This window comes from Aegilops tauschii, chromosome 4 (assembly GCF_002575655.3).
Source record: "Aegilops tauschii subsp. strangulata cultivar AL8/78 chromosome 4, Aet v6.0, whole genome shotgun sequence".
In the NCBI taxonomy this organism is placed as follows: Eukaryota; Viridiplantae; Streptophyta; class Magnoliopsida; order Poales; family Poaceae; genus Aegilops; species Aegilops tauschii.
In genome coordinates, this window is record NC_053038.3 from 496,591,707 (window position 1) to 496,663,795 (window position 72,089).

General features: G+C 45.0%; 2 protein-coding genes and 1 long non-coding RNA gene across 3 annotated transcripts; 1 reads left to right on the forward strand and 2 right to left on the reverse strand.

Moving 5' to 3' along the window:
• Positions 1 to 32,387: 32,387 nt before the first annotated feature.
• LOC109735443 (uncharacterized) lies at positions 32,388 to 33,828 on the forward strand. Its single transcript, XR_012182630.1, has 3 exons — positions 32,388 to 33,266; positions 33,397 to 33,480; positions 33,580 to 33,828. It is a non-coding gene; the product is annotated as an uncharacterized lncRNA (long non-coding RNA).
• Positions 33,829 to 42,952: 9,124 nt separating this feature from the next.
• On the reverse strand, positions 42,953 to 46,981 carry LOC109735431 (ankyrin repeat domain-containing protein, chloroplastic). The gene is made up of 8 exons (XM_020294642.4): positions 46,118 to 46,981; positions 44,863 to 44,939; positions 44,531 to 44,629; positions 44,319 to 44,417; positions 43,902 to 44,000; positions 43,716 to 43,814; positions 43,302 to 43,528; positions 42,953 to 43,235 (listed from the first exon to the last, which is right to left on the reverse strand). Exons 1-7 carry the CDS (start codon positions 46,893 to 46,895, stop codon positions 43,415 to 43,417), a joined length of 1,365 nt encoding a protein of 454 aa, XP_020150231.1. The 5' UTR covers positions 46,896 to 46,981; the 3' UTR covers positions 42,953 to 43,235; positions 43,302 to 43,414.
• A 14,379-nt stretch (positions 46,982 to 61,360) lies between these two features.
• On the reverse strand, positions 61,361 to 64,920 carry LOC109735449 (transcription factor BHLH3-like). The gene is made up of 8 exons (XM_073497394.1): positions 64,081 to 64,920; positions 63,742 to 63,918; positions 63,497 to 63,667; positions 63,271 to 63,347; positions 63,041 to 63,098; positions 62,188 to 62,367; positions 61,911 to 62,084; positions 61,361 to 61,759 (listed from the first exon to the last, which is right to left on the reverse strand). Exons 1-8 carry the CDS (start codon positions 64,705 to 64,707, stop codon positions 61,673 to 61,675), a joined length of 1,551 nt encoding a protein of 516 aa, XP_073353495.1. The 5' UTR covers positions 64,708 to 64,920; the 3' UTR covers positions 61,361 to 61,672.
• Positions 64,921 to 72,089: the final 7,169 nt, after the last annotated feature.

Below are 72,089 nucleotides of genomic sequence, written 5' to 3' on the forward strand. Positions count from 1 at the left end.
GCATTGCCTCATGCTGACATCATAATTCATTTTTGCTGAATATAAATAATTCCAGAAATTCAAATAAACTTTGAAAATTCATATCTTTTAAACCGTAACTCGGATGAAAATGTTTTCTATATGAAAGTTGCTCAGATCGACGAGACGAATCCAAATACGCCGTCCGTTCATCCACCACACCTCCCTAACCTATCGAACTAGCAACTTTCCCCCTCCGGTCCGTCTGTCCGAAAACGCGAAACATCGGGAATACCTCCCGGATGTTCCCCCCCTTCACCAGTACCGCCTACTGTCGCGTTAGGACACCCCTAGCACCGCTCATTGTCATGTCACGCATCGTCATGCTTATATTTGCATTGTATTTACTGTTTCTTCCCCCTCTTCTCTCCGGTAGACTACGAGACCGACACTGCTGCTGCCCAGTTCGACTACGGAGTCGACGACCCCTCCTACTTGCCAGAGCAACCAGGCAAGCCCCCCCCCTTGATCACCAGATATCGCCTATTCTTCTCTATACTGCTTGCATTAGAGTAGTGTAGCATGTTACTGCTTTTCGATATCCTATCCTGATGCATAGCCTATCCTTGCTACTACTGTTGATACCTTTACCTGCAATCCTACATGCTTAGTATAGGATGCTAGATTTCCATCAGTGGCCCTACATTCTTGTCCGTCTGCTGTGCTATACTATCGGGCCGTGATCACCTGGGCGGTGATCACGGGTATATACTTATATACTACATACATGACACATGTGATGACTAAAGTCGGGTCGGCTCGTAGGAGTACCCGCAAGTGGATCTTTGTGGCGGAGCGACAGGGCAGGTTGAGACCGCCTAGGTGAGAGGTGGGCCTGGCCCTGGTCGGCGTTCGTTGATACTTAACACGCTTAACGAGATCTTGGTATTTGATCTGAGTCTGGCCATTTGGTCTATACGCACTAACCATCTACGCGGGAGTAGTTATGGGTATCCCGGAGTCGTGGTATCAGCCGAAGCCTTCTTGACGTCAGCGACTGAGTGGCGCGCGCCGGATTGGACTGGAACGCCACTAGGCTAGGTCTGCTTCCGGCCGCGTACGCAACGTGCAGGTGTGCATAGGGCGATGGGCCCAGACCCCTGCGCGCATAGGGTTAGACCGGCGTGCTGACCGCTCTGTTGTGCTTAGGTGGGGCTGCGACGCGTTGATCTTACGAGGCCGGGCATGACCCAGGAAAGTGTGTCCGGCCAAATGGGATCGAGCGTGTTGGGTTATGTGGTGCACCCCTGCAGGGAAGTTTATCTATTCGAATAGCCGTGTCCCTCGGTAAAAGGACGACCCGGAGTTGTACCTTGACCTTATGACAACTAGAACTAGATACTGAATAAAATACACCCTTCCAAGTGCCAGATACAACCCGGTGATCGCTCTCTAACAGGGCGACGAGGAGGGGATCGCCGGGTAGGATTATGCTATGCGATGCTACTTGGAGGACTTCAATCTACTCTCTTCTACATGCTGCAAGATGGAGGCTGCCAGAAGCGTAGTCTTCGACAGGACTAGCTATCCCCCTTTTATTCTGGCATTCTGCAGTTCAGTCCACTGATATGCCCCTTTACACATATACCCATGCATATGTAGTATAGCTCCTTGCTTGCGAGTACTTTGGATGAGTACTCACGGTTGCTTCTCTTCCTCTTTTCCCCCTTTCCTTTCTATCTGGTTGTCGCAACCAGATGTTGGAGTCCAGGAGTCAGACGCCACCGTCGACGACGACACTTACGACACTGGAGGTGCCTACTACTACGTGCAGCCCGCTGACGACGATCAGGAGTAGTTAGGAGGATCCCAGGCAGGAGGCCTGCGCCTCGTTCGATCTGTATCCCAGTTTGTGCTAGCTTCTTAAGGCAAACTTGTTTAACTTATGTCTGTACTCAGATATTGTTGCTTCCGCTGACGCTACTGTGATCGAGCACTTGTATTCGAGCCCTCGAGGCCCCTGGCTTGTATTATGATGCTTGTATGACTTATTTATGTTTTAGAGTTGTGTTGTGATATATTCCCGTAAGTCCCTGATCTTGGTCGTACACATTTGCGTGCATGATTAGTGTACGGTCAAATCGGGGACGTCATACGGCACACACGATGTGTGGACGGATGTCTAGTATGCCACACGTGTGGGCGTTATCGGCATCCTTAGTTTTTGAATGGATGATTCTTTTGATGCATGAAAAAAATTGTTTAGAATAAGATAAACATTTTTAAACGCATAAAGACTTTTAAAATGGATGTATATTTTTTAACACGGTACAGACGTAGACGCTCATACATACGCACATACACTCACCTTTATGAACGCACATCATCCATACATTTTGTTGAGATTTACGAAGTCGCCACAAACGCCTTCGTACTCGACGTGAACATCTTCTCCCACTGAGCGCACATCGCCAGAAGACCTGAAATAAATCCAGAAAAATGTAACCAACATTGTCGAGTCTATGACTTGAATCATGGTGGGCTGGGGATATCACTGCCCTCCTAACCATTAAACCACATGTTGGTTCGCGGTGCATATTTTATTTAAAAGCACATAATTTTTCTAAAACACCCCCCTTCCCCTAATTGTGTTAAATAAACGGTAACGTTCACCGGGGATGGCAAGTCGAACGGTTTTTCATGACAATTTATATTGTCGTGATGATGGAAAATTTAGTTTGCAAGTACGAGAAATTATGTCAAAAAAAAAACTAAACTGAGCCAGATTTGTCATGCTTGCCAGCTAAATTTATCATCCTCGGCTAACATAAATTAACATGCAAACCATTCGCACTTGTCATGCTTCCCAACTGACATTCACTGCTTAAGCCGGTCCTAAATAAAAGGGGTTAAAAGTTAATGAGTCGGGCCATATAATTTCTTACAACACAAGAGTTTCTTACAATATCAGAGTTTCTTTCTTGAAGACGTCGCTTTTGAAGAATCTTTTCTCATAGTCTATTGTGTTGTCAAGAGATGGCTGGTGTTGATGGTCATCGTTGTCTATCGTCATTCACTGTTTCATCGCTTCAGAAATTTTCTTTTTCTCCGTCTGTGGGTATAACTTCGGCCTCGTATGACTTTGCTCCGTGCCAGCGTGATGTTTTGTGTCTGTGTGTTAATGTTGGCTATGTGCATCTTAGTTATGCAGAGGTTAGTGTGTACTCATCATAATTGTATCTCTCGATGCTATGTTATGAGTCAATAAAAAGCACCTTTATTAAAAAATGAGTTTTTTACGGGAGTGAAACAAAACTAAAGGAAAAGATTAAAAAACCACCCCTGAGGCGATTTTCCCGCTATTCCCGATCAAGGGCACACACGTAGAGGCCGAGAGCCAACGGACACAGCAGAGAGCGCGCAAGCGCGGGGCGCGCCGATGGGGGAAAATAGGTAAACGTTTACACCCGGCGCGCCGGCCGAACATTGGGCCGGCCGCGCACGGGACGTTTGGTCGGGAGGCATCACGTGGCCGGAACAGACCACGACCCCACCTTATCCCTTCGCTATGCGTTGCCTTCCTCTTCCTCTCTCTCGCTCCCCAGCTGCTCCCCTGTCGTCTGAGCGTGCCCCGCGGCCCCCGTCGACTGTGTGCCGGTGAGCTGCTACCAGAGGTGGCTGGAGATATGAGGCAGAGTGCGTGCCGGCGAGATCCTCCCCCTCCCCCTCCACGCGGCATACAAACCACAGCCTGAGATCTTTGTAAGGGGCGGGGTGGAGCTGCAACGGCACACGGCCATGGCGCGACGAGCGGCGCGTCAGTGGAGCTGAACGACGGACGACGAGCCGATTAATGTTGCAACCGCTCGCGCGAATTGCTGGAACCAACATTCCAGAGAGCTACAACGAGTAGCGATGGTGCGGCCGCGGAGCGCGGTGGGGACGCCACGACAATGTTGCAACCGGCGTCTTTTTTTGCTGGAATCGGCGTCGCGTTTTGCTGGAACCGGAGACCGTGTTTGCTGGAAGCCCCGTCGCAAGATCGATGAAAATGCTACAACCAGCGTGGTAATTTGCTGGAACCATTGTCATGGTTTGCTGGAACTGGCTTTTTCCTCACTCAATGGTGACCATGGTGACCACGGTGACCACGGCGCATGTAGTGCGTTTTTTCTCCTCTTTTTTTGCTGGAACTAGTGTCTCTATTTGCTGGAACCATACACATTTTTTGCTACCATCCTTTTTCGATTTGCTGGACCAGACCATTTTTTGCTACCACCGTATTTTAGTTTTGCTAGAAGCAGCCATTTTTTTTGCTACAACCCGTCTTCTGGTTTTGCAACGGCAGCCCACGCCGGAAACCATTGGCGACGGGAGGGGGGAGGTGGGAGGGGGGAGCTGCCACCGTTGATGACCGGAGTTGCAAGGCGGGGGCTCTAAATCATCAGCGGGCTTTTTGCTGCAACGCCGGCAGCCGCATGGCGTGGCGAGGTTGGCGGCGCTGCATCAGGTCGCGACGGGATAGGCAGAGGAAAGGTGGGACAGTCGCGAGGTGAGAGGCGGGAAGCAGGCAGCACGGCGGCGCTCGCGACGGTGCTGCAAGCAGGAGGGCGGGGGAGAGGAGGAGGCGGAGATTGAAGACGAAGGGGAAGGAAGAAGATGACGCTGGAGATTCCATCGGACGGCTATACGCGCTTGTATCGGGCAGCTGGGGGCTGACCGGCCGAAACTTTCGGCCGGCGCACCGGCGCCCAGTACTGCCCGGGAAAATATCCAGTGCTACGGTTCATCCCATGATACGCTGCTACAAGATCTCCTGGTGCGTTGGATCTCCATGGAAGGGGCAGGATCAATTCACTAATCCTTTTACATACACCCCTTGGTACATTCGCATCTTGCCCCCGGAAAGGCCTTGCGAACCCACAATAGTACTACTCAATTGAACATAGATTTTGTACTGAACTGAGCATCTTGCTAGGTGCCTAGGTCGCTCCCAACATCCAGTGTAAATCAAAAGGGGCAGATTAAGCAAACTTGCACCAGATTATTAGGAGGGCATTGCAACTACATGTACAGAATTTGTTTCTGCAACAGATATATTCACTGTAATGCAAAGAAGAGATCGGACATGCTAATCCTTTTCCAGAATGAGCTGCTCGGTAAGTATAAGCAGAAGAAAATGTATTGACATCCGTTTTGCATCGCTCACTTTCCTGAAAGCAGGACTTTAGCCAGACAATGGTAATACAATAGTAATGAGACTATCTGATCACACGGCAAGTACGGAGAATTCATTCATAGCACCAAAGGATCACTGGAAACAAAAGCACATCAACAAATGAAGGTGCAGCACATGCTGACATCTTTGTCTAGTACTAGTAATTCACAAGAGTGCCATACGGTGATCATACAATATATACATTTACAAGAGTACCATTTAGTTCACAGGTTCACATAGCTAAACGAAACAATTTTACTATAGTCCACTCGATTCGGAGAATGGCGTCTTGGCTCCCAGGAGCGCGCGTTCCTGCGTGAATAGTAAACAAAAAATATATAGTAAATGTTTTCAAAATTATGATTTTCTTTTGTAGATGTTCGTGTTAGTGTCGCAAGCATCCTTGAAAATTTTCATGCAAAATGGAGTAGTGGTGTTTCGCCGGTTGAAAAAAAAAATTAGGTTGACCTTTGGGCTTTTTTTTTTGCACAGGCCAAAATCTTTAATCTTTTTGCCTACAAATTTGTATGTAGTATTTGGATGTGACAAAGAGCACATACAATTTTTGTTTGAACTTTTTTGACATTTCAAAATATATTTTCGCACGCAGGAGCGCGCGCTTCCGGGAGCACCAACGGATTTCCGACTCGATGAGTCGTTACTCTCCTCGCACACCATCCAGTGTCGGGCACAAAAACACATCTACATGACAAAATCAACAATTAGACCTATAAATTTCTGTGAGACTGTCATTCTTGCTTGTGAATGCACCTCGTAAGATGCTTGTTCCTCATGTCAAAACTTGGGGTTACAAATGTTGTGGCACTACAAAAATTCCTATATTCCAATAAATATAAAAATTCCTATATTTCCTACTACCAAGAACTAGACAGGTTGATGTGGCTACAGTTACTGGAATTGAAGGAGATACAGAACGAACAGATGTGCACCTGTCCCTGAATTGCAGCATAACCAAGGGTCTTTTTTGTATATTTTTCAGAAGGAGGTCAGCGTGCTCCATCTTGTCCCTAGAGTCCAGATCCAACGCACCGGACTGTTCTGGAGCAGGGGAGCATATGCTAGGCCGTATCACCAGATATGCACCCCGCCGATGGATGGATCGGCATGGCCGTCCGGCCGGCGACTGACGCATTTACGGCGGTGGCAGCAGGGCAAAGATTCCCCCGCATTAACCACCCCCGCCTGCATCCGCAACCGCAGGTCGCTAGCACGGACCCCACCTCCCCATCAACCTCCTCCGTGCAGCAGCGCCACGAGGGACCATCACGGCGGGCGCCACCGTGATGCCGGCGTTTGTCTCTTCCGCCTCGCCGGCCGTCTACGCAGACGCAACAGTATCGGACCCGACGACGCCGCGCGTACGGGGGCTTCGTGCCATGCATGCATATGCATTCATGGGGCTACTGTTGGTGAGAGCCGCTGATGGAAGGCATGGCGTGGCGTACGCGCTCGGTCGGGGCTCTACGTACGTGCACGTATAAGTGCCACTCTCTCGCTTACGCGCACTGTTGCCGCCTGTTGGTTGCTTGGTTGGTTTCTCCCGCTAGCTAGCTGCTGTACTCGTACGTGGTACGTACTACGTAGCCTACTGCCTGCTTTCGTATACAGCGGAAGGCAGCGCACTAGCGTGAATTAAATACGTACGTATCAACCACATCGGTCGTTGCATGCAGCACGTACTCTACTGTAATCGATTCTGCCATCGGTTTTGAGACTCTCCATCTTTATGTCGCTCTGCGACGGCACATGCAACGTAGAGTAATTCACGACGGGCACCAACCAGCTAGTAGCTCTCAACCCACATGCCACTTCTGGAACATGTCTGGAAAATTGATCGTTTGAATTGCCCAGCGAGCTACTACTGTCAGCCGCGTGCCCAGCTCTTTGATACATGTCATCAAGCCAGCAATTTCGAAATCCTCCATCTTTACGAGTGTCGTTGCGCGCTCTAGCTCACAATCACATACATTTTAAAACCATCAAAACGGATTCTCTTTTTTTATATCTTAAAATCCATAGACCCGCGTGAGCAATTTTCTGATCAATGGGTGCCGGCCTTGGGCCACTCTGGGGGAGTCCTGCTAGGAGTGGATAGAGACCTGTTCAGTCGAACGATGGACGAAGGGCCGTTTTCTCCTAAGAGCATCTACAGCGAGCACCCCAAATCCCCCTCGTACGTCCAGGCGGATCGCCCGATCACTGACCGCTCATGAAATTTTAATCCAGATGGACGTCTCAAACGAGCCTCAAACGCCCGGACTAACCGGCACCCCTCATATCCAGCCTAAATATGGGACGGATATGGGGTGCCCGGGTGCGTCAGACCCGGCAGACGCTGGCCCATCTGACCACACATATATTCATCCCCATCCGCTCGCCGTACCAAACCCTAGCCACTTCACTCCATTCCCCTCCGCTACACAAACTCCGGTCCAGCGGTCTCCGGCCGTCTCCGGCATGGCGAGCAGCGGATCCGAGCAGTTCACCTCCAGATCCATCGACCCCGAACTCGTCCCATGCGGCCCTGAGGAGGAGATGGCCGTCCGGCTTGTGCTCCGCCGTTCTCGGGAGGAGGACCGTGCCCGGTAGCGCTCAGACTCCTTCCGTCGGGAGTCTATTACGTCCGCCCAAATGGCGCATGGATCTAGCGCTAGGTGTGATGTCGCTGCCTCGCCGGAGGCGGTGCGGCCCGTCTGCCGTCCGAATGCGGTGGCAGACGTGCAACCCTTCTGTTGGCGCGCCGAGCATCAAGACGCACCATGGGCCCCGTCCGACGAGAACATGACACGGTGTGCCCGCCGTGCAAGACAGCGGGTGCGGGAGGCGGCGGCAGCCCTCGCGGCGGTGGACGTCGGCGAGGCGGAGTCACATTCTCCGATGACCCGTATGTTGCAGCAGTCCAGGTGTCGCAACTGCGTCCTGGTGGACATTGACGGCTCGTCCAAGGACGGATCCACCATCGATCTGATGTCCACCGGCACCGTTCGGGTTCTAGGCTCCGACGAGGAAGAGTAGGGCATGGGAGATGGCATTGCCTTGAGTCCCATGAGCTGGCTCGTGTCCCATGCCCTACTCTACCTTGCCAACGACCAGACCAACACTCTGAGTGGCGTAGCCGGCCGCCGGATGATGCGGCTTGAAGCTACGTCGGTATTTTCCCAAAGAGGAAGGGATGATGCAGCACAATGACGGTAGGTATTTCCCTCAGTGATGAGACCAAGGTTATCGAACTAGTAGGAGAAGCAAGCAACTCTACGTAAACAGCTCCTGCACAAAAAATAACAAATACTCGCCACCCGACGTGTAAAAGGGGTTGTCAATCCCTTTCGGGTAGTGGCGCCCAAGATAGGCAAATGGACGTGAGAGAGTTGTAAATATTGATAGATCGAACGCCAAATAAAATAAATTACAGCAATGTATTTTTGTATTTTTTGTTTTAATAGATCTGAAAATAAAAGGCAAATAAAATAGATCGCAAAGGCAAATAATATGAGAAAGAGACCCGGGGGCCGTAGGTTTCACTAGTGGCTTCTCTCGAGAAAAATAGCAAACAGTGGGTGGACAAATTAATGTTGGGCAATTGATAGAATTTTAAATAATCATGATGATATCCAGGCAATGATCATTATATAGGCATCACGTCCAAGATTAGTAGACCGACTCCTGCCTGCATCTACTACTATTACTCCACACATCGACCGCTATCCAGCATGCATTTAGTGTATTAAGTTCATGGAGAAACGGAGTAATGCAATAAGAACGATGACATGATATAGACAAAATCTATTTATGTAGAAATAGACCCCATTGTTTTATCCTTAGTAGCAACGATACATACGTGTCGGTTCCCCTTCTGTCACTGGGATCAAGCACCGTAAGATTGAACCCACTACAAAGCACATCTTCCCATTGCAAAATAAATAGATCAAGTTGGCCAAACAAAACCCAAATATCGGAGAAGAAATACGAGGCTATAAGCAATCATGCATATAAGAGATCAAAGAAACTCAAATAACTTTTATGGATAAAAACATAGATCTGATCATAAACTCAAAGTTCATCGGATCCCAACAAACACACCGCAAAAAGAGTTACATCATATGGATCTCCAAGAGACCATTATATTGAGAATCAAACGAGAGAGAGGAAGCCATCTAGCTACTAACTACCGACCCGTAGGTCTACAAAGAACTACTCACGCATCATCAGAGAGGCACCAATGGACATGATGCACCCCTCCGTGATGGTGTCTAGATTGGATCTTGTGGTTCTGGACTCTGCGGCGGCTGGAATTGATTTTCGTCGACTCCCCTAGGGTTTCTGGAATATTGGGGTATTTATAGAGCAAAGAGTCGGTTCAGGGGGCACCTGAGGTGGGCACAACCCACCAGGGCGCGCCTGGGCCTCCTGGCGCGCCCTGGTGGGTTGTGCTCCCCTCGGAGCACCCCCCAGGCGCTTCTCCAGCCCACTCGATGTCTTCTGGTCCAAAAGAAATCCACAAAAAGTTTCACTGCGTTTGGACTCCGTTTGGTATTGATTTCCTGCGATGTAAAAACAATGCAGAAAACAACAACTGGCACTTGGCACTATGTCAATAGGTTAGTACCAAAAAATGATATAAAATCAGTATAAAATGATTGAAAAACATCCAAGAATGATAATATAACAGCATGGAACAATCAAAAATTATATATACGTTGGAGACGTATCAGCATCCCCAAGCTTAATTCCTGCTCGTCCTCGAGTAGGTAAATGATTAAAACAGAATTTTTGATGTGAAATGTTGCCTAACATGTCATTCTTTTCTTTATAGCGTGGACATTTGGACTTTTATATGGTTCAAAGCAATAGTCTTGTTTTGACATGAGATTTAAATACTCAAGCATATCAACAAGCAACCATGTCTTTCAAAATATCAACGCTAAAATAAGTTATCCTAGCCCATCATGCTCAATTATTGATCCATTCATGAAACACACTCGCATATTAGCTACACCCAGTGCTCAAGTACAATCATATTTCTCCCTAGTTGGTGCTTTATAAGAGAAGATGGAGACTCAAATTAAAAATAAAAATTGCATAAAGTAAAAGAGAGGCCCTTCACGGAGGGAAGTAGGGATTTGTAGAGGTGCCAGAGCTCAAAGCGAAAAACTTACAGATAAAAACATTTTGAGAGCCATACTTTTCCCACCAACGAAAACGACTTAGAGCTCCCAACACTTTCCATGCTAGATATATCATATGCGGTTCCCAAACAGAAAATAAAGTTTATTCCTTTTTCCACCATACTTTCACTTTTCATGGCTAGCCGAATCCACGGTTGCCCTCCATACCAACACTTTCCAAGGAATTTATTATTTGACAACATAAAGTAAATTCATTTTCCATTTCGGGACTGGGCATCCCTAATACCTTTGCCTTACTCTCGTGCAATGACAAGTGAATAAACACTCATCGTGAGAATAACACATCTAGCATGGAAAATATTGGCCACCCCTCACCGCCTCGCGAGCGGTACGAGCACACAAAAGAGAAATTTATTATGAAAATTAGAGATGGCACATACAAATTTGCTTAGAACGGCAAAAGAATACCGCATATAGGTAGGTATAGTGGACTCATGTGGCAAAACTGGTTTAAAGGATTTTGGATGCACAAGTAGTGATTTTACTTAGTGCAAAATGAAGGCTAGCAAAAGATTGAGAAGGGACAAACCAAGAAACGAATATCTCATAAGCGAGCATTAAGCATAATTAACACCGAATAATGCACCACAAGTAGAATGTAATTTCATTGCATGACTATTGACTTTCCTGCTTGCACAGGGAATCACAAACCTTAACACCAATATTCTTACTAAAGCATAATTACTCATCAACATGACTCACATATCACATCATCATATCTCAAAACTATTACAAAGAATCAAGTTTATTTTGTCCAATGATCTTCATGAAAGTTTTTATTATATCCTTCTTGGATATCTATCACTTTGGGACTAATTTTCATGTGTTGTTTTGATAAGCTCAAACAAATATAAGTGAAGATCATGAGCATAATATTTCTTTCTCTCAAAATAATTTAAGTGAAGCAAGAGAGAATTTCTTGAAAATTTTACTAACTCTCAAACAAATCTAAGTGAAGCAAGAAACATTTCTTAAAAAAATACTAAAGCACACCATGCTAAAAAAAGATATAAGTGAAGCACTAGAGCAAATCCATAGCTCATAAAATTTAAGTGAAGCATAGAGAGCAATTCTAACGAGTCATGACATAATATTGGCTCTCTCAAATAGGTGTGTCCAGCAAGGGATCAAGACTAAAAACACAAAGCAAAACAAGCAAAGACTCATATCATACAAGACGCTCCAAGCAAAACTCATAGTATGTGACGAATAAAAATATAGCTTCGAGTAAAATCCCGATGGTCGTTAGAAGAAAGATGGGATGCCACTCGGGGCATCCCCAAGCTTAGTTGCTTGCTTCTCTTTGGATAATAACTTGGGGTGCCATGGGCATCCCCAAGCTTAGGCTCTTCTTACTCCTTATTCCTTCATCCATCGTAAGATAACCCAAAACTTGAAAACTTCAATCACACAAAATCAACAAAACCTTCGTGAGATCCGTTAGTATAAGAAAGCAAATCACTACCATAAGTACTGTAGCAAACCAATTCATATTTTATTTTTTGCATTATATCTACTGTATCGCAACTTTTCTATGGCAAAAACTCATTAAAGAAAACCATAGAATCACCAAAACAAGCACACAACGCAAAGAAAACAGAATCTGTCAAAAACAGAACAGTCTGTAGCAATCTGAATATTTCGAATACTTACGAAACTCCAAAAATTCAGAAATATTAGGAAGACCTGAGAAATTTGTATATTAATCTTCTGCAAAAAGAATCAGGGCAAAAGCACTTTTCCGTGATTTATGAAAATTATTTTCGTGAGTGCATAAGTTTCTGTTTTTCAGCAAGATCAAACAACTATTACCCAAGAAGATCCTAAAGGCTTTGCTTGGCACAAACACTAATTAAAACACAAAAAACACAATCATAACACAAGCAAAAAGTAAAAATAAATTTTATTCATTGGGTTGCCTCCCAACAAGCGCTATCGTTTTACGCCCTTAGCTAGGCATAAAGCAAGGATCTAAGTTTTGTCATCTTTCTCCAACTCTTCAATAAAACACTTAGAATTCCTCAAAGATTTAGCATAAAGATTTTCAATCATAATACTCCTAGGAACGAATTTAAAGAATTCATTTTTGCCCAAGGGATCTCTTATAACTTCAACAAAATCCGGGTGAATACTATTCATCTTAAGATCCTCCTTACTATTATTACTAGAAGTTGCACCCTTGTTCTTAGTAACTTGAGTAGTCTTGCCAATCTTTACGAGAGTTTTTTCTATAGTTTTAGCGGAGGCAAAAGCTGTGCTTAAATTACTAAAGATTTCTTCCAGTTTTTCAATCCGAGACGGGCTTTCTTCAATTATCTCATGAATTACAGTCCCCCTTTCTTTCAACAACTTAAAAACTTCTCCCACTTTTGACCCAATTTTAGTGGCAAAATTATGCATCTTTTTATACAAATTTTCAATATGATCTTTGCTACCTCTTGAGCACTGCGTTGGTTTTCCCTTGAAGAGGAAAGGGTGATGCAGCAAAGTAGCGTAAGTATTTCCCTCAGTTTTTGAGAACCAAGGTATCAATCCAGTAGGAGGCCACGCACGAGTCCCTCGCACCTACACAAACAAATAAATCCTCACAACCAACGCGATAAGGGGTTGTCAATCCCTACACGGTCACTTACGAGAGTGAGATCTGATAGATATGATAAGATAATATTTTTGGTATTTTTATGATAAAGATGCAAAGTAAAGAAAACAAAATAAAAACGGCGTCAGAAATAACTTGTTGATGGGAGATTAATATGATGGAAAATAGACCCGGGGGCCATAGGTTTCACTAGTGGCTTCTCTCAAGAGCATAAGTATTTACGGTGGGTGAATAAATTACTGTTGAGCAATTGACAGAATTGAGCATAGTTATGAGAATATCTAGGTATGATCATGTATATAGGCATCACGTCCGAGACAAGTAGACCGACTCCTGCCTGCATCTACTACTATTACTCCTCCGGAAGATTGAACCCAAAGCTAAGCACTTCTCCCATTGCAAGAAAGATCAATCTAGTAGGCCAAACCAAACTGATAATTCGAAGAGACTTGCAAAGATAACCAATCATACATAAAAGAATTCAGAAGATTCAAATATTGTACATAGATAAACTTGATCATAAACCCACAATTCATCGGTCTCAACAAACACACCGCAAAAGAAGATTACATCGAATAGATCTCCACAAGAGAGGGGGAGAACATTGTATTGAGATCCAAAAAGAGAGAAGAAGCCATCTAGCTAATAACTACGGACCCGAAGGTCTGAGGTAAACTACTCACACTTCATCGGAGAGGCTATGGTGTTGATATAGAAGCCCTCCGTGATCGATGCATCTTCCGGTGGAGCTCCGGAACAGGCCCCAAGATGGGATCTCACGGGTACAGAAGGTTGCGGCGGTGGAATTAGGTTTTTGGCTCCGTCTCTGGTAGTTTGGGGGTACGTAGGTATATATAGGAGGAAGAAGTACGTTGGTGGAGCAACGTGGGGCCCACGAGGGTGGAGGGCGCGCCCAGGGGGGTAGGCGCGCCCCTACCTCGTGGCTTCCTGGTAGCTTTCTTGACGTAGGGTCCAAGTCCTTTGGAGCACGTTCGTTCCGAAAATCATGTTCCCGAAGGTTTCATTCCGTTTGGACTCCGTTTGATATTCTTTTTCTGCGAAACTCTGAAATAGGCAAAAAACAGCAATTCTGGGCTGGGCCTCCGGTTAATAGGTTAGTCCCAAAAATAATATAAAAGTGTATAATAAAGCCCAATAATGTCCAAAACAGAATATAATATAGCATGGAACAATAAAAAATTATAGATACGTTGGAGACGTATCAATCTTCGGTAAGCATTTTCTTTTCAATAGCATCTAATCTTTCCATGACATGCTCAAGAGTCAAGGTTGTTTCGTTAATCATAAGGCCCACTAAATTTCCCATAGCATTAAAAGCATCAAGAGAAGGACACGTCAAGAAATTTCCACCGGTAACCTCAAGTACGAATCTATACCAAGTGGTGATGCCCACATAAAAACAGCGAAGAACAACAACAGTAGATTGCTTACGGATAGATCTATTATGAGCATTGCAAATCCTATACCAAACATCTTTTAAATTATCTCCTCCTCTTTGTTTAAAGTTGAGAACTTCGTTCTCGGGAGTGCACACAATTGAGGAAGAACTATCCGTAATGATAAGAGTAGCAAACAAGATTGCACACAAAACAGATCCGGCAAGAAAACGGCGAATGAAAAAGAGGGCGAATAAAACCGGCAAATTTTTTGTTACGTGGGGGAGAGGACAACGAGAGGCGAATGGCGAATAATGTAAATTGCGAGGAGATAAGATTTGTGATTAGGAACCTGGTAGATGTTGAAGATCCTACCCGGCAACAACGCTAGAAATTCCTTTTGATGCGGCTTGAAGCTACGTCGTTATTTCCCCAAAGAGGAAGGGATGATGCAGCACAACGACGGTAGGTATTTCCCTCAGTGATGAGACCAAGGTTATGGAACCAGTAGGAGAACCAAGCAACTCTATGTAAACAACTCCTGCAAACAAATAACAAATACTCGCAACCCGACGTGTAAAAGGGTGTCAATCCCTTTCGGGTAGAGGCGCCCAAGATAGGCAAACGGACGCGAGAGAGTTGTAAATATTGATAGATCGAACGACAAATAAATAAATTGCAGCAAGATATTTTTGTATTTTTTTGTTTAATAAATCTGAAAATAAAAGGCAAATAAAATAGATCGCAAAGGCAAATAACATGAGAAAGAGACCCGGGGGCCGTAGGTTTCACTAGTGGCTTCTCTCGAGAAAAATAGCAAATGGTGGGTGAACAAATTACTGTTGGGAAATTGATAGAACTTCAAATAATCATGACGATATCCAGGCAATGATCATTATATAGGCATCACGTCCAAGATTAGTAGACCGACTCCTGCCTGCATCTACTACTATTACTCCACACATCGACCGCTATCCAGCATGCATCTAGTGTATTAAGTTCATGGAGAAACAGAATAATGCAATAAGAACGATGACATGATGTAGACAAGATCTATTTATGTAGATATAGACCCCCATCGTTTTATCCTTAGTAGCAACGATACATACGTGTCGGTTCCCCTTCTGTCACTGGGATCAAGCACCGTAAGATCGAACCCACTACAAAGCACCTCTTCCCATTGCAAGATAAATAGATCAAGTTGGCCAAACAAAACCCAAATATCGGAGAAGAAATACGAGGCTATAACCAATCATGCATATAAGAGATCAAAGAAACTCAAATAACTTTCATGGATAAAAACATAGATCTGATCATAAACTCAAAGTTCATCGGATCCCAACAAACACACCGCAAAAAGAGTTACATCATATGGATCTCCAAGAGACCATTGTATTGAGAATCAAATGAGAGAGAGAGGAAGCCATCTAGCTACTAACAACCGACCCGTAGGTCTACAAAGAACTACTCACGCATCATCGGAGAGGCACCAATGGACATGATGCACCCCTCCGTGATGGTGTCTAGATTGGATCTGGTGGTTCTGGACTCTGCGGCGGCTGGAATTGATTTTCGTCGACTCCCCTAGGGTTTCTGGAATATTTTGGTATTTATAGAGTAAAGAGTTGGTTCAGGGGGCACCCGAGGTGGGCACAACCCACCAGGGCGTGCCCTTGTGGGTTGTGCTCCCCTCGGAGCACCCCCAGGCGCTTCTCCGGCCCACTGGATGTCTTCTGGTCCAAAAAAATCCACAAAAAGTTTCGTTGCGTTTGGACTCCGTTTGGTATTGATTTTCTGCGATGTAAAAAATATGCAGAAAACAACAACTGGCACTTGGCACTATGTCAATAGGTTAGTACCAAAAAATGATATAAAATGAATATAAAATTATTGTAAAACATCCCAGAATGATAATATAACAGCATGGAACAATCAAAAATTATATATACGTTGGAGAGGTAACACCGGACATGGGCACGGCGGAGCCGGACAAGCTCCGCTCAAAGATCGCCGTGTTGCATGTAATAATATCGATTTGAGGTTCTGAGGTATCCGGATGTGGAATGCATTATTTGAGACGTGACCGGTCACTGTCCGCGAACGCGTCCGCGAGCGTTTGAGGGGTCGGATTTGCCAAGTCCGGCTGTAGATGCTTAAGTGCTACTATCCGTACCAAGGCCATGGACGCTGCGTGGGAACTTTGTGTTGTTTGAGGGACTATAAATTCCCTAAAATCCAGAAACCACCAGAGCGAGACCTGAAACAATTATTCCGCAGCCACAAGCCTCTATTCTTCCGTGATCCCATCTGGAGGCCTTTTCCGGTACTCTGCCGGAGGGGCAAATCATTGGGGAGGCAATCTTCATCGACCTTGTTGCCTCCATGATGATGTGTGAGTAGTTCCTACAGGATATACGAGTCCATAGCAGTAGCTAGATGGCTTTCTCTCTCTTTTTGATATCCAATAAAATGATCTCTTCAGAGATCTATTCAATGCAATTCTCGCGGTGTGTTTGTTGGGATCCGATGAATTGTGGGTTTATGATCAGATTATTCATTGAAATTAATTGAGTCTTTTTTTAGATTTATTACGTGTGATTTTATAGCCTTGTATCTCTCTCTGATCTATCTATCTCTTTTGGCCAATTAGATTGATTTATCTTCACTGTGAGAGGTGTTCGGTAGTAGGTTCAATCTTGCGGTGTCCTTACTCTGTGACAGGAGGAGTCGCAGGGCACACATTGTATTACTAAGGGTAAAACAACGGGGTTCAAACATATTATTTGGTCTCACTTTGTCTACATTATGTCGTTATGCTCCAAGCATTACTCTGTTTGTTATGAATTTAATACCATAAGATGCATGCTCGATAGCGGTCGAGGGGTGGAGTAATAGTAGTAGATGCATATGGATTTCAGTCTACTTGTCATAGACGTAATGCCTATGTATTGATCATGCCATGAAAAATCATCATAACTATGTGTTATTCAATCAATTGGCCAACAATAGTTTGTTTACCCACCGTACTACGCTCATGAAGAAGATGTCTCTAGTGAAACTATGGCCCCCGTGTCCATTCGCTTTATATTTACTAAAACCCTAAAAATACTTACTACAATTTATTTATTTTTATTTTCTATTTTATTATATCTATCTATCACTAGCAGATTTAATCCTTGCAATTGGCAAAAACGAGGAGATTGACAACTGCTACTTGTGAGTTGCGTTGGGATTTTTCTCGAAGAGGAACGGTGGAGTAGCACAGTAGAGATAAGTATTTTCCTCAGTGAGAACCAAGATTTATCAAACCAAAAGGAGAATCATGCAAACTCCAGTGAACAACACTTGCATACACACAAAAGCAAATACTTGCACCCAACATGGGCAAGAGGGTTCTCAATCCCCTTGAACTCGTTACTTGCAAGGATCAAATCTGGTATAAGTAGATAGATAAATTGCAAAACAAAATAAAAGTAAATAAATTGTAGCAAGGTATTTTTAAACTTCGTTTGTGTGTGTATGTAGATAGATCAAATCTTGTATAAGTAGATAGATCAAATCTTGTATTCAAGATTGATAATATAATAGCATGAAAGAAAAAAATATGGATACATTGGAGACGTATCAACAAACCCCTTGCTATCGTTGGGTGCAAGCATTTGTTTGTGTGTAGGCACCTTTTATTTTATTTGTGTGGTGTCTCCTATTGGTTCGATAAACCTTGTTCTTAACCGAGGGAAATACTTTTCGCTACTACACTACTTCGCCCTTCATCTTCGGGGAATCCCAACACTTATCACAGGTAGCAGAACAATTTCTGGCGCCGTTGACGCGAAGGCTTCACCTGACAAATCCAGGTTCCTTCTCTCACATTTATCAATTTGCTTGTTTTACTTTCTCCACCATTTGCCTTTTTATCCGCATTCTCTTTTTCCTCTCCCCCACTTCAAAAAAATAAAAATAATAAAAATATCATGTGCGTTATCTTTGCTTGAAGCGCCATCATGTCTACCAAGAAAATAATAAGTTGTTCGATTTCTCGATACTGATAAAAATGATTTTATTAGTACACCCATTGTTCCTCCCGGCTCTTGTGTAGAGTCATATGATATAAATGTTGCATTGTTAAATCTTGCTATGAAAGAACAATTTGTTGGAAATCGAAATGAAGATGTTGCATCCCATCTTAATACTTTTGTTGAATTATGTGATATGCAAAAGAAAAGGATGTTGATAATAATATTGTGAAACTAAAATTATTACCTTTCTCTCTTAGAGATCGAGCTAAAGCATGGTTTTCATCTTTACCGCAAAATAGTATTGATTTGTGGAACAAGTGCAAATATGCTTTTATTGCTAAATATCCCCCCTGCTAAGATAATCTAAAAAATGCAAGGCAAGATCCCACTTTCTTTAATCGAGCGGGCAAGGGATCGCAAACATCTATCTCTCAAAAATCAAATTACAAAATTTAAACAACATGAGCAAGAACATGCTGCACAATCTTGGGAGAGAATGAAATTAATGGTTGAAAATTGTCCTTCACATGGATTAAGTTTATGGATGATAGTACAATTTTTTTATGCAGGACTAAACTTTGCTTCAAGAAACCTTCTAGACTCAGCTGCAGGTAGAGCATTTATGGGAACAACACTTGGAGAGGCCATGAAGCCTCTCGACAACATGATGGCAAACTACTCCCAATGACACACCGAGCGAGTTCCAACTGGTAAGAAGGTAAATTCTGTTGAGGAAGTATCCACTTTGAGTGAGAAAATTGATGCTATCATGAATATGTTTGCTACTAAAAATGCTCAAGTTGATCCATATGATATTCCTTTGTCTACTTTGATGGATCAAAATAATGATGCTATTGGTGTGAATTTTAGTTCAAGAAATAATTTCAGTGATAATGCTTATAGAGGATATTTCAATAATCCTAGGCCATACCCCGGTAATCTCTTTAATAATTATAGTAATTCCTATAATAATAATAATAATAATAATAGGATACCTAATGAACTAGAGAACAATATTAAGAAATTTATTATCACGGCACGGATTCCCTTCCCGGCCATTGCTGGGGATGGAAGTGGGGAAGGCAAGAAGGGAAGCGTGCAGATTGATTCTCTTTGCACTGAAAGAATCTTTGGATCCGACGAAAGAAACGTCTCTTGGGAAGCTCAATTGGGGCTCCTCGGGTATTTGAGGTGTGTTATTCCTCGGACAAGATTTTTTTTTGACCTGGCTCGGACAAGATTTTGGTCGCTTTGGAAGAAGACGCGCGAAGAAGATGTTGAGCGAGTTTGCAAGGCCGAAGACCATATATGGGGGACAGCCATCCCAGGATAGTCTTCGGCTTGAAGATCGGTTCGGGGGCTACTGATAGTCTCCTGGATAAGGGGGTGTTGACCACATCGGCTCCCAGAAGACGTGGGCTAGGCTGAGGACCCCCAAATGACTAGTCTGTGGGTCATCTTCATCAAGCCCCGTTGAGGAATCGAGATGGGATCTTCCGAAGACCTGGTGCATACTCCAAGGCATGAATGCAATATTAGGCACATTTATCTTCAGACGTAACCGACCTATGTGTAACCCTAGGTACCCCCGATGTCTATATAAACCGAGGGGTGTAGAACGTAGAGGGAGAACTCATTCATACACATTCTCGAGGTAGGTCAACCTGTACTCTGTATGCCACCCACAATCAATACAAACAAAGTTGTATGTAGGGTTTTACCTCTTCGAGAGCGCCTGAACCTGAGTAAACATCATGTCTCCTTGTGTCATGTTAGCTGTTACCATCGTGCCAAAGCTACCAGTTAGGAATCTCCTACCCGAGATTTGCCGGATTCAACTCTGTCACCAGGTTCTTATGAAAGTTCGCATTTTTATCTAGCGAGCCACGGTAGACCATTTGCCGTCCGCCATTAACCTCCTTAATACTCATGGGCCTGGTAATGGGTGATGCTCGCCCTGTGGTGAGCCGGAGAATGCTAATCAGATTCTTTTTCATTGTGCCCCCGCAAAAAATTTGTGGAGCTGTGTCCGAGAGGGCTTCAGACTCAACTGGAACCCTAGCTCCCTAGCCGACATCTTCTCCCTCCTCAAAGCTTGCCGTGGTCAGCAACGTAGGTTGGCTTGGAGCTCTTTTTGTATGCTTCCGTGGGCACTCTGGACTTCTCGTAACAAGCTTGCTATCGAAGGAACAATTCAGTTCCATCCGGCTAACAATATATTCAAATGGTCTATCTTTTTTCAGGTTTGGTGACCTCTAAGGAAGAGGAAGGACAGTAAAGTCTCAGAGGCTATTCTCCAAAAGATCGGAGATTCTTCATCCTGCCAACAGTTTCTTTGACCTTTTTTTTGAACATAGTACAGACGCAAGCGCTCATATACATGCGCATACATTCATCCCTATGACCGCACACACACACCCTACCCCTATGAGCACCTCCGAAAGACTAAGCCGGCATATAATCTTGAAATTTACGAAGTCACCGTAAGCACCTCATCATCGACGGGAACGTCTCCTCCCACTGAATGCACATCGCCGAAAATCCTAAAATAAATATAGGAATAAATGCGAGCTCCAGGGCTTGAACCCTGGTGGGCTGGGGATACCACAACCCTTAAACCATCCAACCACAGGTTGGTTCGCTTTGAGCTGTCCCTTTAGTGGAACATGTACCCGCTATCTATTTTGTACCCTGTTGTACCGTGATTTTTTTTGCCGATGTCGGCTTTATTAATTTAATAAAGCCGGGCGCTCCTCATGTCTGTTATCTAAAAAATCATACTCCTAGGGCGTGTTTGGTTGCCGTGCGCTACAGTACCCGCATTGCATACACTTCTCCACCCAACCTGGCTATGCAAATGCAGCCTCAAATGCACCATATACATGTTGTTTGGTGATGACCCACAAGTATAGGGGATCTATCGTAGTCCTTTCGATAAGTAAGAGTGTCGAACCCAACGAGGAGCAGAAGGAAATGATAAGTGGTTTTCAGCAGGTATTCTCTGCAAGCACTGAAATTATAGGTAACAGATAGTTTTGTGATAAGATAATTGGTAACGAGCAACAAGTAACAAAAGTAAATAAAGTGCAGCAAGGTGGCCCAATCCTTTTTGTAGCAAAGGACAAGCCTGGACAAACTCTTATATAGAGAAAAGCGCTCCCGAGGACACATGGGAATTATCGTCAAGCTAGTTTTCATCACGTTCATATGATTCGCGTTCGGTACTTTGATAATTTGATATGTGGGTGGACCGGTGCTTGGGTGTTGTCCTTACTTGGAAAAGCATCCCACTTATGATTAACCCCTATTGCAAGCATCCGCAACTACAAAAGAAGTATTAAGGTAAACCTAACCATAGCATGAAACATATGGATCCAAATCAGCCCCTTACAAAGCAACATATAAACTAGGGTTTAAGCTTCTGTCACTCTAGCAACCCATCATCTACTTATTACTTCCCAATGCCTTCCTCTAGGCCCAAATAATGGTGAAGTGTCATGTAGTCGACGTTCACATAACACCACTAGAGGATAGACAACATACATCTCATCAAAATATCGAACGAATACCAAATTCACATGATTACTAATAGCAAGACTTCTCCCATGTCCTCAGGAACAAACGTAACTACTCACAAAGCATATTCATGTTCATAATCAGAGGGGTATTAATATGCATAAAGGATCTGAACATATGATCTTCCACCAAATAAACGAACTAGCATCAACTACAAGGAGTAATTAACACTACTAGCAACCTACAGGTACCGATCCCGGACATGGAGACAAGAATTGGATACAAGAGATGAACTAGGGTTTGAGAGGAGATGGTGCTGGTGAAGATGTTGATGGAGATTGGCTCTCTCCCGATGAGAGGAGTGTTGGTGATGACGATGGCGATGATTTCCCCCTCACGGAGGGAAGTGTCCTCGGCAAAACAGCTCTGCCGGAGCCCTAGATTGGTTCCGCCAAGGTTCCGCCTCGTGGCGGCGGAGTCTCGTCCTGAAAGCTTGCTTATGATTTTTCTTCGGACGAAAGACTTCATATAGCAGAAGATGGGCACCGGAGGGCCAACAGGGGGCCCACGAGGCAGGGGGCGCGCCCCCCACCCTCGTGGCCAGGGTGTGGGGCCCCTCAGGTATTTCTTCCGCTCAGTATTTTTTATTATTTTCAAAAATAACTTTCGTGGAGTTTCAGGACTTTTGGAGTTGTGCAGAATAGGTCTCTAATATTTGCTCCTTTTCCAGCCCAGAATTCCAGCTGCCGGCTTTCTCCCTCCTTATGTAAACCTTGTAAAATAAGAGAGAATAGGCATAAGTATTGTGACATAATGTGTAATAACAGCCCATAATGCAATAAATATCGATATAAAAGCATGATGCAAAATGGACGTATCATTTGGTTGCCTACATGCCATCTTGCCTGCATGGCACGAACCACACTTCCTGGTGTTTGGTTGCCTGCATGTTAGTGGATAAACACAAGGCATGGTGTTTGGTTGTATGCAACGCCTGGTGTGTGGTAACCTCTTTGTCTAGTTGGTGAGGTTACCACCACACTTCGGCAGCACACATCATAAGCACAACAGAGTATAAACAGAGCATCAACTAGCATAATTCAGATATAAGCAGTACCGCACTTCATAACAGTTCAACGCATAAACCATAGACATGTTCAAAGCAGACTCGATAGTATCCTGGAAAGAGGTGGCCCGGCCCTACTCCTTGGAGGCGAAGGCTTCGTCGTGCTTCCCGCACTTGTTGACGACCTCAATGCCATCGTCGTCGAAGATGATGACCTTGAGGGTGTCGGGAGTGAGGAGCTTGAACGTCACCATGTAGCCGATCTTGATCTGATGAACGGCTGCGTAGGTGGCCCAACCCTGATCCAGGGTCACCCTGCCATTCATCAGCTTGACCGTCACCTTCCAGGAGCAGCCGGTGTTGTTCCTGAGCTTGAACTCCGTCGGCACCGCGACGAAGTGCTTGGTGAAGTCCAGGGGCATCGGGATGCACTCAAGCTTCGGTGCAAGGATGACCTTGCAGAAGTGAGTTGGGCCATCCTCCTGATGGTAGTGGCCGTAGTTGCGGCGCTTGTTGCTGGGGGGCTCCTCCATGCCCTCGTCGTCGCCACCCTCAGGCGTCTTCGGGTCTTCCTCGGTGGTGGGCGGCAGCACAACCTCGTCGGGCATTGGGTGAAGGGGCTGCTTGCCCTTGTTGTCAACCTCCGTGCCCATCTCATTGCTCCCCTCGATCTGCACACAATTCATGGAGTCACGCACAACACAGAGTTCATGGCTAATTGAAGAGCTTGTAGTTACAATGGTATGACTGTCACTCTTCTCCTCCTCTCCATCCCCCCTATATTTACTCACCCTGCCCACCACTACTTACCCACCCCTTCTCTTCTCTCACTGTCAACCTTCCTCCTCCCCATCGCCATGAGCTCTTGCTCCAGCTGCAACGCCAACCCCTTCCCTTGGGGTATTGGCTGGAGGGCCTTCTTCCTCGGGTGGACGGCTGGTGACCGGACCAAGTTCGAGAACACCATGGAGGTGTGCTCGAACTTCGGCTCCATGCCTGAGATGCAGAATGAATCAAATGCAGTGCTCATGAAGGCCAGTAAAGAAGAGCTGAAGACGCTGATTCCTGACCCAGCGAAGGGCGCGATGGCAGTTGACATTGATACGTCTCCAACGTATCTATAATTTATAAAGTATTCATGCTATTATATTATCTGTTATGGATGTTTACGGGCTTTATTAAACACTTTTATATTATTTTTGGGACTAACCTATTAACCCAGAGCCCAGCGCCAGTTTCTGTTTCTCTCCTTGTTTCACTGTTTCGCAGAAAAGGAATATCAAACGGAGTCCAAACGGAATGAAACCTTCGGGGGAGTTATTTTTGGAACGGAAGCAATCCCGAAGACTTGGAGTGTACGTAAGGGAAGCAACGAGGAAGGCACGAGGCATGGGGCGCGCCCTCCACCCTCGTGGGACCCTCGTGGCTCCCCTTACCGACTTCTTTCGCCTATATATCTCCATATACCCTAAAACCATCGTAGAACAGAATAGATCGGGAGTTTCGCCGCCGCAAGCCTCTGTAGCCACCCTCACCGGTGGCCATCTTCATCATCCCGGCGCTCCCCATGACGAGGAGGGAGTAGTTCACCCTCCGGGCTGAGGGTATGTACCAGTAGCTATGTGTTTGATCTATCTATCTCTCTCTCTCTCTCTCGTGATCTTGATTCGGCACGATCTTGATGTATCGCAAGCTTTGCTATTATAGTTGGATCTTATGATGTTTCTCCCCCTCTACTCTCTTGTAATGGATTGAGTTTTCCCTTTGAAGTTATCTTATCGGATTGAGTCTTTAAGGATTTGAGAACACCTGATGTATGTCTTGCATGTGCTTATCTGTGGTGACAATGGGATATCACGTGATCCACTTGATGTATGTTTTGGTGATCAACTCGCGGGTTCAGTGACCTTGTGAACTTATGCATAGGGGTTGGCACACGTTTTCGTCTTGACTCTCCGGTAGAAACTTTGGGGCACTCTTTGAAGTACTTTGTGTTGGTTTGAATAGATGAATCTGAGATTGTGCGATGCATATCATATAATCATACCCACAGATACTTGAGGTGACATTGGAGTATCTAGGTGACATTAGGGTTTTGGTTGATTTGTGTCTTAAGGTGTTATTCTAGTATGAACTCCATGATAGATCGAACGGAAAAAATAGCTTCATGTTATTTTACTACGAACTCTTGAATAGATCGATCCGAAAGAATAACTTTGAGGTGGTTTCGTACCCTACCATAATCTCTTCGTTTGTTCTTCGCTATTAGTGACTTTGGAGTGACTCTTTGTTGCATGTTGAGGGATAGTTATATGATCCAATTATGTTATTATTGTTGAGAGAATTTGCACTAGTGAAAGTATGAACCCTAGGCCTTGTTTCCTAGCATTGCAATACCGTTTGTGCTCACTTTTATCTTTAGTTACCTTGCTGTTTTTATATTTTCAGATTACAAAAACCTATATCTACCATCCATATTGCACTTGTATCACCATCTCTTCGCCGAACTAGTGCACCTATACAATTTACCATTGTATTGGGTGTGTTGGGGACACAAGAGACTCTTTGTTATTTGGTTGTAAGGTTGCTTGAGAGAGACCATCTTCATCCTACGCCTCCCACGGATTGATAAACCTGAGGTCATCCACTTGAGTGAAATTTGGTACTGTCCTACAAACCTCTGCACTTGGAGGCCCAACAACGTCTACAAGAAGAAGGTTGTGTAGTAAACATCAAGCTCTTTTCTGGCGCCGTTGCCGAGGAGGTGAGTGCTTGAAGGTATATCTTTAGAACTTGCAATCGAATCTTTTAGTTTCTTGTTTTATCACTAGTTTAGTCTATAAAAACAAAACTACAAAAAAATGGAATTGAGGTTACCTCATATGCTTCATCTTTTTAATGTCTTTCGTGAAAATGATGGGAAGGAAAATTATGCTCAAGTACTAGAAGACGAATTACATAGAATGCTTGGCACTAAATATTTGAATGATGAGCATGATTGCAATGTTGTTAGTATGAATTCCTTGAATATCCATGATGCTAATGATATGCAAAGCCACAAGCTTGGGGAAGCTATGTTTGATGAAGATGATATTTTTAGCCTCCCAAGTTTTGATATGCAAAGTTGTTATGATGATAGCATGCCTTCTACCTATGATGATTAAATTGATGAAAGTGGGTTTGGAAGAGTGTCAACTTTAGGAAGTAATGATCCCACTATTTTGGAGGATGTTGAATCTTATAATATTTATGAAAGTGGATTTGGAGAGGTCATGACTTTATTTAGTGATGAGCCACTATCTTGGAAGAGGTTTCAATCGATTATGATGAGAACAAAGTTGCTACTTATGATGATTATTGTGATGAAACTTATGCTATAAAAAGTAGTGATGATTATATTTATAAAACTTGTCATGATTATGATTACCCCTTTTCTGAACATTACTGTTTGAATGTGGAAACAATTTAAAGTATTCAAGTCCCTTATGATACTCCCACTATTCCGAATGAGAAGAATTTTGCTTATGTGGAGAGTAGTAAAATTTCTATGCAAGTAGATCATGAAAAGAATGCTTTAGGTGTTGGTTATATTGTTGAATTCATTCATGATGCTACTGAAATTTTTTATGAGGGAGGAATATATGCTTGTAGGAATTGCAATAATATCAAGTTTCCTCTCTATGTGCTTAAAGTTTTAAAGTTATGCTTGTTTTACCTTCCTATGCAAGTTGATTCTTGTTCCCATAACTTGTTTGCTCACAAAATCCCTATGCATGGGAAGTGGGTTAGACTTAAATGTGCTAGTCATATTCTTCATGATGCTCTCTTTATGTTTCAATTCTTATCTTTTATGTGAGCATCATTGAAATCATCATGCCTTGCTAGGGGCGTTAAATGTTAGCGCTTGTTGGAAGGCAACCCAATTTTATTTTAGTTTCTTGATTTTTGGTTCTGTTTAGGAATAAATAATCCATCTAGCTTCTGTTTAGATGTGGTTTTGTGTTTTAATTAGTGTTTGTGCCAAGTAGAACCTTTGGGAAGACTTGGGTGAAGTCTTTATGATCATGCTGTAAAAAACAGAAACTTTAGCGCTCACGAGATTAGCTATACTGGAAAGTGATATTTAGTTGATTCGTTTTTCAGATGATTACTAGACAAATTCCCAGGTCCACCAATTTATTTTAGAATTTTTGGAGTTCCAGAAGTATACGTTTGATACAGATTACTACAGACTGTTCTGTTTTTGACAGATTCTGTTTTCCATGTGTTGTGCTTATTTTGATGAATCTATGAGTAGTATAGGAGGGTATGAACCATAGATAAGTTGGAATACAGTAGATATTACATCAATATGAATTTAGAATGAGTTCATTACAGTACCTTGAAGTGGTGTTTTCTTTTCTTTCGCTAACGGAGCTCACGAGATTTTCTGTTAAGTTTTGTGTTGTGAAGTTTTCAAGTTTTGGGTAAAGATTCGATGGACTATGGAATAAGGAGTGGCAAGATCCTAAGCTTGGGGATTCCCAAGGCACCCCAAGGTAATATTCAAGGACAACCAAGAGCCTAAGCTTGGGGATGCCCCGGATGGCATCCCCTCTTTCGTCTTCGTTCATCGGTAAGTTTACTTGGAGCTATATTTTTATTCACCACATGATATGTGTTTTGCTTGGAGCGTCATTTTATTTTCTTTAGCTTTGCTTGCTGTTTGAATAATATCCCAAGATCTGAAATTCTTAAATGAGAGAGAGTCTTCACATAGCTACATAATTATTTAACTACTCATTGATCTTCACTTATATCTTTTTGGAGTAGTTTGTCATTTACTCGTGTGCTTCACTTATATCCTATGAGTAAATGGTTGAATGATTTGAATGTCATAAATCTGAAATTATATATGTTTCATATGCCTTTCCCATGGGGAGTAATGCCTTCACATATAAGAAGTAGAGGTGGTAAATTTATTGAAGGTTAGCAAACATTGTATTGGTCACTTGAACAATTCATGAAAGAATATTGAAGGACGAGAGATTTCACATATAAATATACTATCTTGGACATCTTCTATGATTGTGAGCCCCATTAATTATTTTCAAACCTGAGCAAATTAGTTGAAGTTGGACAAGGAAGACAACATAATGAGTTATGCTTGGGTATATTTGTATAGAAGTTATATTGTTATAGATCCTCTAACATGTGGTGCTTGCTATTTAGAATCTTTTGCTAGCCAAAATATCTGTACTAAGCGGGAATACTGCTTGTGCATCCAAATTCCTTAAACCAAGTTTCTTCCATGAGTGTCCACCACATCTACCTATATGCGGTATTTACCTGCCGTTCCAAGTAAATTTGCATGTGCCAAACTCTAAACTTTCAAATAATAATCTGTTTTGTATGCCCGAATCGCTCATGTAGCGACTAGGGGCTGTTAGTATCTTCCATGCTAGGTGGGTTATTCTCACGATGAGTGGACTCCGCTCATCATTCATGAGAAAATGGCTGGTAACTGGGATGCCCAGTCCTATGATCAAAAGATCAAAAACAAATTCGCAAATAATTTAAACAAAACTCCCCCAGGAATGTTGATAGTTGGACGGCACCCGTTGTTTCGGACAAGCCGTGGAGTGTGAATGTTGGTGGAGGGGGAGTAAAAACTTTACCTTTCTGCGTGGGAACCGCCTATAATGTATCTAGTATGGAAGATATTGGGAACTCTTGGTCGTTATGTTGACAATGAAAGGATACCTCTCAAAATTATTTTCATCTCTGTTTTTGCTTCGAGCTCTGGCACCTCTGCAAATCCCTGCTTCCCTCTGTGAAGGGCCTATCTTTTACTTTTATGCAAGAGTCAGTAGTATTCCTTCTCATTCCAACCTACTCTTTAGTTGGCAAGCATCATGTGATGGAAAGATCTAAGCATATATGGCCATTCAAATATATTTGATCATGAATTATTATTGTTGACAATTATCTATATGATAAATAAGTTGGGGGGGGGGGGGGGCGCGAAAAATTAAGCCCCTATCTTTCTCTGTGTTCGATGGATGCTATTTGTTCTAAAAATATGCTTTGAGTGGTAGCAATCATGGAAGACTATATGATAGTTGAGTATGTGGGATTTGCTAAATCAAAGCTCTGACATAGACTCTTCCTAAAAATAAGATGAATTGTAATTGTTTGATGACTAATAACACGGTTTGTTAGTTTTCAAGAAAGTTCATGATCTATACTTTAACATGTGAATAGTTTGTTACTTGATCATGAAAAGTTCTATGAGTTGAGCTACTGTTTATGGCATATAATGATAATAGAAAAGGTGATTGAAATTATCATTGCTCAAACTTGTGCACCTGCTAGCATTCACACTTCATAAATTATTTCTTTTATCATTTACCTACTCGAGGACGAGCAGGAATTAAGCTTGGGGATGCTGATACGTCTCCAACGTATCTAATTTATGAAGTATTCATGCTATTATATTATCTGTTTTGGATGTTTATCTCCTTGTTTCAGTGTTTCGCAGAAAAGGAATATCAAACAGAGTCCAAACGAAATGAAACCTTCGGGAGAGTTATTTTTGGAACGGAAGCAATCCAGAAGACTTGGAGTGTACGTAAGGGAAGCAACGAGGAAGGCACGAGGCCGGGGGGCGCACCCACCCCCCTAGGCGCGCCCTCCACCCTCGTGGGCCCCTCGTGGCTCCCTTACCGACTTCTTTCGCCTATATATCTCCATATGCCCTAAAACCATCGTAGAACAGAATAGATCGGGAGTTCCGCCACCGCAAGCCTCTGTAGCCACCAAAAACCAATCGGGACCCTGTTCCGGCACCCTGCCAGAGGGGGGATCCCTCACCGATGGCCATCTTCATCATCCCGGCACTCTCCATGACGAGGAGGGAGTAGTTCACCCTCGGGGCTGAGGGTATGTACGAGTAGCTATGTGTTTGATCTCTCTCTCTCTCTCTCTCTCTCTCTCTCTCTCGTGTTCTTGATTCGGCACGATCTTGATGTATCGCGAGCTTTGCTATTATAGTTGGATCTTATGATGTTTCTCTTCCTCTACTCTCTTGTAATGGATTGAGTTTTCCCTTTGAAGTTATCTTATCGGATTGAGTCTTTAAGGATTTGAGAACACTTGATGTATGTCTTGCATGTGCTTATCTGTGGTGACAATGGGATATCATGTGATCCACTGGATGTATGTTTTGGTGATCAACTCGCGGATTCAGTGACCTTGTGAACTTATGCATAGGGGTTGGCACACGTTTTCGTCTTGACTCTCCGGTAGAAACTTCTCGGCACTCTTTGAAGTACTTTGTGTTGGTTTGAATAGATGAATCTAAGATTGTGCGATGCATATCGTATAATCATACCCACGGATACTTGAGGTGACATTGGAGTATCTAGGTGACATTAGGGTTTTGGTTGATTTGTGTCTTAATGTGTTATTCTAGTATGAACTCTATGATAGATCGAACGGAAAGAATAGCTTCATGTTATTTTACTACGAACTCTTGAATAGATCGATCCGAAAGAATAACTTTGAGGTGGTTTCGTACCCTACCATAATCTCTTCGTTTGTTCTCCGCTATTAGTGACTTTGGAGTGACTCTTTGTTGCATGTTGAGGGATAGCTATATGATCCAATTATGTTATTATTGCTGAGAGAACTTGCACTAGTGAAAGTATGAACCCTAGGCCTTGTTTCCTAGCATTGCAATACCGTTTGTGCTCACTTTTATCTTTAGTTACCTTGCTGTTTTTATATTTTCAGATTACAAAAACCTATATCTCTCATCCATATTGCACTTGTATCACCATCTCTTCGCCGAACTAGTGCACCTATACAATTTACCATTGTATTGGGTGTGTCGGGGACACAAGAGACTCTTTGTTATTTGATTGCAGGGTTGCTTGAGAGAGACCATCTTCATCCTACACCTCCCACGGATTGATAAACCTTAGGTCATCCACTTAAGGGAGATTTGCTACTGTCCAACAAACCTCTGCACTTGGAGGCCCAACAACGTCTACAAGAAGAAGGTTGTGTAGTAGACATCAGACATCATTCGCTGGGCCATGAATCAGGCCGTCTCCGTCGACCCTAAACAGAGGAAGAAGTGTTGAAGTACAAGACCTACTAGGCTCCTAATGACCGCCGTGCCGCAGTGCACTGGGAGACGGCTATCGCGCCGCCAGCGGTCATCGGCGGGGAGTCTAAGGAGGAGGAAGAAGAAGCAGTGCAGATGCCAGCAAGGGCGCCGGAGCCATGCTGTCGTTCCTGGCAGATCGATCTCGACTCCGCCGAGGACGACGACGACGACCCGCCGGCCCGCACGGCGATGAAGAAGAAGATGAAGGCCAGCGGCTCGACCAGCCGCTCCGCACGCCGGTGACGGCTGCCGTGGTCAGCCGGTGTCCGTTGTCCACCCCTATCCCCTAATCCCTCTCCTGCATTCCGATCTTGCATGTATGAACTCGTATGAACTAGCATGAACTACCCCTATGTTTATCTACATATTCCCCATTCCCTTCCGCCGTCGATTGAATCTTTCGCCGTGGATCGAATCTAGCGTGCATGTCGAAGAGATAGAAGTGCTTACCGCCATTGATGGAGTCCGGTGGTCTTCTTCCTCTGCTCCGATCCACCGCCGCCGGTGATGGAGTCCGGTGGTGTTCTTCCTCTGCTCCGATCCGCCGCCGCCGGTGAGAGTTGGGAGAGTGGGGAAGAGTGGGGAGAGGGGGCGGTGAGGGGCGGTGAGGCTAATAACTGTCGGCGCTTCGGGAAGCAACGCGGCTTCTCGAGCGTGGCCGCGCGCGTGCAGCCGCCGCCGCCCACGTGCACCGCTCGGGCCTGGCCCTGGAGAAACTGCCGATTCGTGGGTTTCCAGTGAGCCAGGCCCAGAAATGCTTTAAGTTTCATGCGATGCAGGCCCAATAGTAAAAACAGACAACCAAATAGCCCACAGACATCCCGCGCGGGTCTGGTTGGGCTCGATGCGGGCAACCAAACACGCCCCTACTACATTTTCCAACCGGGCTCTCACACCTCACAATCACATACGTGCTCGACCGTGTCGTGCACTATGCACCGCGCTCCCACCCACGCACGCACGTACTCTACTGTGGTAATTAAATGCCGTAACCATCGATGTGTCACTCCGGAGATCAAATCGAATTAAAGCCATCCACCCATCCCCCTCCCTCCCGTCCAGCTCAAAAGATAAAAATACTCCATCATGGAGAAGAACTCGGGAGATTAAACACGGCGGTTGCTTCCGTGCCACATTTATTCCTCGTCCCCGAGGACATGGTAGCATGCCTCCCGCTTCTTCGTCTCCCCCATAACCTCGCCCGCACTTATGGCTAGCTAGCTTCTTCACGTACTCCATCAATGCCCCAGTAATGAAAACCGAACGACACCATTCCCTCCCTCCGCCATGGCCATGGACACGGAGCTGCTGCATGCTGCATGCTGCTAGGTCACTCCTCCAGCTAGCAGCAGCAGGTACTCCCTCTCTCTCGCTCGCTGGCTCGCTCTACGGCTCTAGGAAAGAGAGACACGCATGGGAATGGAATGGGGGAGTGGTAGGACTGTGCGTAGGAGCAATTCATATTGCTGGCCCCCGTTGCACACAAAAACATCAGACACACACACACATGCAGCGCGCAGGGCAGGGCAGGGCAGGGCCGGGAATCTCAATTTATGTCGTTGCACCTACATATGCATCGAGCAGGCATGTACTCCTCCTCCTCGTCTCCTCTGCTCGATATGCTTGCTTGCTGCTAGAGAGAGAGGGACAGGGGCAGAGAGAGGGCCGTGTTTCCATTAATGCCGCAGCCTGTCTTTACTCATTTGGTAGCCGGGGGACTTGAATGCCCCTCCCCACCCGCACCGCACCACCGGAGCCGAGCTCGCCCGCCCGCTGCATAAAGTTGGACGCCTCCCCCGTCCCTCCATTTCATTCCACTCCATCGCATCCCCTCTCTTCTACCTCCATGCTCCTCCTTGCAGAGCGATGGCGAGGAACTCCCAGAGGAGGAGGATGAAATGGTCACTATGATGTTGGCTCGACTCACTCAGACCACGCCGGCCGGCCGGCCGGAGCCATCCGCGGCGGTGGTTCTGATTGAGCCGTGCCAATATCTTAGTGATCTTTCATGCATGCATGCGTTCGTTCCGTTCGTCGTTGCGCGGCCGCATATGGCGCCGCGCCTCGCTAGCCCCTCCGCCATGGTGCCGGTCGGCCAGTACACCGTCCTCACCTGCGCTACAGGCATGAACACGTACGTATCGGTCCGTACATTTGTCATGCGACTATTAACCCAGCCCTCATCATGCATGTTCACTGCATGCTGGTGCATGCATCGTGAACACATACGTGCTGTGTGTTGATCGGATCTGTGACTCCTCCAGGTTTGCCTTGTGTGCATGCGATCTATGTGTTCATCCTCTGGACGTGCAAGCTAGGCTGGTGATTCGCCGCCGATATAGATGTTGGTATGGTAGTTCCCCTCACCTGCTAAGTTATGTCAATCTTGTGCCAATTCCATGCATGCCATGACCATTAACTTCTCATCTCCACTGATCTACATGCAGGGTAACCTCCCAAGAAGGGTTGGAGCAACGCACAGAGAAATGTACAAAACTTCACCGCTTCTGCGTGCACCGCCCCAGACAAGTTCAGTTTCGAGGTCCTCCCTTCAGAAGTTCAGATGGTTGCTGTTTGAACATGCATGTAGTGTGTGTGACATGCTTGCACGCGTACGTGCTCCAATGTTTTGTGTACACAACATTGTCTTTCATAAAAGATGATACTCCTGAGTCTGAGTGTATGTTCATGGAAAACTGACCAAATCTTTGCTTCAACCATTTATTTGGAGCGGCATGTACATACAAAACGTGTACACTGCATGCATGTATGGGGAATTTCTGTTGCTTTAATTCCTTTCATCTCTAAAAAAAATCACATTCAAACTTTGTAGTAGGACTACAAAGAAAATGGAATCCACTCGACTGCTCTCTGCTCATCCGGTCCGGTGGGTTGATGGATGGATCGGATCGATCTCCTCGTGTATTAATAACTATAGAGCGTACTATTAACTAGGCAGGCAGCAGCTTCCAACTTGTGCTGGTGCCACGATGAAATGCAAATAAATGCTCCAGCTCCTCTCCCTCCGTGCCGTGTATACTCTTTCCCTAGCTACTTTGTTGTATTCCCATTCAATTCGAAACCCTAAATTAAAGAACAAGAACAAGGAGAGAGAGAGCGAGAGACACTAGTAATGCGCACTGTTGATCATCATGGTGTCCAACCTCCTTCTGCCCAGAGATGGAACCGGCCGCCTGGTGGTAGCAGCAGCAGATGCAGAAACCAGATGCTGCTCGACACTCCGCCATTGGGGTCCTTCTGCTCCATGCTGATTGCCCTGTGGAAGTTTCCATAGGAAATGAAGATTTTGAAACTCAGGTTTTCTGAATTCACGCTCCATTTTCTCCCAACTAAGTCTAAACTACAAGCATCAGTAAAAGATCCAACTCCAATTCTCAACTTAAGACTCCTTTGATTTAGTAGGAAAGTCATAAGAAATGATATGACATGCACATGCATCTCAATTCCTATAGGAAAAGGTGATGTCATTTGGTTCATAGGAGAGGAATTTTTCTGTAAGTTTGAGCTAATTTTTTTTCTTTTCTTTTCTTCTGAAATGTGAAGGATATAAACCACTCCTGCATAGAAATAGAAACTCATTCTTACAAATCAAAGTGTTCTAAGGGAGTTTTTCCTACAGGAATCATATCCTATAAAATTCTTACAAAAGTCTTGTAAACCAAAGAAGGCCTTAACAAATTCGGAGAAATGACGATGCTACTCCCACCACTATATGGCTTGTAGAAACTTTGTAGGATTCCAATTCTTTGGAAATGTTTCCTAAGAATTGTCCTTGGGTCAAAGAAACTGTGGCACACAAATTCCTACGCCTCAATTCCCTAAGAATTTGAACATGCACTCCAACCTTTTTTCAAGGGGTGTGGCTAGGTCTCGGCCGACTGAGACTTTACTAAGTTAAAGTCTCGGCCGACTGAGACTTTACTAAGTTAAAGTCTTAGTCAAGTGACATAATATGTAAAAAAGAGAAAAGAAAAAATCAAAAATCAAAAAAATTACATGGATCTCAATGTAAAATCTCACGAATATAGTATCGACTAAAACATAACCAAGTCTCGGCCGACCGAGATTTAGCAAGACTGTTTTTCAAGACTCAATTGCAAAGGATGAAGGTCGTGTGTTCCATCCAAATGACTACCCCTGCAGTTTTTCCCGTGTTTTGCAATCCTCTATTTTACACTGGCAACCTTGCCAGATTCTTGTAAATTTGTTCTTCTATTCCCGCGTTTCACAATCCTAGATCCAAATTCCTGTGCCGTGGTTCCATAGAAATTTAAACATACACTCCGACCTCTTTCTACTCAACCGGGAGGCATCGAGGTCATGTGTTTTCCCGTATGCTTTTACACCGGTGAACGCTGTTTTGATCCATGTGTTTGACTCCCCGGTGGAAATCAAGAAGGGGCATGGCGACCGGTGGTTGGGGCCTTGCCAAGGAGTAACGACGCAAGTTAATGAGACGGGGTAGTAGATGAGGTGGCAGGCATCAAGAGAGACGGGACGACGACGACAGAGCAGGCGCGCGGTGGAAGAGAGAATATGGGGCATGGTCACTTTGGTCAGGGCCCTGCCACCGCATTTACGTTACACGCCCGTAGCGTAGGTGTAGACGAGAGAGAGATGAGACGAGATGCACGACGGGCCTGGCCGGCCTCGTCCGACGTCGTCAGACAAAGATTCCCACATTCACTCCTCCACTCCGATCCAACGCCCGGCGCGCCCCCATGCCTCCCAGTCGCTAAAAACTGTCAACTCGTCGCCACCGTCCACTTCAATTCTCTGAGCGTTGAGGCGCAGTAATGATGCCGCTCCGACGACGCGTCGATGGTGCCAGTCTGGTCTCATCTAGGTCTGGTCACCTTGCTGCTGTGAGTCGAATTGATTTGCCGGCGAGGTGAGCTCTCCCTGTGCTTGTGCTGTTGAAGCGCTACAGCTCCCTGGCTGGAAACTTGTTTTTATTTCATGCTTTCATACTAACTTAGTTTTAAGCGTGCTGCTGCTGTAAGACCAACTTAGTACAACTACTTAATGAACTAAGGCCAACTCTAGCCGATCCCCTATCCGGCTATAGTTTTACTTCTACGTACGGGATCGGCTAGGTGCCGGTTAGAGGAGTAAAACCTTCCCTTCCCTGTGCCGGTTGCAAGCGAAAAGGACGAGCAACACTACTGCGGGGAGAGATCGATGTTGTGGTAACATAACATGGTCCGCTTAAAGGATCTGCACAGACGGAATTGAATTTATGCCAGGCTTTTTACCCTGGACCAAACAACGGTCGGCACAGGGACCCGACCAGCCACGCGAGCCACGCCAACGCATATAAATAAAATATATAAAATAAATAAAAGAGAAGAACCGTCATGGCTTCGCACGTGTCATAACTCGTATCTGACGAGGACACAAGGGCGGTGAAGCAGTGATCATCGGGATGCATTATGCATGCAACTCTGAAGCTGTTTTCAGGGCATATTTATGAAGTTATGAGAAGCAATATTGTACGTACTGTACTCATTTAGCCATCTTTCAACCCTTGTCAAGTTTTTTTTTTGAATTGTTTGAAAAGGTGAGGAGATTTAGGAAGAGGCTTGGAGTAGAAATATTGGGGCTGAGGTTAGAAAAGTCAAAGCTGATCTCATGGCTGGATTATGGAGAAGAACTCAAAGCCCCTTCAAGCTCCCTTAAGTGAAGCTGAGATTAAAAAGGCAGTCTTTGGTTTATACTTAGATGGTGCCCCTACCCCGGATGGTCTCTCCTTTATGTTCTATCAGCACTTCTGTTCTGAGATGTGACCAAAGCTCATTTGTTTGCTCTGTTTCAAAACTTTTATAAAGGAAAACTAGATATCTCCAGGCTCAAATTTTGTTGTACTAGCACTTATCCCTAAACAAAAATATTCTACCAGTATGAACTCTGCTCAGGAAAAAGGCCTTATTCTAAAGTTGTACTATGGGAAAGCTTTCGACAAAGTCAACCTAGATTTTCTGGCATAATTAGTAGGTCCTAAAGCCTTTGGGTTCAAATGGATAGGCTGGACTTCCCAAATAACATCTAAAGGCTCTGTTGGGGACTTGGGGTCAGGATTAACAATACAGAAGGCGATAGTCCACTTTTGAGCCCAAGCTCATCTGGTACCGCGCTGAATAAAAAAAAATAAAAAAAATCCTAAAAAATTCCAAAAAAAATAATGGTAGATAATTTGATGCCCTTGGCTGCGGGCAGCCGCCCTCTGCCGTGGCGATCTTCTGGTGGGGGTGGCGGCATTGCAGTACTGGTGGGGGTGGTGACGGCGCGGCAACTTCGTGGCGGCGTGTCCAGATTCGCCCTTTGTCGCTGTCGGCGGCCTAGGCCGCGGGCAGCTCTCTCGCCGTGGCGCGATGGTGAGGGGGCGGCACGACAGTGGTGGAGGTGAGCGGCCCTCGTCTAGTCGGGCCCTTGCGGCTAGACGGCGGCGCTCGGCGCGGGAGGTCCCCCCTGGTGAGCTACCTCAGCTGCGGCGGCTGATCGATTTGGTTTCCCTCATTGGCGGGCGCGCGATTGCGGATGGCCTCTGGATAGATGTGCCAGCTACCATGGTGGGGCGACATGGGGGTGCTCGCGGGGGAGCTTGGTAGGAGGGATGGGTGGCCTCGGTGTGGTCGCACCACCTGTTGCCGGCACATTTGCGGTCCGGATGCGTCCGCTCCTCCTTCCCTTTTTCCTCCTCTTCGGCGGGGAGCTTGGTTGGAGGGATGGGTGGCCTCGATGCGGTCGCGCACCTGTCGCCGGCACGGGGTGTGCCAGTCCGGATTTGTCCGCTCCCCTTTCTCCCCCGTTCCTTAGCCGCGGGCGGGTTGGCGCAGATCTACCGGCGGAGCGTCTGCGGGTGGATCTGTCGGTCGAGGGCCATCGGTTGGTCCATAGCCGGGGACTTTGTCTAGGTCTCGGGGTTGTCTGGTTGCAGGGCGGCGGCTCTGGTGGCGGGAGGCGCGGCGTTTGTGGGCAGAGTGTGCGTCTCAAGTGCGGACGGGCAACCATGGCCTCGCGGGTGGCGTGGTTGCGAGTGGTTGACGGAGTTAGGGTGCGATGGTGGGGTGTGAGCGTCGGGGTACACCACTTGCCCAGTTCTTTGACTGGCCGACGGTTGCGGCGACCGTTGACGTCGTACCCTTCCCGAAGCCTCCATCGCGGCGCTCCCGCTCATGTCGTCTTGCTCCGGGTGAAAACCAGATCTTCGCGGATCGGGCGGTGGCGGCTATCCTTGGTCGTATCCTTCTTGGAGGCACCGCTTTGGAGGCTTGGCTTCGTTGTTGCTTCATTCACCTCTCTATTGTTGTAGGTGGGGTGGTGTGTCGGCGCCCGGCACCTTTGTATCTTGCCTTGAGTGTGTATGTTGTTCGATCTCTCAGATGTATTCGATGTTGGTTGCTTTATAATATAAAGCAGGGTGAAACCCTTTTTCGGTAAAAAAAAGACAAATTTGTGTCTGTAAAAAAGTTTACTGTTCATGCACTGTTTTGACCTGATTTGTCTTTTTTTGCCGAGAGCTACTCAAATGTCCAAATGATCTGAAAATTGGAGCGGGCCTCACACAATAAATTTTCTACCACGCAAAAAATGGAATTTTTTGAATTTGTTTGAACTTTTTGTGATTTTTTTCTGATCGGATGCAGATGAGCCTAGGCACCGAAACGCTGCACTCTACAAAAGGTGGTTTTTTAACAATTGGGAAGGGGCTCGGACAGGCTGACCCCCTACCCCCCGCCCCTCTTTTTAAAATTGGTAGTTGATGGGGTGCTAATGAAGGTCTCTTCTAGTCAGCTAACTTGGTCTGTCATCAGATCATTTTTTGGGGCGAGGGGGGAGGGGGGGTTCACCGGCAACATTCTATTTGTTCATAATTGCACAGATCTTGCAACAAACTTGAAACTTGTCCTGGCATCCTGCTTTGAATAGGTGCCTCGGATGAGAATTTTCTACTGTAAAAGTACACTCATCCGGGTCATCCCAATTCACTTGGAAGAGCTGAAGGTGCAACCCTTTCAGGCCCTGTTCGGTTGCGTGTGAATCCGAGTGGATTGAAGGGGTTTGCGGGGGATTTAAACCTCTTACAAGTCAAAATACGAACCAATCCTTGCCAATCCCCTCCAATCCTCTTGGGGAGAGGATTAACCGAACAAGCCCTCAAGGATATTTTCTATTGTGCAACAGGGAATTGCCATATTAATTACTGTATCTTGTTGTACCCATCCACCATCATAAGCTTAACAGAGAGGATGTCCAACCTGTAGTAGATAAAACCATCAAAAGAATGGCTAGCTCGAGGGGCAGGCTGCTCTGTTATGCTGCTAAACTAAAGCTCATCAAGGATTGCCCACCTACCATCCCCATTATCTTCTCTCCTTTAAATTCCTAAAGTGGGCCCAGGAGACGAACTAGCAGATGGCACATTGTCTCTGCAATGACTTTGATGGAAATAGGAAGCTGCATCTTGCCAATTGGCACTTGATATGTACTCCCTCTGTAAAGAAATATAGATTGTTTAGATCACTAATATAGTGACCTAAACGATCATATATTTCTTTACAAAGGGAGTATGAGAAAAGAGTTTGGACGGCTGGGAATCCCAAACCTACAAGACCTCAACCTGTGTCTCCTAGGGTCCTCGCTCGAGAGATACATCCATAGTAATAATTCCTGTGGAAAACCATTATAGGCTTTAAGTATAACCTCTCCCCAATATCTTCTCCAGCCACAGCATAAATATGTCCGGATTTTGGAAGGGGGTCCTAGGTGAGATGTTCGAAATTGAAGTGCATTGATGCACAGCAAAGAGAAGCAAATACTCCATTGATAAGGACAAGAAACCGAACAAGGACGCCAGTTATTATGCTACGGCGGGTCCCGCCGATGTTTGTACATATAACATGGTCCGCTTAAAGGATCTGCACAAACGGAATTGAATTTATGTCAGTCTTTACCCTGGACCAAAGAACGGTCGGCACAGGGACCAGGCACGCGAGCCACGCCCACACATATAAAAGTTCAAATTAGAAGAACTGTCATGACGCCGCTCGTGTCATAACTAAAATCTGACGAAATTTCTGATGGAATTGTCGTGTCATGTCTGAAATTTCTGCATGCATCTCTGAAGGTATTTTCCCGGTTATTTGTCAAGCAATGGGAAGCAACATTGTACTACTCCTTTCAAGCCTCGTCAAAGATTGGTAGCAACAGCACACCAATTCTGTGTGAATCTGGTGTGGGGAGAGTACCAAAATCCTCAGGGTATAAAGTTTGAGAAATGCTGGCTCCTTAGAGAGAATTTCAAAGACAGTGGCTACATCCTGGGATGCTCCCATCAAAAGTTTCAAAGCCATTGATGTTTGGCAAGAAAAGGTGAGGAGGTTTAGGAAGACAATTAGAGGTTAGAGTAGAAATATTGAGGCTGAGCATAGAAACCTCGAGGGTTATCTCTTGGCTGAATATGATATTTTAGATATCAAAGTTAAATATGTTGAACCCTCAGTTTCTGAACAAGAAGGAAGGAAGTTTACTAGCGCACTGAGATTCAGAAGATTTGGCTCCAGGAGGAGACCAAAGATAAGCAGAGATCTAGATCTAGATATTAGTGGTGGTGGTGGTAGTGTGGGGGGATTGCCTCCATTATGCTGATGACGCCACTCTCTTAGTTGATAATGGCATAGATCTTGCAACAAACTTGAAATTTGTCCTGGCTTGCTTTGAAGAAGTGTTTGGGATGAGAATTACCTACTGTAAAAGTAAACTCATCCAATTCACTTGCAAGAGTTGGAGGTGCAACCCTTCAAGGACATTTTCTATTGTTCACTGGGGAATTTCCCAATTAAGTATCTTGGTGTACCCCTCCCCTCCACCATGAGAAGCTTAAGAGAGAGGATGCCCAACATGTAGTAGATAAAATCATCAAAAGGATGGCTGGCTGGAGGGGCAGGCTGCTATCTTATGCTGCTAGACTAATGCTCATCAAGGCTTGCCTAGCTAGCATCCTAGTTTATTTTCTCACCTTTAAATTCCCAAAGTGGGCCATGGAGATGATCAACTCCCAGATGGCACATTGTCTGCCATCGTCTCTGGAATGACTTTCATGGAAATAGGAGGCTGCATCTTGCCAATTGGCACTTGATATGTATGAGAAGAGAATTTGGAGGACTAGGCATCCCCAACCTACAAGACCTCAACCTGTGTCTCGCTCAAGAGATACAATCTATATAAATAATTCCCTATGGAAAACCATTATAGACTTTAAGTATAACACATCCTCCCCCAGTATCTTAACCACAGCCTAAAGATGTCCGATTTTGGAAGGGGTTCCTAGGTGTTGTAAGTACAATTAAGTTTGGATACAGGCGACATGACACAATTGTCATAAAATTCAATTCGAGGAGGACAACTGGTTTGGTACCACTCCACTTGCTATTCAGTACTGCAACTTGTATTTCCATTTGCTGTGAGCAGAAGGCCACAATTTCTGAACTCTGGGATGGCACTACTCTGAAAGTCTCTTTTAGGAGAACTCTTACCCGTGCCATGCCGAATCAATGGTTTGGGCTAGAAGAAATTGCTAGAAGTGGTACCTTCCAGGATGAAGAGGATTCTCTTAGGTGGATGTACACTAGCAATGGAATTTACTCCTCTAGCTCCATCTACGCTATTATGAACTTTACATGTGTTAAACAGATAGACCCCCCCCCCCCCCCCCCCCCAGGGTTCAGATTTTCCTTGGCTCTTTTCACATAATGAACTCATGAGAAGGGGCAGCCTGAATAAACACATTCTAAACAAGCCAGAAGATTGTGATTTCTGTTCTGAACTAGAATCTATCAAGCATTTGTTCTTTGATGTTTGTGGCCAAATGCATTTGGAACAGTCTCTGAATACTTTGGTAGACATATTGGGAGCACTTATGAATCCATTGCTACATTCTAATTGGACAACAAAAGGCATGCTCTTCTGAACTCTATTACTGCTTGCATTCTTTGGTCACTGGAAGTATAGGAACGGTATAACAACCGTAGCTGGCTTGACCTTAAGCAGGTCTGGTGGCTAATTCTGAGAACTACCAGGAATTGGAAAAGCCTCTACATGGAGAGCATGATCCCTTCGAAAGACAGATTCTGTCATCGCATCTTCCATTTGCTGAGGGTGCCCTCACAGCTGGAATGGAGTCTACATGATGATGCTGGCCTTCATAGGATTTCTCTGGACCTTCTAGGGAAATGCTCCAAACAGCTAGTCACTGAAGAACGCGAGTGGCCTGCTAACTTCTCGCATGTTCAGCTCATGGAGATCTTCCCTGGAAGCCAAACCGGCGTTCATCCTGGAGCCTTGCTCTGTCGCCCCAGGCTCTCACACCACTGAAGAAGCTGCGCATGGAACCTGAATTGATCAACGACCTGTGCTGGAGCTGCCTGAAACTGTCTGAGAGTTCTCTCCTGTATTGCAATCTGTTCACCAAACTTTTCAGAGGAGCGACATGTGCTGCTTTACTGTTATATCTTATATCAGTCTATGTACTTCCTGATTTCATTTTAATGGAACTGGGGGGCCCTTGATGGGCTCCCTGTTGATCAAAAAATATATATTGTCCTACTTTTCTGCTCGGCAGGCAAACTGAATTAATAATAACTTGAATTGTTCCTAGGGTAGAAGATGTCTCAGATCACCATCAGCAAGACTTTGAGGTATCAAACCATACATGTGATGGTATTTTCCAAAACATGCATTTTTAGACGGTAACGAGCTAACATCTATGGTATAGACTGACATAAAGGAGATAAGCCTGTATAGCAGCAAGATTTTTATGAATATTGGTATTGTGTGACGCTATAATTATGGCCAAAAAATATCCCAACGGCCCAGAAAAGAAGATAGTGTCATTCTAAACTTACAGATCTTACCTAAATTATCTGGCAACAGTGACTGGTCTATCTATAGTTTGTGACGGTCCAGTGGCTACTTCTAATCTTTCTGCATCATCAACCTTTTCCTTGTGAAAAGATTTGCTTTCCAGTTTTCGTGGATAGAAAATAACCCAGGTAGTTCGTTTCCCTCCAGCAGCAAACGTGTTCTGTTGCAGCTGCTTATAGTCAGATCAACAAAATAGCAAAAATGCTTCAAATGTGATTGATCATACCTATCTGCAACTGGAAGCAATTCCGTCATGCGCAGCAGGAAGTTGCATCTCAGCTAGTCCAACACTAGTAATAAACTTCAGTGACTTTGATAGGGCCGAACACCATCCATGAGTTAAAACGAGTTATGCTGCTTTGATATTCGGAAGTTTTTGAGTAATTTGATAAGCTCATATGTCCTCACATCATGACCCAATCGGAGGCACAAGTCCAAAGGAGTCAATCCATCCTGTGGTAATCATAAAACAAATTTACTTTCCTATTTAGTGGAAGACAGATGGATCATAAACAAGATTGGGCTGGGAACCTGATATCGTTAGAGAAGTAGGTAAGTTATGTGAAATGAGCTTGAAAGCAGTTCATTTGTTCTTACTTAAACATTTGTGAAATAGTAAAAAAAATCACAAATTACTTACTTGATTTTTCAACGTTCTATCAGCACCTTTTAGTAAGAGTAGCCTCACAATATCGGTTCTCTGTGTTTGCACGGCTAGATGCAACGGTGTCCAGCCATACTGAGAATTGAACAAGTTAAAGCAGTTAAACCATAAGAAAACAAGACAAGACAAGACAAGAAGAGATAATTCTTGAGCTTAACATACGTCATCTGGGCGATTGATATTAACATTGTAGAGCAACAGAGTTTTTATAGTCTGATTGCATGCTGTTTGGACAGCATAATGCATTAGGGTTGCACCATCCTGTAACACCAAAGTTGCATCGTTGAGTTCATGGAATTAAAAAAACAAATACAGAAGGAATCTAGAAGCGCAACCTGCTGCAGTAATGCCTACAGGAAGCGATATACCTTAACACAAAATAGAAGAACCAATGCAAATATGTAAAGAAAAAAACTGAAAACAAACAACATCAAACATATTATTCAAGATTAACTCCATCATGAAAGCAAACAACATCACCATATAATCCAAGATTAACCACATGTAATATAACAGAACATTCCTGGAATTTGCTATTTAAAACTGTTTCAAAGATATGTAAACATAGGATATACTCACTCTATCATAGACGGATGGATTTGCTGAATTCCTTAAGAGATAGTTGATGATAGCATGCTTCTTCGAAATAATTGCTTTATGAATTGCTGGCAAACCATCCTGAGGAGACCAGAAAAGGTCAATAATGGTAACAAGATATCACAAAGATACCATGCCTTCTACGCGTGTATCTGCTTATGATGAGATAGCTCAACATCTGGAGAAGAAATTACCTTATCAAGTGCATTTACATCCACCTTATGTTTCAGAAGATTGTCCAATAGATAGAAGTCTCCTGATGCAGCAAGGGTGTGAAGTGGCAGCCACTTACTCTACAAGAAGACACAAGGTGTATCAACTGTCAATGTGCAGATATTGCAGAGGAGCTAACATGGCAGTAGCAAATACCATCAGACATAGGCCATGAGGCAGAACATGCATGGATGTTACGAGACAATATGTTAGCAAGGCTAAAATACCAGGAGCACATTGACTGTTCCTAAAACTGAATGACGGCTAAAATGACTTAACAGCAGCTAAAATACTCTGAACAGGAACCACTTACAGAAGCAGCACCTTCCAGATCAGGTAATCTCCTGTTCAGAAGAACCTTTTCCTCATCCGTGAACAGCTTCCGGCGACCTAAAGTAATGAAAGATTATTCATAGGAACAACTGCAGCGTTAGAAGAACTATACAGCATATAGAAGTTGATCCGCACAAAAAAAACAGCATATAGAAGTTGTGCCAGACTGAGTACACTTGATCCCAAATACATCACACTTTTCTTTTCTAATATACCAAACTGGAAGTGACATAGATTTCTCAAATGAGTTGGAATAGCCTCTAAAATTGTAGTACTATCAGTCTGTTACTCTGTTTCAAAATGCACAGTGCATTTTGATAGTTAAAGTTTGCACTTGTTATAATATTGCGCTAGTGATTACAAAATTTGAAAATCACAATCATAAGAATGTTCTTTCAAAATTACATCCCATGGTATCAATTTGTATAACTTAACTCACCTATTATTCGATTAATTGTAGTTTTATTGGCCAAAGAATTTAAGCAGTCAAAACATCCCATGGTATCAGCTAACTAGAAGTTAAGATTATATAGTATGATACTCAGCGTCACGGATACTTACCAATAACAATAATATCAGTGCTCAAGGTTTTATATCATGAGTTTGGGCAATGTAAGTAGACCAACTTTGAAGCGTTTGGGCAACGTAAGCTGACTATCTTTGAAGCGTTTGGGCATTAACGTAAGTCGTATAATTTCGAAGTGTTATTCTGAGCATTTGGTCAAAGTCAGTACATTCAGTACCAACAAATTCATAACGTGGCATTCGGAGTGCAGATAATGCATAATGGATTGCCGCTGGAGACAATCAACCAGGGATAAGAGATTGCAAATTTCTCCAATAACTTCAGTTTAGTACTGTGCCCTCTGGTGCAGCAGAATAAATTTGCAATAGTCAAACAACATGCTTGTTTTTACTTCCTTTGGCTTTGTCCCAACACATAAATTCTAATTGGCTAATTGGTTTATTAAATGGAAAATTCCGCTTGCAAAATAACCCGCCTACTGTTCAATGACAGCTCACATTTTCAGCAAACCATCCTGAAGGAAGATTCAGTATATTTACTTCATTCGGCTTTGTTTCTAGCACAGGGTTGATTTACTTGGCTAATTGCTACACTACCACGCAACATTTCTGTAATTCGCCTACTGTTCAATAATAGCTCACATTATCAACAATGGAAAGGATTCTGAAACAAAATTTAGTATTAGCAAAACAGAAGTTGTGGAACTCACTTCTCGCGCTGTTGCCATCCTCCGTCTCGCCTGGCACATACTGGCTACTATTAAACAGCTCCGCGATGTCCTCAAGACCGACCGAGTCCATCGCCGTCCTAGGATTCCTGGGCGCCGCGCGTGTCCCGGGAGGCGGAGGCGGCGGAGCCTCCACCTTCTCCGGCGCGCGGGGCTTCTCCTCGAGCGGCTCGACGTGGTCGCGCACGGCGCGCCCGGGCTCCGTGTCCAGCCTCACCTCACTGTACGCGCGGGACTTGCTCTCGAGCGGCGACACCAGGTAGTCGCGCGCGCCGTGGCCGAGCTCGGCGTCCAGCCTCCCCTCGCGGTACGCGCGGTACTCGTCGGGGGCGGCCACGGCGGAGGGCACCCGGCGGTCGAGGCGGCTCCCGAAGCGCAGCCCGTGCGCGATGCGGCGCTTCTCCTTCTTCGTCAGGTTGATCTCCTCCACGGCGTCCTTCCACCGCTCCGGCACCAGGCTGCCCCCGCCACGGGCCGCCCGGCTGGGGCGAGGGGACGGGCGGCCGATGTCGAGGTCGGGGGCCTCGAAGGCCTCGTCCTCGAACACGAGGCAGTCGCCGAGGACGACATCGTCGTCGTAGTCGTAGTCGTCGTCGTTGACGGCGGCGACGGCGAACGAGGGGGAAGGGGAGGCGAGCGGACGGGGGCACGGGGAGAGGGAGAGGGAGAGGGATCTGCGGAGGCGGGAGGCGGAGGTGGGGAGAGGGTGGAGGAATGGGGAGGAGAAGGGGAGGAGGAGCGGGAGAGACGGTGGTGGCATCGCGTCGTCCTCGCCGCGCCGCGCCGGAAGCCGAGAGGATAGGCCGGTGTCAGCGACCGTTTAAGCTGGGCTCTTATCTTCTGGGCTTGAAAGTGATTTAGGTGGGCTCAAAAGGAGCCCAGATTTCTTATGGACGTGAGGGCCGCCTCCACCGCGGCCCGAACAACAAAGGAAGTAGTTGGCTCTTCTAAAAAAGAATGGAGGTACTTCTTGACACCGAGTGGCAACACGTCGACATACAACCCCCCTCCCCCCAGCCTATCCTTATCCCCTATCTCCAGAACACCCTATTTCATTCCACCCCATCGCTCGGGTTGCCGGTCGTCGTTGTTCTTCTCTGTGAGAAGCCAGGTTGAGCAGAGGAGAAGGAGGTTGCCGGAGCCAGAGGAGAAGGGGGAGGAGGTGCAGCAGCCACCCGGCCTCGCATGCGAGTGGCGTTGTCTTCAATGTCCGTGTTAGCCAAAGACAAGATGGAGCAGACACCACCCTGGCGGTGAGTGGCGAGGCTCGGGCTGGGTCACTGTCCACGTAAGCCACCTCATTTCCCCTTCACCCCCCCTCAGTTCATCGTCATAGTCGCCTATTTCGCGGGCACCGAGCTTTTAGACATGGCCATATGAACGAGCTCACCCCCCCCCCCCCCATTTCACATGCATTTCACACCACATGCATGCGGGAGCACACACACGCACATAGAGGCACACCACATGGCCGTGGCAAAATTGGACCTCCGGTTTTTGCTCCCTTACATTCCAGTAGATTGGCAAAATTGCCATGGCTCCCTCAAATTTTCCCATGTCTCGAGTTTTTTGCCATGGAAAAATTGTATCTACGTTTGCCATGCCTCAACATTTTTGCAAGTATCAACATTTTTGCCATGGCAAATTCCTTTTGTGATTACAACTTAATTGTTTGTTCTCATGGCAATCTTTTCATGATTTTTAGGGAGGAACATTTTGTTAAATCCAAAACATATATGTATTGCCATGGCTATTGTGTATTCACGTGTTTGTATATTTGACAGTAGCTTATCAATTCAATCCAACCGGTCTTGCTCAACATAGTTGCATGCATAGCATTTTTATAGATACCATATTTTGTTTTAGCATATAGTGTCATTTTGTAGCTTGGTTGCGTTATACAAGTGTTGGGGGTGGCAACTTTTAGAGTAAACTCATGGAAAATATGTATAACCCAAACCATGATATGGTGATAATGCATATTTAGTTAACTACATCCTTTTTTTAAGTTGCCATGTGACCATCACAAACATTTTTGCTAAACGCGAATTGGCAACACATGCAAATGTGGATTTGTGACATGCAAATCTTACGGATTGGCAATTTTTACTACCATAGGGAGAAAGGCAAATTTTGTCACACATGTCTATTTGGCATGATTTTGATTAATTAACAATCATTTTTTTAATTTGACATGCAACCTTTTTTTGACAAATATATACACCTTGCTATGTTAAATAGGAAATTTCCATAAATTTGCCATGTGACCGTACAAAAAGTCATGCCTTTTGCCATGACAAATAGAGAATTTTTTTGCCATGACACATATATTATGTGTTTTCTATTTTTGTCATCATGTGTACTACTCAGACGGTAAAACTTAGTTTTTTTTCTTCCATTGACATGGCAATTTTTGTTGTATATAACAAGTCCAACATGGCATTTTTTGCTGCATCTAAAATGTAGGTAGTTTTGTGTTTCCGGCATGGCAATTTTAATGTAAATTTGATTTGGTGTCATGAAAATTTCAGAAAATGTTTTGAATGTTACTAGTACAAATTCTAATACATTTCCCTAGAAATATTCACATTTTATGTCTGAATTTGCGATGTCACCAATCCAAAATATAATTGATTTTTCCATATCAAAGTACAAAATTTTCTACATTTTACCTACATATAGACATCTAAAATCACTAATTGCCATGTCACTCATACATACTTTTCTTATTTTTTGCTCTGAATTAGAGGACATGTTTTCTAATTTCCACCATGACTCTGTATAGCCTTTATGTATAGTTTTGCCATGGATCATGGCAATTTTTGCTATCTGTTTGTGTTTACTTTGACAAACAATCATGGCAAATTTGCTATGTGCTTGTGTTCACTTTTTTTTTAGTTTTTGCCATGGATCATGAAAAAATTGTTGTATACAACATGTGTACCACAACATTTTTTGGTGCATCTAAAGGAAAATGTAGGTACATTTGTGTTTGCGACATGTCAAATTTCAGAAAAGATTGATCTACTCACGTGGCATTTTCAGAGAGACTTTGCCATATCATTAGTACAGATTTTTCTCCCACTTCCACTTCCCTACACATATTCATATTTCTTGGGTCTAAATTTTCTATGCCACTAAACAAATTTTTATTGATCTTTGCCATGTCAAAGTATAAAATTTCCTAAATTTTACCTACATATAAACATCTAAATTTTCTTATTTTGCCATGTGTTAAGTAATCTTTTTCAACAAGTTGCCATGTGATGATTACAAAATTTTCCAACAATTTTTCATGTTTTTCTTACAAAAAAAATCCTTGACTGAGTACAAACTTTTCTCTAAGTTTCCCATGATCTATAGAACATTTTCTATACAAGTAGCCATGGACCATGGCAATGTGTTTCTCGTACAAAAACCATTGCAAAATTTATCCTGAATAGGTTTTATTATGTATTTGTATCACAGAAAATTTATTGTATATACCATGGCAAATTATGTTTTGTTTGTGGCATGGCAATTTCATATTACATATGGGTGGATTCTTTTTCATTGTGTCATTGCAATTTTCAGTCTGTGTTTCATGTATTTGAAATCTCGAAACATGGCGAATTTTGTTTTATATGTAGGCGGATGTCATAGCAAACCCACTTTTTATATGTATTTTCCTTTTATTTTCGTTACGATTGTTTTTTTAGATGGCAATTTTCTAGGCCCCGCAAATTTATGTGTTTGTTCTCCTGCAAGATTTATGTCTTTGGTGTTTTTGGGTCGAGCTGTGTAACATCCCAAATTTTCAATTTGGTATGTTATACATAGATCATCATTTCATATCATATTTTATTGCATTTGACGAATCCTCGATAAATCCTAAGCAACTCAAGGACCCTCGGAGAGAGTTGGGGATTTTCTCAAATTTTCATATTTGATTTTCATCAAATAATAAAACGAGGATTTTGGTTTTAATTATTTTTCTCTCCGGAAAAATATTTCATTAAAAATAAATGAGAGGAGAAAATATGACTTCTCCAAAAACAAATGAAATACTGGAGGAAAAATGTTAAAATCATTTATTGAATTTTATTTGCAATTTTAATTGCATTAAAAATATTGCATGTTTTCAAAACTTTATTTTGTGCCAAAAAAATGTTCACCCTGTTCTAAATATTCTAACTAGACGGGGAAAATTTGTTTTATTTTTTTTGGATTTTTATTTATTTTTCTACGAATTTTTCGACGGATCGTTTAGAAAAAAAACCGCGCCGCGCCCGACCGGGCCGAGGCCCAGCCGAGCCGCCGGCCCACCCCGCCGTCTCCCTAGCGCCGCCGCTCGCCGAGTCCGGCTCGAGCACGGAGCCCCTCGCCTTGCCCCCTCGTCCAAGCCGCCGCCCCCCCCCTCTTAGAAGCCCCGCCGTCGCCGCCCTCTCTCTCACCCCGCACCCGCCCCGAGCCGAGCCGCCGGAGCCGGAGCCCCGACGCCCGAAGTCCGCCGCCGTTCGCCGCCGCACGCCGCCGTTCGCCGCCCCCTCGCCACCCCAAGCCCCGCCGCCCCTCGCCGCCCCTTCGCCGGACCCCGCCGACCTCGCCGGAGCCCGTCCCGACGAGGTATCGTCCCGATGCCGTTTGCCGGTTTCTGAAAAAAAACCGTTCGTTTAAAAAAACCCTAGATTGGTTTTTTTTCGGTTTTGTTATTTTGTGAGCGTTCACCGACTCGTTCGTTTTAACGAACGCGTTCGTCGGATTCTCTCTGTTAACGAACGTCCGTTCTTTAACCGTTCGTCCGTTTTTCTTTTTCGTCAGATTTTTCCGCGATTATCTCAGATCTCGATTTCTGATCGAATCTTCATTTCTGTTTAACTTTTCGCTCGTTTATCGGAATCAGGCGATTCAAGCGCCTAGAGTTTCGTCTCGAAATTCTCTTTCCGTTTAACCTACTCAAACAAGTTTTTGCTACTGTAAAATTTGACCTAGATCCAGATTAGTAAACGAAGTTTGTTTCTTTCGCCGTTTGACTTTCGTTCCTTCGTTCGAGTTGATTCTTTTTGCAAACCGGAGTTCTTAAGTTGATCTTTCTGGTTGGATCTTTCATTCGAGTTTTACCTGTGCATTAGATGAGTACTGATTGTCTGCTTGTTTGTTTGCGATAGAGTACCCGGAGTGTGCCGCTTGTTACTTCGAATCGCTAGGTTTCGCGGATCATCAGCAAAGCAAGTAACACTTTGATCATGCCTTCCATACCCAGTTTTTATTGCATTAGATCTATTTTTCCTCAAACATTGCATGATTAGCATCTAATTAAATTGTGGGTATTGGGAAGTAGTTGAGGTAGTACCTATTGACCTGTTTATTATCAAACCCTTGGGAGTTACTTCTACGTTTGCTATTATATTGCCATGCTATGCTTGTAGACGTGGATTGGGTTTGAGAGATATTCATGACAGATGTGAGATTGATAATTAATGGTTTACTTAAGGTGGCAACTAAAACTCACATCTGGGTGGATTGAGGTACCTGGGTATTCCAGGATTGCCTGTTTTTCTTTTGGACCGCCACCCAGGCTCAAAGGGATCATGAGATTATTCATGCTAGAAACTTCCGTGTGCAGCCACAAGCTATTATGGGCTCTAGCATAGTTGACTAAGTTGTGTGAACTCTTACAGTGGTAGACTAGCAGATGTAGGGGAAAGTAGGTGTAACTGTCTACCCATACGTAAGGTGCAAACACTTCTGAAAGACTGTGTCTCGGTCATCCGTTTCTCAAACATCATGTAGTGCGAGAATCAAGCGGAGGCGATCGAGTCTTGTGGGGAAAAGTGCACAAACCTCTGCAGAGTGTACAAACTAATCATGGTTAGCCGTGTCCCCGGTTATGGACAATTTGAGTATCTAGTACTTGGATTATCATTTGAATCTCATCACCATGTTACTTTTAATTAATTTTGTTGGGTTATTGATGACACTTAATTGGGATTGAGATGCTGTCAACCATCTCAATGTTTCACAACCACCATGATAGTTAAATAAAATTTATTCCTTTGAAGTAGGGAAAAATTTGCTTTTCGCAAAAACTTTAACCGTAGAGCTTTCCACCAGCCATATATGCATGTAGCATAGCCTTATTATTGTTCATTATTCTCTATGTGTTACTTTGCCAGCATATTCCATGTGCTGACCCGTTTTCGGGCTGCAACGTTTCATGTTGCAGACTTTTCAGACGACGAGTAAGGTGCCTTAGGTCGTGGTCTTATACTCAGTGATGCCGCTGGAGTTGATGGACTCACTTATCTTTCAAGTCTTCCGCTGTTATCGTATTTAGATGGCCTTAAACCATATTTATCATACTTATTCTCTTTGGAGATATTCGATGTAATAAGTGTGTGATTGCTACTCTGTTATAAATCCTCCATTTGTACTGTGCGTGTCAGCATTACTGATCCAGGGATGACACTGGTGCACAGCAGCACAGACCATTTGAGGTCTGGTCGCTACAAAGGTGGTATCAGAGCACACGCTGACTGTAGGACACGACCACTAAGCTTAAGCCCTAGAACACTTCTCTCTTCTCATTTCTGACCCCTCTCCTTTTTCTATTCTTTTAGGAATGGCGGATGCAAGGAGCAAGTTCATGCAACCAGATGAAGACACGCCTTTTGGTCGACACTTGAAGGAAGTCACTAAGTACTTGAGCATAGGAATACCAAGCATCACCGGAACCTACAACGCCATATTACCCGAAGAGGAGAGCTGGAAGATTCAAGTTCACATTCCAGGAAGGACGTTTGTGCCAGTTACTGAACCCATAAGATTGGTTTTCGAAGCACCAACCTGGAGTTTAGGGAAGAGCATGGCCGCACACATCGCCATGGGACGCATTGGAGAAGTCTACCACCAGGAGCTTAAGGATACAATTTATCAGATTTGTGGACACCGAGACGCGCAATGGGAGATGATCAGAACCAAGAAGGATGGATCAATTGCAGCTTTCATCCAGGAGCAAAACCAACACATTCGTCGCCAGGAAAACCAGATGTGCACGGACAAGGAAGAACTGAAGAAGGCATTAACCAAGATCAAGGAGCTGGAGGAAGAACTTAAGGCTACACGCGAGGATTATATGGAGGAAATCATCGCACTAGTAGGGAAGAATGACGACTTGGAGAAGAAAATTGGAGTATTCATGGGAAATCCAGTGCCAAAAGCAAAGGATGACGAATGCACTTGCCCGGATAACTACATCATCATCGACGACACCGACTCGGAACCAAGTGAAGATGACTTTGTTGATGAAGCTGGAGCAGACATCATGGAGTCTTCAACGGATCAGAATTTCTAGTAGACTACCATATCAGTAGTAGTTTTCCCCCATTTAATAGTATAGTTCAAGCACTTTGTAACGCTAGTTAGATCGATTGTATGCCTTGTTTGAATTGATTGAGTGATATTGATTGTATTTGTCTCATGAGCATATGGGTAGTGTTTTCCCTCTAGACCTCATTCTATTCTAAACTCTCATCTTTTCTAACCTATCAGATGCCTCCGAGACGCGACACCGGATTTGTTTTCCCACCGGAGATCACCCAGTTGATTCAGCAACAGAATGCCCTGATGCAAGTGTTAGTGCAGAACCAAGGCAACAACAACAACAACAACCCACCGCACCACCACCTGTTGATCACTTAGCCCGTTTCTTAAGGCTAAACCCGCCGGTGTTTTCCAGTAGCACCGAGCCGATTGTTGCAGATGATTGGCTCCGCAAAGTTGGAAGGGAGTTGACCACTGCAGGATGCACAGATGCTGAAAGAGTGCGTTTTGCCGCACATCAGCTTGATGGACCCGCAGCATCATGGTGGGATAATTATACAGCCACGCACCCTATTGACACTGTCACATGGGACCAGTTTCAGCAAGCTTTCCGTACAACTCATGTTTCAGCAGGAGCTATGGCTATGAAGAAGCGTGAGTTTCGCAACCTACACCAAGGAGGACGCACCGTAGGCCAGTATGTGGAGGATTTCAGTAAGTTAGCACGTTATGCACCAGATGACGTTGCTACAGATGCTGCTAAACATGAGAAATTTTTGGAAGGACTGAATGATGAACTGAGTATGCAGTTGATGGTAGCAACCTTCAACAACTACCAGGAGTTGGTAGATAGAGCTCTCATGATTGAAGGGAAGCAACAGCAGATTGAAAATCGTAAGAGGAAGTATGGACAAGGGAAGTACAATTCTGGAGCTCAGCAGAAGCCATGATTTGCCCCGAAACCGGGAGGACAGTTCCAGCATACCCATGGAGGAGGTAGTTCGCACAACCATAATGGCTCTAAAAATGGTAATGGGAATGGAGGAAGCAACGGACAGAACCGCACCAACCCATCTACCCCAGCCAAGAGGGACCTGAGCCAAGTCACTTGCTTTAAGTGCCAGAAGACTGGACATTATGCAAATGAATGTCCTGAAGCCCAAAATGGAAATGGCAATGGAAGCTCTGGGAAGAAGTCGAACCCGTTCAACAAAGGACACGTGAACCACGTGAGCGTGGAGGAGGTTGAAGCACAGCCTGATGCAGTAATAGGTAAGTTTTTGGTTAAGTCATTTACTGCAACCGTTCTTTTTGATACTGGTGCATCGCATTCATACATATCAAGGGGATTTGTGAATAAGTTTAAGCTGTCCACCAAAGTTCTCAGAACCCCTATGTTAGTAACCTCACCAGGAGCAGAGTATATGGCAAGCCAAGGATGTTTTCAGATGCCATTGGCCATTGGTAGGCATGTTTTCCCCTCAGACCTGATAGTTTTGGAGTCGCAAGGTTTGGATGTGATTTTGGGAATGGATTGGCTATCGTTGTATGGAGGAAACATCGATTGTGCCAGCAAGACGATTTTGCTTACCACCCCGGAAGGAAAAAGGATCAAGTATGTATCCCGGCATATGCCGAAGAGGACTCAAGTGAATTCCTTATCAGGAGTTGTACAGGAGGAAGTACCAGTGGTGAAGGATTATCCGGATGTATTTCCAGAAGAGTTGCCAGGCATGCCACCAGATAGAGATATTGAGTTCTTGATTGAACTTTTGCCAGGCACAGGGCCAATATCTAAGAGACCGTACAGGATGCCCGCAAAAGATTTGGAGGAAATTAAGAAGCAGATCAAAGAGTTACTGGATAAAGGCTATATTCGCCCAAGTTCGTCACCTTGGGGATCACCAGTACTTCTAGTGGAGAAGAAAGATGGATCACTGAGGATGGTTGTTGATTACCGTGGATTGAATGAAGTAACCATAAAAAACAAGTACCCACTGCCAATGATCAATGATTTGTTTGACCGCCTACAAGGAGCTAAAGTATTTTCCAAGATCGATCTACGATCAGGATACCATCAGTTAAAGATTCGAGAGCAGGATATACCTAAGACGGATTTTACCACCAGATATGGACTGTATGAGTATACCGTTATGTCATTTGGCCTGACTAACGCACCTGCCTACTTCATGAATCTGATGAACAAAGTGTTTATGGAGTTTTTGGATAAGTTTGTCGTGGTGTTCATTGATGATATTTTAGTCTTTTCCAAGAATGAGGAAGAGCATGAGGAGCATTTGCGATTGGTACTTGAGAAGCTCAGAGAACATCAGTTATATGCCAAGTTCAGCAAATGTGAGTTTTGGCTGAAGGAAGTTGGATTCCTTGGACATGTTATTTCTGGAGAAGGAGTAGCAGTAGACCCTGCCAAGGTTGACACAGTGACAAGTTGGGAATCACCCATGTCAGTTGGAGAAATCCGGAGTTTTCTTGGACTTGTAGGATACTACCGGAGATTCATCGAGAATTTCTCGAAGATTGCTAAACCCATGACTGAGCTATTGAAGAAGGACACCAAATTCAATTGGACTGAGGAATGTGAAGCTAGTTTCCAAGAGTTGAAGAAACGATTGGTTACATCACCAGTGTTGATTCTGCCAGATCAACGCAAGGATTATGAAGTTTATTGCGACGCTTCTCGTCGAGGACTTGGAGCAGTGCTTATGCAGGAAGGAAGAGTTGTGTCATACGCTTCACGACAACTTAAACCCCATGAGAAGAACTATGCTACGCATGATTTGGAGTTAGCAGCCGTGGTGCATGCATTGAAGACATGGAGACATTTTCTCATCGGAAACCATTGTGAGGTGTACACAGATCACAAGAGTCTGAAGTATATTTTCACGCAGAAGGAGTTAAATCTCAGACAGAGGAGATGGTTGGAGCTCATTAAGGATTATGAGATGAGATTGCATTATCACCCAGGAAAGGCTAACGTAGTAGCAGACGCGTTGAGCCGCAAGAGTCATGTCAACACCGTCATGACAGGAGAGTTACCTCAGGAGTTAGCCGAGGACCTTCGCGAGCTATGTTTGGAGATAGTCCCAAGAGGCTATTTAGCGACACTGGAGATTCAGTCTACCTTGATGGAAAGGATCAGAGAAGCTCAGAAGACAGACAAGGAGATTGACGAGATAAAGGAGAAGATGAGCAAAGGAAAAGCCAAAGGATTTCATGAGGACGAGCACGATACCTTATGGTTTGAGGACCGCGTTTATGTGCCAAATGATCCGGAGATCAGGAAGTTGATTTTGCAAGAAGCCCATGATTCACCGTACTCGATTCACCCAGGGAATACCAAGATGTATTTGGATCTGAAGAATACTTTCTGGTGGACCGGAATGAAGAAGGATATTGCTGAGTATGTAGCAGTTTGTGATGTATGTCAGAGAGTGAAGGCAGAGCATCAGAAGCCAGCAGGATTGCTACAACCATTGCCGATACCCGAATGGAAGTGGGATAAAATAGGCATGGATTTTATCACGGGATTACCCAGGACTCGCTCAGGCTATGACTCAATATGGGTTGTAGTCGACCGTTTGACGAAAGTGGCTCATTTCATCCCAGTGAAGACCACTTACACCAGTGCTAAGTTGGCAAAGATATACATGACCAGGATCGTATGTTTGCATGGAGTTCCGAGGACCATTGTATCAGACAGAGGAACCCAATTTACCTCGAAGTTTTGGAAGCAGTTACATGAAACATTGGGAACCAGGCTAGAATTTAGTACAGCTTTTCACCCACAGACAGATGGACAGACCGAGAGGGTCAACCAGATTTTGGAGGACATGTTAAGAGCCTATGCACTAGATTATGGATCTAGTTGGGACGACAACTTGCCATATGCGGAGTTCTCGTATAACAACAGTTATCAGACCAGTTTGAAGATGGCCCCTTTCGAAGCCTTGTACGGAAGGAGGTGTAGAACACCGTTGTTATGGGACGAAGTTGGAGATCGTCAGTTGTTTGGACCAGATTTGATTAAGGAGTCTGAACAGAAAGTAAGGTTGATTCGCGATAGGCTCAAGGTAGCCCAGTCCAGGCAGAAGAGTTATGCTGATTCTAAACGAAAGGAGACAGTTCACGAAGTTGGAGACATAGTTTATCTTCGAGTATCACCACTTCGAGGAGTGAAGCGCTTTGGAGTTAAGGGAAAGTTAGCACCCCGTTTTATCGGACCATACAGACTTTTGGAACGTATGGGAGAGGTTGCCTACAAGCTGGAATTGCCCGAAGGATTATCAGGAGTTCATGATGTATTTCACGTTTCCCAGTTGAAGAAGTGCCACGCAGAGATGGCTGAGATACCACTGAGAGATACTGTGCCGCTGGAAGCGATTCAGCTGGAAAGTGATTTGACCTATGAGGAGAAACCAGTTAAGATTCTTGAGTATGCCAGCCGAGTTAACCGCAGTAAGGTTATCAAGTTTTGCAAAGTCCAGTGGAGTCACCACACGGAAGATGAAGCCACCTGGGAGCGAGAGGAAGATCTACGGAAGGACCACTCCCACCTGTTTTCTAGCCAACCCGAATCTCGAGGGCGAGATTCATCTTAAGGGGGGTAGGTTTGTAACATCCCAAATTTTCAATTTGGTATGTTATACATAGATCATCATTTCATATCATATTTTATTGCATTTGACGAATCCTCGATAAATCCTAAGCAACCCAAGGACCCTCGGAGAGAGTTGGGGATTTTCTCAAATTTTCATATTTGATTTTCATCAAATAATAAAACGAGGATTTTGGTTTTAATTATTTTTCTCTCCGGAAAAATATTTCATTAAAAATAAATGAGAGGAGAAAATATGACTTCTCCAAAAACAAATGAAATACTGGAGGAAAAATGTTAAAATCATTTATTGGATTTTATTTGCAATTTTAATTGCATTAAAAATATTGCATGTTTTCAAAAATTTATTTTGTGTCAAAAAAATGTTCACCCTGTTCTAAATATTCTAACCAGACGGGGAAAATTTGTTTTATTTTTTTGGATTTTTATTTATTTTTCTACGAATTTTTCGGCGGAACGTTTAAAAAAAAAACCGCGCCGCGCCCGACCGGGCCGAGGCCCCGCCGAGCCGCCGGCCCACCCCGCCGTCTCCCTCGCGCAGCCGCCAGCGCCGCCGCTCGCCGAGTCCGGCTCGAGCACGGAGCCCCTCGCCTTGCCCCCTCCTCCAAGCCGCCGCCCCCCCTCTTATAAGCCCCGCCGCCGCCGCCCTCTCTCTCACCCCGCACCCGCCCCGAGCCGAGCCGCCGGAGCCGGAGCCCCGACGCCCGAAGTCCGCCGCCGTTCGCCGCCGCACGCCGCCCCCTCGCCACCCCAAGCCCCGCCGCCCCTCGCCGCCCCTTCGCCGGACCCCGCCGACCTCGCCGGAGCCCGTCCTGATGAGGTATCGTCCCGATGCCGTTTGCCGGTTTTCTGAAAAAAAAACCGTTCGTTTAAAAAAAAACCCTTGATCGGTTTTTTTTCGGTTTTGTTATTTTGTGAGCGTTCACCGACTCGTTCGTTTTAACGAACGCGTTCGTCGGATTTTCTCTGTTAACGAACGTCCGTTCTTTAACCGTTCGTCCGTTTTTCTTTTTCGTCGGATTTTTCCGCGATTATCTCAGATCTCGATTTCTGATCGAATCTTCGTTTCTGTTTAACTTTTCGCTCGTTTATCGGAATCAGGCGATTCAAGCGCCTAGAGTTTCGTCTCGAAATTCTCTTTCCGTTTAACCTACTCAAACAAGTTTTTGCTACTGTAAAATTTGACCTAGATCCAGATTAGTAAACGAAGTTTGTTTCTTTCGCCGTTTGACTTTCGTTGCTTCGTTCGAGTTGATTCTTTTTGCAAACCGGAGTTCTTAAGTTGAACTTTCTGGTTGGATCTTTCATTCGAGTTTTACCTGTGCATTAGATGAGTACTGATTGTCTGCTTGTTTGTTTGCGATAGAGTACCCGGAGTGTGCCGCTTGTTATTTCGAATCGCTAGGTTTCGCGGATCATCACCAAGGCGAGTAACACTTTGATCATACCTTCCATACCCAGTTTTTATTGCATTAGATCTATTTTTCCTCAAACATTGCATGATTAGGATCTAATTAAATTGTGGGTATTGGGAAGTAGTTGAGGTAGTACATATTGACCTGTTTATTATCAAATCCTTGGGAGTTACTTCTACGTTTGCTATTATATTGCCATGCTATGCTTGTAGACGTGGATTGGGTTTGAGAGATATTCATGACAGATGTGAGATTGATAATTAATGGTTTACTTAAGGTGGCAACTAAAACTCACATCTGGGTGGATTGAGGTACCTGGGTATTCCAGGATTGCCTGTTTTTCTTTTGGACCGCCACCCAGGCTCAAAGGGATCATGAGATTATTCATGCTAAAAACTTCCGTGTGCAGCCACAAGCTATTATGGGCACTAGCATAGTTGACTAAGTTGTGTGAACTCTTACAGTGGTAGACTAGCAGATGTAGGGGAAAGTAGGTGTAACTGTCTACCCATACGTAAGGTGCAAACACTTCTGAAAGACTGTGTCTCGGTCATCCGTTTCTCAAACATCATGTAGTGCGAGAATCAAGCGGAGGCGATCAAGTCTTGTGGGGAAAAGTGCACAAACCTCTGCAGAGTGTACAAACTAATCATGGTTAGCCGTGTCCCCGGTTATGGACAATTTGAGTATCTAGTACTTGGATTATCATTTGAATCTCATCACCATGTTACTTTTAATTAATTTTGTTGGGTTATTGATGACACTTAATTGGGATTGAGATGCTGTCAACCATCTCAATGTTTCACAACCACCATGATAGTTAAATAAAATTTATTCCTTTGAAGTAGGGAAAAATTTGCTTTTCGCAAAAACTTTAACCGTAGAGCTTTCCACCAGCCATATATGCATGTAGCATAGCCTTATTATTGTTCATTATTCTCTATGTGTTACTTTGCCAGCATATTCCATGTGCTGACCCGTTTTCGGGCTGCAACGTTTCATGTTGCAGACTTTTCAGACGACGAGTAAGGTGCCTTAGGTCGTGGTCTTATACTCAGTGATGCCGCTGGAGTTGATGGACTCACTTATCTTTCAAGTCTTCCGCTGTTATCGTATTTAGATGGCCTTAAACCATATTTATCATACTTATTCTCTTTGGAGATATTCGATGTAATAAGTGTGTGATTGCTACTCTGTTATAAATCCTCCATTTGTACTGTGCGTGTCAGCATTACTGATCCAGGGATGACACTGGTGCACAGCAGCACAGACCATTTGAGGTCTGGTCGTTACAAGCTGAAGCCCAATTGTAGCCCTTAAAAAAAGGCTAGTGATTCGTTCGCGCTGGCGCTGCCAGTCACAGGGGCAACTTCAGTTCCATGTTGTCATCACTTTTAAATCACAATTTCACTCAATCCTTTTACCATACATGCCGACATATATGGCTGTCAAGTTTTGCGCACGCGTGGATGCCTGTCTCCAATTCTATCACTTCGGACAAGACCATAAAATAACGACATGATCTGAAATGCGCATATATTCCTCCCGTGCACCATTCCCCAAACATGGAACGAATATATCAACGGCGAATCACATGTCCACCTCTCCAAACCGAGTATACAGTGTATGCATGACAGTTACTCCTCAGGACTTGTTCATATGCGCCCTGCGCCCATATGTGTACCCAATCCTTCAACAGTACTGTTTGTTCATATATATATATATATATATATATATATATATATATATATATATATATATATATATATGTGTGTGTGTGTGTGTGTGTTCATGTGATGGTCAGGGACAAAACTTGACGCACCATTCCTGTCAGGGAACAGCTAAACTTACAGAAGAAACAAGAAGCTGTAACAGTGCGCAACCAAATACACCAACAGTTGGTATCTTTCTATTGTCGGCCCAATCCCAATACTCCATTCCAAACATTGATACATACTCACGGACAGACGCACAACTATTACAATCTGGTCACATTTGACTCGCAAACAGCTAAACTTAAATTAAGTAGGAGCAGCACTTGTTCAAAAAGTTAACATAAGCAGTCTTGCTACACTAATTAATGCAAATGTTCCCCGGGAAAATCATGCAAATATATTCGAACATAGCACTCACGGACGATTACAAAATTACAAGCAGCTTGATGAATTGGCGTGCTCGATCGATCTAGAGACACCTTCCTCCATAGCCTGCACTCGTGAACATTGCCTGCTTGATCTCGTCGGTGCATGTCACTCGGTTCCTCCCTTCCTCCTATTACACCACACCATTCAGTGACATTGTTGACGATCGGTCGAATTCAATTAGCGGGGAAAACATAGATTAATTTAAGCAGCAAATAGAACGAAAAAAGAAAGAGATGCGTGTTTCAGAAATTATTAATCCCACGATATATTTACTCTACCTGTGAGCAGGATGCCTGCATGGCGATGTCACCGAAGCAGCTGATGGCGCACTGCTCGATCTCCAACCCTAGCACATCCAGCGCGCTCACCGTCGAGATCAGCGCGCCGGGGCTCGTCGTGCAGCAGATCTCGATCCTCGTGTTGCCGCCATTGCCCTGCTTCTCCACGACAAACTGTGTGGTGTGGATAAAAATCAGTTCGGCTTTGGTACTTTCTCGCTTCAATTTGATCAGGCGCCTGTGGCTGTGCCAGTGAACTGAATACGCCCGTACATACCTTGGTGGAATTCCTCATCGGCATCTCCTCATCGTTGCTACTGCTGGAGAAGCTCTTTGTGGTGCTCAGCAGGTTCAGCTCTTCCGGCGTGGCTCCGGTCTCGTCCTCGAGGGTTTTGATCCGCTCCGTTAGCTCCTTCACGTAGTCTATGGTGTCGCCGAGGATCGCAGTCCTATCCATCTGCAGTATGATTGATTGGTTCAATCTTGATAACTGATACTCGATAGTACTAGAAATTAAGGGCGATCCATCCAACGCGGAGCAATCAGCCGACAAGTTTTACCCTTGAGGCCCACCGCGTGAAGGAGGTCGTGCGATCCATCCAACACATGCATGTCACTAGGCCCATCTAATTAGTCCTCAAATCCTTCAATTAATGCTAAAATGCACTTTCCTAATCAGGTTTAAACGGCTTGTCGGAAACCGAGCGTCGGAGCGGTCGCGCGCGAATTAGCATCGCCCCGCTTTGGATAAAACCATAAAATAACGATTTCAACCCAATATATGTGCAAGTCAGAATATTACTAGTGGTGTAAAATGGACACAGCACGGTCACACAATTCTCCAAACATGGAAGGAATCAACGGACCACTATGTGTACAGTACGAGAGGTACTCGTCAGGGCTTGTTCATATGTGCCCATATGTGTACACAATCCTTGACCACTGTGTTCGTATAGCCCAGGACAAAACTTGATGAACAATTGTTGTCAGGAAACAGCTAAACATACACAAGAAACAAAAAGCTGTAACAGTGCCCAACCAAATACAACAACAGATTGGTATCTTTTCATGTCGGCCAAATCCCAATACTCCACTCCATACATTGATACATACATATGCATTACACTCACGGAGACACACCCAACTATTACAATCTGGTCATAAGCGGCTGAACTTTGGATAGTACTACTATTCAAAAAAAATTAATAAACACTATACTACATTAATTCATGCAGATATTTTCAAAACAAATCAAGCAAATATATGCAAACACAGAACTCACGGACGATTACAAAATTACAACTACAAGCAGCTTGTTCTTCAAGCTTGATGAATATTGGCGTGCTCGATCTACAGGAACCTTCCTCCATAGCCCGCACTCGTGAACAATGCCTGCTTGATCTCGTCTGTGCTTGTCACTTGGCTCCTGCCTTCCTCCTATATAAACCACACACACCATGCATCGAAGATCGAATTGTAAATTTATTTTTCCCAATTTATAATAGTGCAGAAAACATGTACATTCGGCCAAGAAATTAATGGAAAAATTTGCTTCTCCAAAAAAGGGCACACGATTAATTCCTTACTTGTGAGCATGATGCCTGCATGGCGAAGTCGCCGAAGCAGCTGACGACGCACTGCTCTATCTCCAGCCCCAGCCCCTCTAGCGCGCTCACCGTTGAGATCAGCACGCCAGGGCTTGTGGCGCAGCAGATGTCGATCCTCGTTTCGCCGTCGCCCTGCTTCTCGATGACAAACTGTATGGATAAAAATCAGTTCAGATTTTATGTCTGGATCCTGTAATTTGATCAGCTGCCTACGAGAAGTGTACCTTGGTGGAATTCCTCATCGGCATCTCTTCGCTGCTACCGCTGGATAAATTCTTCGTGGTGTTCAGCAGGTTCAGATCCTCCGGCGTGGCGCCGATCTCCTCCTCGAGCGTTTTGATCCGCTCGGTTAGCTCATTCACGTAGTCTATGGTGTCCCCGAGGATCGAGGTCCTATCCATCTACAGATTGATCGATTGATTCGATCTAAAGATGTTAACTATGGTCCACAAGTCACATTCATAACTGATACTCGATAGGAATTAATAAATCACTAGCTAGGTTAATTAACTAATTAGGTCACAGGAGACAGGACAATGCGAGTTGCGATTTGCCACACACACCTTGGTAATCTTGGGCATGATGGAGCGGAGCATGGAGAGGCGGTCATTGAGACGCTTCCGGCGTCGCCTTTCCGCCATGAGGTTCTTGGACGTAGTGCCGCCGTTGAGCTTGCTTCTAGCGTAGGCGCCGGGGAATACGCCCCTGATCATCTCCGAGTTCTCCCCGGCGCCTCCTGCTCCGAACACGAACGGCACCGGGGACGACGACGCCCCACCACCGTGATGCAGGTTGCCACTAGTCGTGCCGTCCTCCGCCATGGCGTCGTGGAGGGGATCCTGAGAGAGCGCCTGGCCGACCCCGTGGACGACCCCAGGCCCAGGGACGACGCCGCCGCAGCTCCCGTAAGGGTTGCACACTTCGCTGAGGCAGTCGAAGTTGTACTCTTCATGCGAACGGTGCGGAGGCGCGGCCGGCAGCGGCGCCATGGGCTGCTGAAAGGGCCCGACCAAGTCCATGCTGCTGCTCGCCTCGGCGACATCCTCGCCACCATAGAAGAGGAGGTCGCTCGTCGTCATCATGCCGCTCCCCGGGTACGCCTGCCACGGAGCCGGAGCCGGTGCCGGCGCCTCCTCCCGGCGCAGGGACATGAGCTCGTCCAGGAACGACTGCTCGTCAAGCTGATCCATTCGCCCCAAGTTCTACTACTAGGTACTAGTACCAACTCTAGCTAGAATATGCTTGCTTCCCTTAATTTCTCTCCCAGCTTGCTTGCGCAAACTCCTCACGCTTATACTCCCAACTGCAAGCAAGGCAGCGAGTAGCTAGCAGTAGCAGTAGCACTGCGCCACTGCCACAGGTCCACACGACACGGCCAACTTGCAGGTAGCTAGAGTCCAATGGCAGTGTAGGGCTGGGGAAGGAGGGTGATCACGGAAGGAAGCAACCTGGGAGTTAAATGCGGTGCGACAAACCCAAGCGACAATCATTCTTTGGCATCAACTGGCTAGTTACTCTTGATGGTGTTGTCACGGCTGGCTGCATTCGCTGGGTTGATCAGGCAGAAAATGGCGAAGCTATCCTGCAGTTATTTTGGGCGTGTTTGGTTGCCCGCACCGAGCCCAACCAGGCCCGCGCGGGAAAGGAAAGGCCTGTTTGGTTGCCCGGTTTTCCTGTTGGGCCTGCATCGCACGCTTCTCAAAGCAGCCCAGAGCCTGGCTCACTGGAAACCTTCGGATCGGCAATTTCTCGCGAGCCAGGCTGAGTGCGGCGCGAGGTCGCACGGGCGGGAGCGAGGCGCGGGCGAGGGGGGATGGCGGGAGATGGAAATCTGGCGCGCCGTCCCGGCGCCAAATTAGCCTCACCCCCTTTCACTCACCCATAGCCACTGCCCCCCTTTCTTCACTACTGCCTCACCATCGGCGGCGGCTGTGATTTCAGATCTGCGCTATAGGCGGCGGCGGCGGAAGAGGCGGCGGCGTTTGCGGCGGATCTGGTGCTCCCCTTGCTGTTGGCCACCGTCTGGTCGACCTACTCTGTGCCATGGCTCCCCCTACGCCGTCCTCGTCTCCGATGCCGGTAAGCAGCACCCCCTCCCCCTTTGTTAGCTCAGTGGTTAGGCCTTTAAGCTAGGTGTAGGATCGATTTCCCACTGAATGAACCGTCGATGTCGACTAGGTTATGGATGCACGGATGAGGCTGATAATTCAGGCAGCAGCACTGATTAGTGTGATTCAGGCATGGGTCATGTTCATGCACCAGAGAGCTGTTCGTCGTGCTGGGAGACCGTTGATCCGCTATGGTCCATTGTTTTTCCGGGAACAGGAGAGGATCCAAAATCTGAACTACATCTACAACTGCAATGACGTCGAGGCTCTGTGGATGCTTAGAATGAAAAGAGCACCATTTGCCAGGCTTGTCGAGACTTTTAGGAGCAGGGGCCTGTTACAAGATAGCATCAACACCAGTTTCAAAGAGCAAGTGGCCATGTTCCTCCATGTTGTTGGTCATAACCAGAGGTTCAGGGTCATTCACAACACGTTCAGGAGATCAATGGAGACCATCTCTAGGTACTTCAAGCAGGTGCTTTTTGCTGTTGGGGAGCTTAGAGGAGAGATGATCAGGAGACCATCTGGCCAGACTTCACCCAAGATTCGTGGAAGCCCAAGATGGTATCCATACTTCAAGGTGAGCATTGACAATATACACTTTTCATGGCTTGATATGCTTGTAGGCTAGTGATGCCATTTTCAGGACTGCATTGGGGCAATAGATGGTACTCATGTCAGTGCCAGAGTTCCTAGGTCACAGTCTGCAGCATACAGGGGGAGGAAGCACTACACAAGCCAGAATGTGCTTGCTGCTGTTGACTTTGATCTGAAGTTCACATATGTGCTGGCTGGCTGGGAGGGGTCAGCGCATGATGCAAACATTCTCACTGACAGCATGAGTCGACCTGATGGGATCAACATCCCCGACGGTGAAAGTGCGTTATATCGACTAGAGGGGGGGGGTGAATAGGCGATTTTTATAAATTCTTCACTGAGGAATTTGTGGGTGAGGAAATTCCTTAGCGAAGAACTACTTGCAGCGGAATAAGTACTCAAAAGTATGCATAGCAGAACACAAGCATAGTCATCATGATGAAATGAAAACAAGCACAGAGTACAGAAAGCGTAAACACAGGATAACACAGGATGAAGACAAATAGACTGAGGAAATTGAGAAAGTCTTCAGTCAAAGTCTTCAAATACAGATATGAACAATTGCACAACACAGGAATGAGGAAATGAAAGAGTTGAGGAAATAGAATCAGTTGGCTTGGTGAAGACAATGATTTGGTAGACCAGTTCCAACTGCTGTCTCAGTTGTATGTCTGGTTGGAGCGGCTAGGTATTGAAACCTGAGGACACCCAGTCCCGGACACACAGTCCTCACCGTATTCTCCTTGAACTAAGGTCACACAGACCTCGTCCAATCACTCGTGGTAAGTCTTCAGGTGACTTCCGAACCTTCACAAACTCGGTCACTCGGCGATCCACAATTTCCTCTTGGATGCTCCAGACCATGACGCCTAATCGTCTGGAAGAAGCACAGTCTTCAAAGGTAATAAGCGTCGGATCCACGCAGGATCAATCTCTTCAGTGATGCTCAATCACTTTGGGTTTGTAGGTGTTTGGGTTTGGGGTTTTTCCTCACTTGATGATTTTCGCTCAAAGTCCTCGAAGGATGGGATGCTCTCAAATGACAAGTGTCAGCTTCTCTCGGAGCAGCCAACCAGCTAGTAGTTGTAGGGGGCGGCTATTTATAGCCTAGGGAGTAGCCCGCATGATAAGACATAAATGCCCTTCAATGATATGACCGTTAGGTGGGTAGATATTTTGGGACAGCTGGCGCATAGCACAGCAACGGTCGGAAATTTGAGGTTCAAATTCCTCAGGGCTATCATGTTCCTCACTGTGTAGGCAATCCGCACTGGCGAATTCCTAACTCCTCAGTCAGAACAAATTCCTCAGAGACCAGAAGAACTTTGTCTCTGTCACTGAAGAATATGACTGAACTGTATGAGATTTCCAATGGCTTCACTCGAAGGGATTGGTAGGTGTAGGATTTTGAGTTGAGCATCACATGGAAATTTTTCCTTAGTATTTCCTCGACCCCCTTTAACAGTACGGTGTTTCCTATGACTCAAGAAAGAGAAAATGAAACTACAAAAACAAAAGTCTTCACGCTTCATATTCCTCAAATGAATACCAAGTCTTCAAGGTCACACCAATTTCTTCACCTTCAAAGTCTTCAGAAAGTCTTCAGTAATCCAAAGTCTTCAGTCGAAGAACTTCATTTTTAGGGGTCGACTTTCTCTGTAATTATCAAACTCCTCATAGACTTATAGATCTGTGTACACTCACAAACGCATTAGTCCCTTAACCTATAAGTCTTCAATACACCAAAATCACTAAGGGGCACTAGATGCACTTACAATCTCCCCCTTTTTGGTGATTGATGACAATATAGGTTAAGTTTTCAACGGGGATAAACATATGAAGTGTAAATACTGATATTGAGGAATTTGATTGCAAGATATAGAAGAACTCCCCCTGAAGATGTGCATAGTGAGGAATTTGCTTTTGAAGCAATGCACACTTGAAGAGTTGAATCGTGGAGATCTCCCCCTATATCTTGTAATTCATACACGCATTTGACATAATATATGAAGAATTTGAAATGCATGATGAAATATGGTGACTGATGTAATTCAGCATGCGTGCAATAACATTAACGAGGAATGCAGAAGAAACAGCAAAAGTATCAGGTCACCATAGAGTTTAAGTTTACAACTCGATCCAGCAAAGTCTTCAAAAGAACGTGAGTTGCAGCTTAAAAAACGCCCATCTAAGATAGACCCGCTTGAAGACTAACTCAAATTTCTCCCCCTTTGTCATCAAATGACCAAAAGGGTCGAAAATGAGGACTAACGTGTTGGAAATATGCCCTAGAGGCAATAATAAATTGGTTATTATTATATTTCCTTGTTCATGATAATCGTTTATTATCCATGCTAGAATTGTATTGATAGGAAACTCAGATACATGTGTGGATACATAGACAACACCATGTCCCTAGTAAGCCTCTAGTTGACTAGCTCGTTGATCAATGGATGGTTACGGTTTCCTGACCATATACATTGGATGTCGTTGATAACGGGATCACATCATTAGGAGAATGATGTGATGGACAAGACCCAATCCTAAGCCTAGCACAAGATCGTGTAGTTTGTTTGCTCAGAGCTTTTCTAATGTCAAGTATCATTTCCTTAGACCATGAGATTGCGCAATTCCCGGATACCGTAGGAATGCTTTGGGTGTACCAAACGTCACAACGTAACTGGGTGGCTATAAAGGTGCACTACAGGTATCGAGACTGGGATTTGTCACTCCGTGTAAACGGAGAGGTATCTCTGGGCCCACTCGGTAGGACATCATCATAATGTGCACAATGTGACCAAGGAGTTGATCACGGGATGATGTGAGTTACGGAACGAGTAAAGAGACTTGCCGATAACGAGATTGAACAAGGTATCGGGATACCGATGATCGAATCTCGGGCAAGTAACATACCGATAGACAAAGGGAATTGTATACGGGATTGATTGAATCCTCGATATAGTGGTTCATCCGATGAGATCATCGAGGAGCATGTGGGAGCCAACATGGGTATCCAGATCCCGCTGTTGGTTATTGACCGGAGAGTCGTCTCGGTCATGTCTGCGTGTCTCCCGAACCCGTAGGGTCTACACACTTAAGGTTCGGTGACGCTAGGGTTGTAGAGATATTAGTATGCGGAAATCCGAAAGTTGTTTGGAGTCCCGGATGAGATCCCGGACGTCACGAGGAGTTCCGGAATGGTCCGGAGGTAAAGATTTATATATGGGAAGTCTTATTTTGGTCGCCGAAATTTCGCACTTTATCGGTATTGTACCGGGAGTGCCGAAAGGGGTCCGGGGGTCCACCAAGGGGTCCACCAGCCCCGGGGGGGGGGGCACATGGGCTGTGGGGGGTGCGCCTTGGCCTATATGGGCCAAGGGAACCAGCCCCAAGAGGCCCATGCGCCAAGAGATAAGATAAACGGAGAGTCCTAAAGGGGGAAGGCACCTCCGAGGTGCCTTGGGGAGGAAGGACTCCTCCCTGGCCGCACCCTTCCTTGGAGGAAGGACCAAGGCTGCGCCCCCCTCTCCCTTGGCCCTATATATAGTGGGGGGGGGGGGAGGGAGGGCAGCAGCAATCCAAGCCCTGGCGCCTCCCTCTCCCTCCCGTGACACACCTCCCTCCTCCCGCAGCGCTTGGCGAAGCCCTGTTGGAATCCCGCTACTTCCACCACCACGCCGCCGTGCTGCTGGATCTCCATCAACCTCTCCTCCCGCCTTGCTGGATCAAGAAGGAGGAGACGTCGCTGCTCCGTACGTGTGTTGAACGCGGAGGTGCCGTCCGTTCGGCGCTAGGATCATCGGTGATTTGGATCACGACGAGTACGACTCCATCAACCCCGTTCTCTTGAACGCTTCCGCTCATGATCTACAAGGGTATGTAGATGCACTCCTTCCCTCTCGTTGCTAGTAAACTCCATAGATTGATCTTGGTGATGCGTAGAAAATTTTGAATTTCTGCTACGTTCCCCAACAGTGGCATCATGAGCTAGGTCTATGCGTAGTTTCTATGCACGAGTAGAACACAAAGTAGTTGTGGGCGTCGATGTTGTCAATTCTTCTTGCCGCTACTAGTCTTATCTTGTTTCGGCGACATTGTGGGATGAAGCGGCCCGGACCGACCTTACACGTACACTTACGTGAGACAGGTTCCACCGACTGACATGCACTAGTTGCATAAGGTGGCTAGCGGGTGTCTGTCTCTCCCACTTTAGTCGGAACGGATTCGATGAAAAGGGTCCTTATGAAGGGTAAATAGAAATTGGCATATCACGTTGTGGTTTTACGTAGGTAAGAAACGTTCTTGCTAGAAACCTATACAAGCCACGTAAAAACTTGCAACAACAATTAGAGGACGTCTAACTTGTTTTTGCAGCATGTGCCTTGTGATGTGATATGGCCAGAAGATGTGATGAATGATATATGTGATGTATGAGATTGATCATATTCTTGTAATAGGAATCACGACTTGCATGTCGATGAGTATGACAACCGGCAGGAGCCATAGGAGTTGTCTTTATTTTTGTATGACCTGCGTGTCATTGAATAACGCCATGTAAATTACTTTACTTTATTGCTAAGCGCGTTAGCCATAGAAGTAGAAGTAATCGTTGGCGTGACAACTTCATGAAGACACAATGATGGAGATCATGATGATGGAGATCACGGTGTCTTGCCGGTGACAAAGATGATCATGGTGCCCCGAAGATGGAGATCAAAGGAGCAAAAATGATATTGGCCATATCATGTCACTATTTGATTGCATGTGATGTTTATCATGTTATGCATCTTATTTGCTTAGAACGACGGTAGTAAGTAAGATGATCCCTTATAAAATTTCAAGAGACGTGTTCCCCCTAACTGTGCACCGTTGCGAAGGTTCGTTGTTTCGAAGCACCACGTGATGATCGGGTGTGATAGATTCTAACGTTCGAATACAACGGGTGTTGACGAGCCTAGCATGTACAGACATGGCCTCGGAACACATGCAAAACACTTAGGTTGACTTGACGAGCCTAGCATGTACAGACATGGCCTCGGAACACAAGAGACCGAAAGGTCGAACATGAGTCGTATAGTAGATACGATCAACATGGAGATGTTCACCGATGATGACTAGTCCGTCTCACGTGATGATCGGACACGGCCTAGTTTGACTCGGATCATGTATCACTTAGATGACTAGAGGGATGTCTATCTGAGTGGGAGTTCAATAATCAGATGAACTTCATTATCATGAACATAGTCAAAAGGTCTTTACAAATTATGTCATTGCGCTTAGTTCTACTGGTTAAGATATGTTCCTAGAGAAAAATTTAGTTGAAAGTTGGTAGTAGCAATTATGCGGACTGGGTCCGTAAACTGAGGATTGTCCTCATTGCTGCACATAAGGCTTATGTCCTTAATGCACCGCTCGGTGTGCTGAACCTCAGCGTCGTCTGTAGATGTTGCGAAACATCTGACACACACGTTTTGATGACTACGTGATAGTTCAGTGCGTAATGCTAACGGTTTAGAATTGTGGCACCAAAGACGGTTTTGAAACGTCGAAGAACATATGAGATGTTCCGAAGACTGAAATTGGGATTTCAGACTAGTGCCCACGCCAGGAGGTATGAGACCTCTGACAAGTTTCTTAAGCCTGCAGATTAAGGGAGAAGAGCTCAATCGTTGAGCATGTGCTCAGATTGTCTGAGTGCCACAATCGCTTGAATCGAGTGGGAGTTAATCTTCCAGATGAGATAGTGATGGTTCTCCATAGTCACTGCCACCAAGCTATTATAGCTTCGTGATGAACTATAACATATCAGGGATAGATGATGATCCTTGAGCAACTCGCGATGTTTGACACCGCGAAAGTAGAAATCA

Coding starts and splice junctions, on each gene's coding strand:
- LOC109735431 (XM_020294642.4), bottom strand. CDS start 46,895: ATGCCACCACCGTCTCTCCCGCTCCTCCTCCCCTTCTCCTCCCCATTC. Junction 44,630..44,862: donor ATCTGGAAGGTGCTGCTTCT/GTAAGTGGTTCC, acceptor GTCTTCTTGTAG/AGTAAGTGGCTGCCACTTCA. Junction 43,815..43,901: donor ATATCAATCGCCCAGATGAC/GTATGTTAAGCT, acceptor TTCAATTCTCAG/TATGGCTGGACACCGTTGCA.
- LOC109735449 (XM_073497394.1), bottom strand. CDS start 64,707: ATGGATCAGCTTGACGAGCAGTCGTTCCTGGACGAGCTCATGTCCCTG. Junction 63,919..64,080: donor TCATGCCCAAGATTACCAAG/GTGTGTGTGGCA, acceptor ATCAATCTGTAG/ATGGATAGGACCTCGATCCT. Junction 63,668..63,741: donor CGATGAGGAATTCCACCAAG/GTACACTTCTCG, acceptor TTATCCATACAG/TTTGTCATCGAGAAGCAGGG.